Raw genomic sequence first — 72,089 nt, 5'->3', positions numbered from 1 at the left:
CCCAGCACTTTGGGAGACCGAGACGGGCGGATCACCTGAGGTCAGGAGACCATCCTGGCCAACATGGTGAAATCCCGTCTCTACTAAAAATACAAAAATTAGCCAGGTGTGGTGGCAGGTGGGTGCCTGTAATCCCAGCTACTTGGGAGGCTGAGGCACGAGAATCACTTGAACCCAAGGGGGAGGTTGCAGTGAGCCGAGATCGCGCCACTGCACTCCAGCCTGAGCGACAGAGTGAGATTCTGTCTCAAAAAAAAAAAAAAGAAAAAGAAAAATCTACATACATGGATAGATAGAAAGATGATAGATTTTTAAATAAAATAATGTAACTTAAAATTTGGCTTTTCATTAATCCATAAAACTATTATGCCTTTTTTTAAAGATGGATATTTGCCAAAAACTTTCTACATATTGAGTTGTTTAATAAAAACTTTCATATTGTGATATGACATATGAAAAAGTAAGATAAATATTGATAACTCTTTATAGAGGGTCACCTGAGCTCCAGGTGCTGCTCAGCAGCTAAGGGAAAAACAAAACAATCATGATATGATGGGTGACCTCAACTGTCATAATCCAATGAGCATCAACACCAAAAACAAAGTGAGATACAAAAACATCCCCTATTCAAATAATTCCGATTATGAATCTGGAATCACTCTGTCCCAGATCTTAGGAAAATTATGTTTATATGTATCCTTCATCAGAGACGCTACAAATAGAACAATTCCATAACCTTCAGGTCAAACTATTTTTTTTTTTAATGTTTTTCTCTATTTTTAATTCTTTAATTCATTTATCTCTGCTCTAATTTTTTTTATTATACTTTAAGTTTTAGGGTACATGTGCACATTGTGCAGGTTAGTTACATATGTATACATGTGCCATGCTGGTGTGCTGCACCCACTAACTCGTCATCTAGCATTAGGTATATCTCCCGATGCTATCCCTCCCCCTCCCCCCAACCCACAACAGTCCCCAGAGTGTCATATTCCCCTTCCTGTGTCCATGTGACCTCATTGTTCAATTCCCACCTATGAGTGAGAATATGCGGTGTTTGGTTTTTTGTTCTTGCGATAGTTTACTGAGAATGATGATTTCCAATTTCATCCATGTCCCTACAAAGGACATGAACTCATCATTTTTTTATGGCTGCATAGTATTCCATGGTGTATATGTGCCACATTTTCTTAATCCAGTCTATCATTGTTGGACATTTGATTTGGGTTGGCTCCAAGTCTTTGCTATTGTGAATAATGCCGCAATAAACATACGTGTGCATGTGTCTTTATAGCAGAATGATTTATAATCCTTTGGGTATATACCCAGTAATGGGATGGCTGGGTCAAATGGTATTTCCAGGTCCAGATCCCTGAGGAATCACCACACTGACTTCCACAATGGTTGAACTAGTTTACAGTCCCACCAACAGTGTAAAAGTGTTCCTATTTCTCCACATCCTCTCCAGCACCTGTTGTTTCCTGACTTTTTAATGATTGCCATTCTAACTGATGTGAGATGGTATCTCATTGTGGTTTTGATTAGCATTTCTCTGATGGCCAGTGATGATAAGCATTTTTTCATGTGTTTTTTGGCTGCATAAATGTCTTCTTTTGAGAAGTGTCTGTTCATGTCCTTCGCCCACTTTTTGATGGAGTTGTTTGTTTTTTTCTTGTAAATTTGTTTGAGTTCATTGTAGATTCTGGATATTAGCCCTTTGTCAGATGAGTAGGTTGTGAAAATTTTCTCCCATTTTGTAGGTTGCCTGTTCACTCTGATGGTAGTTTCTTTTGCTGTGCAGAAGCTCTTTAGTTTCATTAGATCCCATTTGTCAATTTTGGCTTTTGTTGCCATTGCTTTTGGTGTTTTAGACATGAAGTCCTTGCCCATGCCTATGTCCTGAATGGTAATGCCGAGGTTTTCTTCTAGGGTTTTTATGGTTTTAGGTCTAACGTTTAAGTCTTTAATCCATCTTGAATTGATTTTTGTATAAGGTGTAAGGAAGGGATCCAGTTTCAGCTTTCTACATATGGCTAGCCAGTTTTCCCAGCACCATTTATTAAATAGGGAATCCTTTCCCCATTGCTTGTTTTTCTCAGGTTTGTCAAAGATCAGATAGTTGTAGATACGTGGCATTATTTCTGAGGGCTCTGTTCTGTTCCATTGATCTATATCTCTGTTTTGGTACCAGTACCATGCTGTTTTGGTTACTGTAGCCTTGTAGTATAGTTTGAAGTCAGGTAGTGTGATGCCTCCAGCTTTGTTCTTTTGGCTTAGGATTGACTTGGCGATGCGGGCTCTTTTTTGGTTCCATATGAACTTTAAAGTAGTTTTTTCCAATTCTGTGAAGAAAGTCATTGGTAGCTTGATGGGGATGGCATTGAATCTATAAATTACCTTGGGCAGTATGGCCATTTTCACGATATTGATTCTTCCTACCCATGAGCATGGAATATTCTTCCATTTGTTTGTATCCTCTTTTATTTCCTTGAGCAGTGGTTTGTAGTTCTCCTTGAAGAGGTCCTTCACATCCCTTGTAAGTTGGATTCCTAGGTATTTTATTCTCTTTGAAGCAATTGTGAATGGGAGTTCACTCATGATTTGGCTCTCTGTTTGTCTGTTATTGGTGTATAAGAATGCTTGTGATTTTTGTACATTGATTTTGTATCCTGAGACTTTGCTGAAGTTGCTTATCAGCTTAAGGAGATTTTGGGCTGAGACAATGGGGTTTTCTAGATATACAATCATGTCGTCTGCAAACAGGGACAATTTGACTTCCTCTTTTCCTAATTGAATACCCTTTATTTCCTTCTCCTGCCTAATTGCCCTGGCCAGAACTTCCAACACTATGTTGAATAGGAGTGGTGAGAGAGGGCATCCCTGTCTTGTGCCAGTTTTCAAAGGGAATGCTTCCAGTTTTTGCCCATTCAGTATGATATTGGCTGTGGGTTTGTCATAGATAGCTCTTATTATTTTGAAATACGTCCCATCAATACCTAATTTATTGAGAGTTTTTAGCATGAAGGGTTGTTGAATTTTGTCAAAGGCTTTTTCTGCATCTATTGAGATAATCATGTGGTTTTTGTCTTTGGCTCTGTTTATATGCTGGATTACATTTATTGATTTGCGTATATTGAACCAGCCTTGCATCCCAGGGATGAAGCCCACTTGATCATGGTGGATAAGCTTTTTGATGTGCTGCTGGATTCGTTTTGCCAGTATTTTATTGAGGATTTTTGCATCAATGTTCATCAAGGGTATTGGTCTAAAATTATCTTTTTTGGTTGTGTCTCTGCCCGGCTTTGGTATCAGAATGATGCTGGCCTCATAAAATGAGTTAGGGAGGATTCCCTCTTTTTCTATTGATTGGAATAGTTTCAGAAGGAATGGTACCAGCTCCTCCTTATACCTCTGGTAGAATTTGGCTGTGAATCCACCTGGTCCTGGACTCTTTTTGGTTGGTAAGCTATTGATTATTGCCACAATTTCAGATCCTGTTATTGGTCTATTCAGAGATTCAACTTCTTCCTGGTTTAGTCTTGGGAGAGTGTACGTGTCGAGGAATTTATCCATTTCTTCTAGATTTTCTAGTTTATTTGCGTAGAGGTGTTTTTAGTATTCTGTGATGGTAGTTTGTATTTCTGTGGGGTCGGTGGTGATATCCCCTTTATCATTTTTTATTGAGTCTATTTGATTCTTCTCTCTTTTTTTATTAGTCTCGCTAGCGGTCTATCAATTTTGTTGATCCTTTCAAAAAACCAGCTCCTGGATTCATTAATTTTTTGAAGGGTTTTTTGTGTCTCTATTTCCTTCAGTTCTGCTCTGATTTTAGTTATTTCTTGCCTTCTGCTAGCTTTTGAATGTGTTTGCTCTTGCTTTTCTAGTTCTTTTAATTGTGATGTTAGGGTGTCAATTTTGGATCTTTCCTGCTTTCTCTCATGGGCATTTAGTGCTATAAATTTCCCTCTACACACTGCTTTGAATGTGTCCCAGAGATTCTGGTATGTTGTGTCTTTGTTCTCATTGGTTTCAAAGAACATCTTTATTTCTGCCTTCATTTCGTTATGTACCCAGTAGTCATTCAGGAGCAGGTTGTTCAGTTTCCATGTAGTTGAGCGGTTTTGAGTGAGATTCTTAATCCTGAGTTCTAGTTTGATTGCACTGTGGTCTGAGAGATAGTTTGTTATAATCTCTGTTCTTTTACATTTTCTGAGGAGAGCTTTACTTCCAAGTATGTGGTCAATTTTGGAATAGGTGTGGTGCGGTGCTGAAAAAAATGTATATTCTGTTGATCTGGGGTGGAGAGTTCTGTAGATGTCTATTAGGTCCGCTTTGTGCAGAGCTGAGTTCAATTCCTGGGTATCCTTGTTGACTTTCTGTCTCGTTGATCTGTCTAATGTTGACAGTGGGGTGTTAAAGTCTCCCATTATTAATGTGTGGGAGTCTAAGTCTCTTTGTAGGTCACTCAGGACTTGCTTTATGAATCTGGGTGCTCCTGTATTGGGTGCATATATATTTAGGATAGTTAGCTCTTCTTGTTGAATTGATCCCTTTACCATTATGTAATGGCCTTCTTTGTCTCTTTTTATCTTTGTTGGTTTAAAGTCTGTTTTATCAGAGACTAGGATTGCAACCCCTGCCTTTTTTTGTTTTCCATTTGCTTGGTAGATCTTCCTCCATCCCTTTATTTTGAGCCTATGTGTGTCTCTGCATGTGAGATGGGTTTCCTGAATACAGCACACTGATGGGTCTTGACTCTTTATCCAATTTGCCAGTCTGTGTCTTTTAATTGGAGCATTTAGTCCATTTACATTTAAAGTTAATATTGTTATGTGTGAATTTGATCCTGTCATTATGATGTTAGCTGGTTCTTTTGCTGGTTAGTTGATGCAGTTTCTTCCTAGTCTCGATGGTCTTTACATTTTGGCATGATTTTGCAGCAGCTGGTACCGGTTGTTCCTTTCCATGTTTAGTGGTTCCCTCAGGAGCTCTTTTAGGGCAGGCCTGGTGGTGACAAAAATCTCTCAGCATTTGCTTGTCTGTAAAGTATTTTATTTCTCCTTCACTTATGAAGCTTTGTTTGGCTGGATATGAAATTCTGGGTTGAAAATTCTTTTCTTTAAGAATGTCGAATATTGGTCCCCACTCTCTTCTGGCTTGTAGGGTTTCTGCTGAGAGATCTGCTGTTAGTTTGATGGGCTTCCCTTTGAGGGTAACCCGACCTTTCTCTCTGGCTGCCCTTAACATTTTTTCCTTCATTTCAACTTTGGTGAATCTGACAATTATGTGTCTTGGAGTAGCTCTTCTCGAGGAGTATCTTTGTGGCGTTCTCTGTATTTCCTGAATCTGAACGTTGGCCTGCCTTGCTAGATTGGGGAAGTTCTCCTGGATAATATCCTGCAGAGTGTTTTCCAACTTGGTTCCATTCTCCCCATCACTTTCAGGTACACCAATCAGACGTAGATTTGGTCTTTTCACATAGTCCCATATTTCTTGGAGGCTTTGCTCATTTCTTTTTATTCTTTTTTCTCTAAACTTCCCTTCTCGCTTCATTTCATTCATTTCATCTTCCATTGCTGACACCCTTTCTTCCAGTTGATCGCATCGGCTCCTGAGGCTTCTGCATTCTTCACGTAGTTCTCGAGCCTTGGTTTTCAGCTCCATCAGCTCCTTTAAGCACTTCTCTGTATTGGTTATTCTAGTTATACATTCTTCTAAATTTTTTTCAAAGTTTTCAACTTCTTTGCCTTTGGTTTGAATGTCCTCCCGTAGCTCAGAGTAATTTGATCATCTGAAGCCTTCTTCTCTCAGCTCGTCAAAGTCATTCTCCATCCAGCTTTGTTCCGTTGCTGGTGAGGAACTGTGTTCCTTTGGAGGAGGAGACGCACTCTGCTTTTTAGAGTTTCCAGTTTTTCTGTTCTGTTTTTTCCCCATCTTTGTGGTTTTATCTACGTTTGGTCTTTGATGATGGTGATGTACAGATGGGTTTTTGGTGTGGATGTCCTTTCTGTTTGTTAGTTTTCCTTCTAACAGACAGGACCCTCAGCTGCAGGTCTGTTGGAGTACCCTGCCGTGTGAGGTGTCAGTGTGCCCCTGCTGGGGGGGTGCCTCCCAGTTAGGCTGCTCGGGGGTCAGGGACCCACTTGAGGAGGCAGTCTGCCCGTTCTCAGATCTCCAGCTGCGTGCTGGGAGAACCACTGCTCTCTTCAAAGCTGCCAGACAGGGACATTTAAGTCTGCAGAGGTTACTGCTGTCTTTTTGTGTGTCTGTGCCCTGCCCCCAGAGGTGGAGCCTACAGAGGCAGGCAGGCCTCCTTGAGCTGTGGTGGGCTCCACCCAGTTGGAGCTTCCCGGCTGCTTTGTTTACCTCAGCAAGCCTGGGCAATGGTGGGCGCCCCTCCCCCAGCCTCGCTGCCGCCTTGCAGTTTGATCTCAGACAGCTGTGCTAGCAATCAGTGAGACTCTGTGGGTGTAGGACCCTCCGAGCCAGGTGCGGGGTATAATCTCGTGGTGCGCCGCTTTTTAAGCCCATCGGAAAAGCGCAGTATTCGGGTGGGAGTGACCCGATTTTCCAGGTGCGTCCGTCACCCCTTTCTTTGACTCGGAAAGGGAACTCCCTGACCCCTTGCGCTTCCCAGGTGAGGCAATGCCTCGCCCTGCTTCGGCTCGCGCACGGTGCGCTGCACCCACTGGCCTGCGCCCACTGTCTGGCACTCCCTAGTGAGATGAACCCGGTACCTCAGATGGAAATGCAGAAATCACCGTCTTCTGCGTCGCTCACGCTGGGAGCTGTAGACCGGAGCTGTTCCTGTTCGGCCATCTTGGCTCCTCTCAGGTCAAACGTTTTTATTCACTGAAATAAGTGAAAAAACTTATTAGTGGCATTTTAATTTTAAATTTGTTTAATTTGCTCATAAATATAAATGAATTAACGCTAAGTAATTACATAAAATATGAATGTGTATGATGACAGAAATTAAAATGAAGCACTTGTCAGAGTTTAAAAGTCACAGAATTACACATAAATGAAATTGCCCTCTAGAGGTTTTTTGTTGTTCTTCACAAGTAGTAATGACTGCCTATCAGTAAGATGTTAAATTTATCTAATATAATACACAATTTTATTTATAATTAAAAATTTCTTGTTTGTTTATCAGAGAAGTTCGAAATGTAAGTTAAGTTTATTTTTTAAATTGGTTAAGTTGTAGCCCCAGTGTGTTGTTTAAAGGTCTCTTTGAGCCATGGCCTTGCCTAGGGGAATATCACTTATCTTTCAAATCTGATTGAATTTTAAACTCTGTCTAGAAAGCTTTTTATTTTATATTTATATTTGGATAATGTTTCCACGATAGAAAGTATCGAAATAGATATATGCCTATACCTATAGTATAGTATAGATAGACAGACAGATAGATAGATGTAGTATATATATAGTAATTTGTATAGGAGCTATATAGTATGAATAATGTTATTTTTTCATATTTTAGTGAGAATTTGATATGCATATATAATATGCTTTTATCAATTTTTTAGATATGTACAAGGAAACTTGGAGAATTAAGGTGAAACAGACATTATTGAGAGGTTTTTGTTTGTTTGTTTAAAACATACCTGTTCAATATTTTGAAGTTTCTTTAGTATTTATTTCTTCATTGAAATAATTCTCCTCACATATTGCCATTAAAATAAAAGAATAAATGTCAATTTATTGATTCAACGAGTTTAATTCACATAATGTTAAAACTGATTTTAGGATTAATGACCATTTAAGAGCATATTTCCTTGAATTAGAAGTGAAAGTTATAATGCAATGTTTCTATGATAAGTTATTTTAAAAAAAACAAGTTAAAATTTTAAATAGAATGACAGTAACTCTAAGTTGTTTCCCAAACTATGATAATACCTTTAGCAAAGCTAGAGGGGGACAAAAATAAATGTCTTTTACTGTTCTGCAAGACTAAAAGAAGAAATTAAAATATGATTTGTTATAAAATATTTATTCTACATAGATCCAGTTCTCATCTCTTAATAGATTTTTGGTATTTTATACTTCCTATTAACAAAAGTAAAATTCTAGCTGCCCAAACAACTTATTCTGAGTGGTTTTCTTTTCATTAAACACACAAACATTATTTTATCCTTAAGAAACAAAGGACTTATTCAACAATTTGTTAATGTAATAATTATACTTTAAATACTAATATGTATTACAGAAAATAAGTAATTATTACATACTGGTAACTAACAACTTGGTCAATTAAATAAAATTTAATTATTGATAACTCTTATGTGTATTAACTATATTTATGTTGTATGAAGGAGGCACTATTACTAATTGTAATACAAATTAACACAGAAGAATATTTTTTCACAAAGCACCTTGTTGCCACGGAATAAAACACACATAAACACCATAATGATGTACTGTGTTAAGAATTAATATGTTAACTCTTTTGATTGTGTTCTTAATGCTATGTTTTTTGTCGAATTCTTAATTCACCATTTTGAACAGAAATTTGAATTAATAAGTGTACCAGTACTTGTTTTAGGAGTTATTTAGATTTTAATTTTTTTTCTTTTTTTAGGGGACAGGGTCTCACTCTGTCACCCAGGCTGGAGTGCAGTGGCGTAATCTCGGCTCACTGCAACCTCCGCTTCCCGGGTTGAAGCAATTCTCCTGCCTCAGCCTCCCGAGTAGCTGGGATTACAGGCATGTGCCACCATGCCTGGCTAATTATTATTATTATTATTATTTTTTTTTTAGTAGAGACGGGGTTTCTCCATGTTGGCCAGGCTGGTTTCGAACTCCTGACTTCAGGTGATCCACCCGCCTCGGCCTCCCAAAGTGCTGGGATTACAAGCGTGAGCCACAGTGCCCAGCCTAGTTTTAAAATTCTGAACAAACAAAAATAACGATATTTTAGGGAATTTGAAACAGTAAGTATACCAGTATTTGTTATCAAAGTTATTTGGTTTTGGAAGTTGAACTGTAATTTGAATTAGTAAGTTAAACAGTGTTATTTGATATTAGATCCCACGGGTAAACTATTGTGATTGGAAAATTTGAAAAAGTGGATTACTGTTAGTTTGAATTTTAATTAATAATTGACAAAGTACCTATTACCAGAGATATCTGAGCATTGAAATTTGGTGTGAGATATGAGCTAATAAGTATATAAATGTCATTTGGAATTGGGGTTAATATATATACCAGACCTTGCTACAGTCTTACTATGTGTTGTTAATTTTACTTCAGAATTCAAACAGTAAATATACTACTGCTATTTGGAAATAGGAATTGGATTCAACTTCAATTTAAATCAGTATGTATATCAGTGTGATTGAGAATTTGAGTCAGTAAGTGCACAATTGTGAGTTATCTGCTTTATTTGGATTATGAAATTTAAAAATAAATTTGAGCTAATAATTAACCAATGTTATTTCCATTTGGAACTAATAATAAGTGTGCTTACTGGAACTTATTTGTGTTATTGGGATTTGAAAATTTCAATTGGAAATTCCAGAGTGTTAATTTGAAATTTTAAATATATATTATAATTGAATAAATATATTAGTGTTATTTATCATTAATGAGAATAAGTACACCAGGATTTTGAATTGGGGTTATTGGACTTTGAGATATAAATTAAACTTTCAAGTAAAGGCATATGTGTTATTTAGAATTTTAAATAAAACATACATCAGGTAGTGCTTGCTATGAAGTTTATTTGGATTTTAAAATTGTCACTGGAATTGGAACTTATAAGTAAACCAATGGTATCTTGAATATGAGCTAATAACTGTATCAATGTATTTTGTTTTGTCTTTTAATCTTTCACTTTAGGGAATTTAGTTTGAATAAATAAATATAGCATACTTATATATAACGTTAGCTAATCAGTATTACATTTTCACAAGCATGTTTTATCAAAATCAATTATTTTGAATCTGATCTAATGTGTAAGCTAGTGTTATTTGGAATTTGAATACATAAGTGGAATAATGCTAGTTATTGGGGAAATGTACATACAGTGCAATTTTAATTGAAATTTGAGAGATAATTACACTAGTGTTATTTTTGCACTGAGTCTAAAAAGTTTACCTGTCCTTATTAATGGGTGTTTTTAGATTTGGGGATTTTAAGTGGATTTTGAGTTGTTAAGACTACCAGTGTTAGGCCAGGCACAGTGGCTCACGCCTGTAATCCCAGCACTTTGGGAGGCCGAGGTGGGCGGATCACAAGATCAGGAGATGGAGACCATCCTGGCTAACATGGTGAAACCCCGTCTCTACTAAAAATACAAAAAATTTAGCCAGGCATTGTGGCGGGCACCTGTAGTCCCAGCTACTCGGGAGGCTGAGGCAGGAGAATGGCGTCAACCTGGGAGGTGGAGCTTGCAGTCAGCCGAGATCGCGCCACTGCACTCCAGCCTGGGCGACAGAGCGAGACTCCAAAAAAAAAAAAAAGACTACCAGTGTTATAAAAATTTCAACCACAAAGTGCATCAGTACCTGTTCAAGGACTTTAGGAATTTAGAATTTTACATGAAAATTTAACTAATAATTAGAATATATACAAATAAGTACATAAATGACATTCTAAATATGAGCTTTAATAAAATCACCTCTGCTGCTATCCACATTTTAAATTTGAAATGTTTAATTGAAATTTGAGCTGGTAATTCTACAAGGAATATTTGGAATTAGAATAAGTTTACCATTTGTTAAAACACTGTTAGTTGGATTTTGAATAGTGAATTGAAACTCAAATTAATAAGACCTACAATTTCATGAAAAATTTGAGTCAATAATTATTCCATGCTTGGAATCAGAGTTATTTGAATATTGAAACTGGAATTGAAATGTGAGCTATATAAGCACGCCAACGTTAACTAGAATTTTTTTTTTTTTTTTTTTTTGAGACGAGTCTTGCTCAGTTGCCCAGGCTGGAGTGCAGTGGCGCAATCTTGGCTCACTGCAAGCTCCGCCTCCCAGGTTCACGCCATTCTCCTGCCTCAGCCTCCTGAGTAGCTGGGACTGCAGGCACCCACCACCACACCTGGCTAAATTTTTTGTATTTTTAGTAGAGACGGAGTTTCACTGGGTTAGCCAGGATGGTCTCAATCTCCTGACCTTGTGATCTGCCCGCCTCGGCCTCCCAAAGTGCTGGGATTACAGGCGTGAGACACCACGCCCGGCCTAGAATTTTAACCTAAAATTGCACCCATGCTTGTGGTCTGATTCATTTACACTTTGGATTTGAAATGAAATTACAATTAATCACTGCACCTGAGCTTGGTATCAAAGTTACTTGCTTATCAGCAAGAGACCTAATAAAGACATCAGTGTTACTTAAAATTTAAAGTAATAAGTACATCAAAGTATGCTATTAGTTTTATTTGCATTTTGGAATTTGAATTAGGATATAAGTTAATAAGTAATCAATCTCATTCAGAATTTGAACTTCTAGGAATGCTATGGCTTATTAGAATGTGCATGTGTTTGCATGTGTTATTTAAAATTTGAACTAATAATGACATCTGTACTTGTTATGAAGATATTAAGTATATTCATGTCATTTGGAATTTTGACAGAAGGTCAGCAGTGGTTTTGAATTTTTATTGTGGTTGAATTTTGGTATATTAGTCAAAATTTAAACTCATAATTCCAATAGTATTGTTAGGAATTCCTATCAATAAGTGCATCAGATCTATTTGGGTTTGGAAGTTTAATTTGGAATTAAGATGACCTCGGGTGTTACTTGTAATTTGAAGGAATGTGCACACTAGTGATTGTTATAGGAGATATTAAATACTGGAAATGAAAATCAAGCATGAACATAGCTATACATCAGTATTTTGTTGTTGTTGTTGTTTATATTATACTTTTTTTTTTTAACATAGTTATCCATTATGTTCCCTGGATTGACTTGGTACTCAACTATTCCCTGGAATGATTCAGTACTCCACTGTTTTCCCTGACTGATTGGTCATGTGGTCTTTTTCCTGGATTAACTCAGGCATTGACTATGTTCCCTGGATTGACTCAGTGCTCAACTCTTTCCCCTGGACTGACTTGGTGCTCAATTCTTTCCCCTGGACTGACTTGGTATGTGACTCTCTTCCTTGCCTGCAAGACTTGGTCATCAACCGTGTTCCCTAGATTGACTCAGTACTCCATGCTTTTTCCTGGACTGACTCGAAGGCTTTGTTCACTCAGCATATTTTTAATAGAATTATGTATTCTGTGTATCAATAGTTTGTGCTTCTTCATTCTCAGTGTATGAAAACAGCAAAGTTTGTTTTTCCCTGGACTGACTCAGTAGTTAACTGTGTTCCCTACACTGATTCCTTTGCAACTGTGTTCCATGACATGACTCAACTGTTTTCCCTGGACTGATTTAGTCATCCACTGTTTTTCCTACACTAACTCAATAATCAACTGTGTTCTCTGGGTTGACTTGGTACTTGACTGATTTCCCTGGAATGATTCAGTACTCAACTGTTTTCCCTGGATTGATTGGTCATCAACTTTTTTTTTTCCTGGATTAACTCGGTCATTGACTGTGTCCCCAGGATTGAATCAGGGCTTGATTCTTTCCCCTGGACTGAATCAATGCTCAACACTTTTCCCTGGAACGATTCGGTAGTAATTAACTATGTTCCCTGGATTAACTTGGTCATTGACCATGCTCTCTGGATTGACTTAGTACTCAACTCATTTCCCTAGACTGACTCAGCAGTTAACTGTGTACCCTAAAATGACTCAGACATTGACTGTGTTCCCTGGATTGACTTGGTACTCAACTCATTTCCCTGGACTGACTCAGTATTCAACTCATTTCCCTGGACTGACTCAGCAATTAACTGTGTGCCCTGGAATGACTCGGTCATCAACTGGGTTCCCTGAATTGACTTGGTACTCAACTCATTTCAGTGGACTGACTCCCTACTCAACTCATTTCCCTGGACTGACTCAGCAGTTAACCGTGTGCCAGGAAAAGACTAGGTGGTCACCTGTGTTCCCTGGACTGTTTGGTACTCGACTCTTTAACCTGGATTGACTCAGTCATGGACTGTGTTTCCCAGACCATGGGCATTGCGTCCCTGCCTGTCATTCCCCCTCATCACCTGTTTTCCTTGGAGTAACTCAGTCATTCACTATTTTCCATGCTGAGGGCATCTTCATGCCATCCTGTCATTAATGCTTTCCTGGACTGATTTGGTCATAGAGAAAATTTTTGCAATCTATCCACCTGACAAAGGGCTAATATCCAGAATCTACATGGAACTTAAACAAATTTACAAGAAAAAAACAAACAACCCCATCAAAAATTGGGCAAACGATATGAACAGACACTTCTCAAAAGAAGACATTTATGTGGCCAACAAACCATTATCACTGATCATTAGAGAAATGCAAATCAAAACCACAATGAGATACCATCTCACGCCAGTTAGAATGGCGATCATTAATAAGTCAGGAAACAACAGATGCTGGAGAGGATGTGGAGAAATAGAAATGCTTTTATACTGTTGGTGGGAGTGTAAATTAGTTTAACCATTGTAGAAGACAGTGTGGATAGCATTAGGAGAAATACCTAATGTAGATGACGAGTTGATGGGTGCAGCAAACCACCATGGCACATGTATACCTATACAACAAACCTGCACGTTCTGCACATGTATCCCAGAACTTAAAGTATAACAAAAATAAATAAATAAATAAATAAATAAAACGAAAAGTGTCTGTTTATGTCTTTGGCCACTTTTTAATGGGGTTGTTTTTTTCTTGTAAATGTATTAAAGTTCCTTATAAATACTGGATATTAAGCCATTGTTAGATATGTAGTTTGTAAAATCTTTCTCCCATTCTGTAGTTTGTCCGTTGTTCACTCTGTTGATAGTTTCTTTTGCTGTGCAGAAGCTCTTTAGTTTTTAGATTACATTTGTCAATTTTTGCTTTTGTTGCAGTTGTTTTTGGCATCTTCATCATGAAATCTTTGCTCATGCCCATGTCCTGAATGGTATTGCCTAGGTTGTCTTCCAGGGTTTTTATAGTTTTGGGTTTTACATTTAAGTCTATAATCCATTTTGAGTTAATTTTTGTATATAGTGTAAGGAAGATGTTCAGTTTCAATCTTCAGCATATGGCTATACAGTTCTCCCAGTGCCATTATTGAACAGGGAATCCTTTCCCTATTATGTGTTTTTGTCAGGATTGTCAGATAGATAGTAGATCTATCAGATAGTTGTAGATGTGTGGTCTTATTTCCATTGGTCTATGTGCCTGTTCTTGTACCAGTACCATGCTGTTTTGGTTACTGTAACATTGTAGTATAGTTCAAAGTCAGGTAACATGATGCCTCCAGCTTTCTTCTTTGTGTTTAGGATTGTCTTGGCTATTCGGGCTCTTTTATGGTTCCATAAAGATTTTTAAATAGTTTTTTTCTACTTCTTGAGGAATGTCAGTGGTAGTTAATAGGAATAGCATTGAATATACATTGCTTTGGGAAGTATGGCCATTTTAACGATATTGATTCTTCCTATCCATGAGCATAGAATGTTTTTCCCATTTGTGTCCCCCAATTTCTTTGAGCAGTGGTTTGTGGTTCTCCTTGTAAAAGATCTTTCACCACCCTAGTTAGCTGTATTCCTAGGTATTTTATTCTTTTTGTGGCAACTGTGAATGGGAGTTCATTCTTGATTTGCTTCTCAGCTTGACTGTTATTGATGTATAGGAAAGGTAGTGATGTTTGCTCATTGATTTTGTGTCCTGAGACTTTGCTGAAGTTGTTCAGCAGCTTTAGAAGCTTTTGGGCTGAGACTATGGGGTTTTCTAGGTAAAGGCCATGTTGTCTGCAAACAGGGTTAGTTTGACTTCCTCTCTTCCTTTTTGGATGCCCTTTAGTTATTTCTTTCGGCTGATTGCCCAGGCCAGGACTTCCAATACTACATTGAGTAGAAGTGGTGAGAGAGGGCATCCTTGTCTCGTACCGGTTTTCAAGGGAGAATGCTTCCAGCTTTTGCCCATTCAGTATAATGTTGGCTGTGGGTTTGTCACATATGGCTCTTATTTTGATGTATGTTCCTTCAATATCTAGTTTGACAGTTTTTAACATGAACAGATAGCGAATTTTATCAAAAGCCTTTTCTACATCTATTGAGAAAATCATGTGATTTTTGTCTTTAGTCCTGTTTATGTGATGAATCACATTTATAGATTTGTGTATGTTGAACCAACCTTGCATCCCAGAGATAAAGCCTACTTGATTGTCTTGGATAAGCTTTTTATTGTGCTGTTGGATTTGGTTTGCAGGGTTTTGTTGAGGATTTTTGCATCGATGTTCATCAAGGATATTGACCTAAAGTTTTCTTTTTTTGTTGTATCTCTACTAGGTTTTGGCATCAGGATGATGCTGGCCTCATTGAATGAGTTAAGGAGTCCCTTCTCCTCAATTTTTTGGAATAGTTTCAGTAGGAATGGTACCAGCTCTTCTTTGTACCTCTGGCAGAATTCAACTGTGAATCTCTCTGGTTCTAGGCTTTTTTTCTGTTGGTAGGCTATTTATTACTGTCTTAATTTCAGAGCTCGTTATTGGTCTGGATTATTGGATTCAATTTCTTCCTGCTTCAGTCTTGGAAGGGTGTATGTGTGTATGGGTCCAGGAATTTACCCATTTCTTCTAGATTTTCTAAGTTTATGTGCATAAAAGTGTTCATAATATTCTCTGGTGGTTGGTTTTATTTCTGTGGAGTCAGTGGTAATATCCCTCTAGTCATTTCTGATTGTGTTTACTTGAATCATCTCTCTTTTCTTCTTTATTAGTCTATCTAGTGATTTATTTTTATTTATTTATTTTTTTTGCAAAAAAACAGATCCTGGATTTGGCGATCTTTTAAATGATTTTTCTTATCTCAATCTCCTTCAGTTCAGCCCTGATATTTGGTTATTTCTTGTCTTCTGATATCCGAAGTATATCTCACTGTGTTTATCATATAGGATATGGAGGACTGTGAATAGTAGTTAATGATTTGATGTAAGCACTAAATTGCCATGGGCACATAAATAAGTCAAATTATGTATATTGTGAATGCCAACTATCCAAAACACAATATTCAAGATATTGTTCTGGAGAGAATGCTTTGCAGGATATTTGCCCACAAAACTAATAACACATATCCCCAAACTGTAGTGAACAGATCAATTGGAGATGAGGTACCATTGAGAACACACTTTTTCCACTGTATAAGTAGACTATTCCTACTAGAGTAAATTTTAAGAGCTGGAAGTGCATTCCGATAAGTATCTGGAAGTTTTCTCATACTACTAAGCACCCAAGTTATTTCCCATTAATTTCCAGCTTTCTGGAATGAATCTGTAAACAACAGTTACTCTAAAAATAGATTTTTAAAGGACAGGAATAGTTTTGTCTTAATGTTCTTGCCCCCTGAAAAGCAAAGTGTTTATAGATAGATTGGTTTATTTAACATATTTTTAAAAACAAAGGAGCAATTACTCATGTCTTAAAAGGCAAATTATACATCAAGCTTATGACTGTTGTGATCTAAAACCTTATCAACATCGAACTTTCTTCTCATCCTAAGAATCCATAGTGCTTCCAAAACAGGAAATATCATTAACAAAATGAAAAATATTGAATCTTTTTCTGCAGCAAATATAATGCTGTTAGAATATGGAAATTATTAAATGTGACTGAAAGCATCTGGAGTCAAATTTAAGTATAGAGAATCTATCCCCTCTCTGTCTTTATTCTCTGTGATTTATTTTATTGTAATTGATTATCGTATTTATTTAATAACGTCTAATATGTGCCAAATACAGAGCGATACAACAGGAAACTTAACGTAGATAAGACATGCTACCTGCCAAAAATGAGCTAATAATCTACCAGGGGCTTAAAAACATGGAGACATAAAATCCCGATAGAATGATTTCTCTACTTCACTCTGTATATGTAAGCACTGCATAAGAGCACCAAGAAAAGGCTAAATGATTCTGACAAGGGCACTGGGAGAGAGAAAGTTAGGGAAGAAGAAAGACAAGATTATGACAGCGGAAAGCAAGTCAATTTTCTCCTTCAGATGGTTGCAATTATTTGCAAAATTAGATTTAGTCACTATCTGTGAAACTCAGCCATCAGAGATGTTCATATACTTCTTATATAGAAGCAATGGAATAAAAATACTGTGTCTATAAATAGGACTGTCTTATTTTCTGTAAAGTTTAATTTTGGACATGTTTAGGGTAGATTTCATTAGCATGCCTTTCTGCAATTTTATGTTGCTTCACCATATGATTACAACAGAGGTAAAAATAATATCTGGGGTTTGGGTAAGAAAAAGATTGGAGAAGACAAGAAATGATGACAATTATGCTGCATATTTCAATAACTCTGTGCCTATTACTTCTACTGACTTGGAAAATTGAGATTTTTAAAATCCTCATTTTGCCCTTGGATTAAAATTGAGCAAAGTGTGAAAAAATACTCACGGTTTGCTTAGTTTACTTATTTTGAAAGAGTGAAAAGAGATCAATATAATTAAAAACAAAAATAATACCCAATATCTCTTACTATGTACTCTGTGCCCTGGATTTTAAAAAGGGTGACGTTTTGACCAGATGATTTTAATAACTAAGGCATGCACATTTTAAAGCTAAATGAGAGTGGTTAAATTCACCAAGTCCTGTGGCAATTAAATCATTCTGCCTGGTCAAAACTAATTTGGTAGTATTACAAGATCCATGTGTCTTGACACCTTCGGAAATCAGAAAGTAAAAACAAAGTTTTAAAAAGATTCTGTTGGGGACTACAAAATCTATTACCATTATTAGTTGTAAGAGGGGAAAAAATAAGAGAAAACCTCAGATGTACCACTTTCATTGCTGGATTCCCTGAATGGACGAAAACAATTTGCTTTGCATGGAATCAGGCTCTCTAAGGTGGTTTATTTACTTTTGGCACAAAATGCCTCATATAAGTTAATAGATTTGATAAATAATTACATTATCTAAAATATGTATATTTTGGGAAACTCCCAACTTTAACCATCAGCTAGAATATTAAATTTTGTTGAGCATAAACTTTTTCTAATGCCAAGGTTATTTCCAAAATACTGCCCATACCGATGAGATAAGGCACAATCACTAGTATCATTGTACTTGTTGGAGAAAGCAAGTGTATATAATGTAGAAATGAAGATTATAGGGACTATATAGTAACTAAAGAATTGTTAAGGGCTTTAATGATCCAGGGTTTATTTCTACCACAGGTGTTATTTTAACTCCTTATTTGGACAAAATGTAGCGAAGAGCAGGGATAGAGTTAGGCCTTAACAAATAAGTACTTAGAAATTAGAAAAAAAGAGGAAAATCCAGGCAAAATGGAAAGATTAAAGCAAAGGTTCAGAGAATATTGTGTACAAGAGCTGTGCAAGAAATGAAACAAGAAATGAAAACAAGACCTCTTTCAAAGAGGTTAGAGAGTTGGCAAGAGGGATATATATTTGAAAACATATACAAGCACCACTTTAGGAAGAAGCTTGGATCTCAGATTAAAGACTAAATGAAACAAGAAACTTTGAATTTATTCTTTGAATGAGTGAAGGACAGTGCAGACATTACAATACATATTTAATGAGAAGAGACACAATATATACATAGTATATATCCTGCCTTCTCTACTGAACGCAACATCTATTGTTTTTTTTCTTTCTGAGACATTTAAAACTTTTGCAAATATTTCAGACATGTATCAAATATTGAACATTTCAAGCATTACAAGTTTCACTCAACGTAGCCAGTTTCACCAAAACGAGACTTATGTGTCTCCCAGGATGAATGCATTGGAAATTCTAAAGTCACTCAAATAACTTTTTGAAGGAATGTGTTTAGAATTTGTTTTTTATCCTTATTCTGCATTATGATACAGCAGGCATCAGTAAACTGCAGCCCGTGGTTAAAATTGGCCCACTGCCTGTTTTTGTAAATAAAGTTTTATTTTACCTAGCTATGTCCACAGAATGCAGCTGCTCCATTCATTTTGAACTGCCCATGGCACTACAGAGGCAGAGTTGAGTGGTGCAACTGAGACTGTATGGCTTGTAAAGACAAAAAGATTTACTCTTTGTCCCTCCACAGAAAAAAAAATAAAAGTTTACAGACCTCTGTGATAGAAGCTACAAGCTGTACATTCAAAAATGTCATACATTTATCAGCAATGCAACCACTTTAGTGTGTCTACACTCATCTCATCTTTACATTTTAAAACAACTTTTTGTTCAATCAAGTTGCACACCAACACTTATTATTTCAAAAAAATACTCATTATTCAAAAAAAATTAAGGAGTGAATAAATTCACAACCAACATAAGAATATTTTTGTGTCATTAGCACTTCTTATACAAATATCATCATATAGTGCACCTTATTCGAAGCTCTAGTCACTGAAAAACGTTAATATCCATTTTAGTAGTGAGCTGGATACATGAATGAGCTATTCTAACAACCCAAAAATCACTCTCAGGAATCTGAGTGTGGTTACTCTAAAATCACTTGAAAAGGAAAATTAAAGCAATTAAAAAACATTTGAGTGATATGCTTTCTCTTAAAAAGCACTTTCCCCTCATGGAAGAGGGTGAGTTGTCACTAAAAGTCTCCCATAAGGTTTGACAGATAAAACATCAAGCATTACTGGCAAGTGAGCCCAGATAATTCTGGTTAGAGATTAAAGGGCATCCCATATCACCTCTCATGTCATCTGTTTTCTTTTTTTTCTTTTATCTATGCATCTATTAAGAATGATATTTTTCTTTTCTACATGCAGGTGAGTTTAGATTCTCTGGAGACTTGTCTAATTTATTTTGCTGGTTACTCTCAGAAACAATTTCAGAAATAAGTATGCTACCTTCCCCTGCTGATTGAAACCACTAACCTTCCAAAAAATGACAATTTATATACAGGACGTTATACCTCATCGCCTTTTTCTGTGAATCTAATTGGTCCTTACTCATGTGTTAACAATTCCATTGACTTAATCTTAGCTTCATTTTCATTCCTTGCTTGACAGCTTCTCAATTTCATTGTTTCTGAAGTTTCCTATGGTAGACTCAAGATCCTTGATCTTGGTCAAGGAAAAGGCATAGAATTTAGGGTCCTATAGAGAAGTCCATATGAGTTTAGGTTGAGGATAACTCAGATTGCTTAAGAGCCAGTTCTGCAGGATATTTGTGTGAGCATAATAGTTTTCTCCCTCACCACCTCCTCCTCTGATTGTGTGTCCTGTGTCTTCATTTAATCAATGCTCATTTCAGCAAACACAAGGCAGAGTTGCTCATTTACTTTTGAATGGCATCTCATTTTGACAGGGGCTGCCAGGATGCCACATCTTCCATGACAAAAATTTCAGTGAAATGGCCAACCAGGTTGAAATCTTTATTTTAGGACTATTTATGTGTTCCCCAATATATGATTTTCCTCTCACTCTATTTTTATCACATGTACATCCAATTCACATAAGTTATTTCAGATGTCTCAGCCTTTGTAAACTTGGCAAATTCTATTTTAGTCCTTGGAGCAAAATTTCTCCTCTCACTGTCACCCCATTCTTCTGAATAACGCCACCTTTTCTTTTCAGATTTTATTGAAGCCACACTGCACTGGGAAGTGTTCAGGGAAATCTTCATTCATAGGTAAAACAACTTTTTTTCTGGTTTGCATTTTCATAATACCCTGTGTGTTTCTATCACAGCATTCACCCCCACATATACTATTGTCTCCCTGCTAAATGATGAGCACTTGAAGATGAGGGCTGTCTTTTATCCATTCCTATTTTCCAAGCCTGGTCAGTATGCTCAGCATATGCTAGACACTCCGTTAACATTGACTAACTTTAACAGGGCCACACATTTAGCTTCATTACATTCTGATGTATATAGGAAAAACTATGCCTTTAAAAATATCACAGTTTAGATGGACTTTCTCATGATCTTTAATGCTATTTAATACTACAGAAATGGATAATGAAAATCCAGGAAATCATGTTCCCAATATCCCAGTCTGAAAAATAATATTTTAAAGGCAATACCCCATAAGCCTTTCCCTTTGAACTTGATTTAATATGGAATGGATGATGATTGCCATTGTGCACCCCATGGGTCTTCATTTGTCTAGACTTACCCATCAGTGCTTCTTATAAATGCTCGCCACAGAGCACGGCCACTCAATTCTTCATCACCATACAGGTGACCACTGAACAACAGAGGGATCTGGGCACCAGCCCCCTACACAGTCAAAAAATCCATGTATAATTTTTGACTTCCCCAAAACTTAACTACTGATAGGTTACTGTTGACTGGAAGCCTTACTGATACCATAAATAGCCAATTAACACATATTTTGTATGTTATATGTATTACATACTCTATTCTTTCAATAAAGTAAGCTAGAGAAAAGAAAACATTATTGAGAAAATCTTAAGAAAAAATATCTTTACTATTGACTAAGTGGAATTGGATCATCAAGAAGGTCTTCATCCTCATGATGTTCACCTTGAGTAGGCTGAGGAGGAGGAAGAAGAGAAGGGGTTGGTCTTGCTGTCTCAGTGGTGGCAGAGACAAGGAAGGAAATCCTTATATGAGGAGGAAGAAAATCCTTATATAAGTGGACATGTGCAGATCAAGTCAATGTTGTACAAGGGTCCACTGTAGTTCATTTCCCTAAAACGTTATCCAGGTCAGCTTCAACCTGGCTAGCACAGCCAGTCACCTACTTCTTCGTCTCTAGAAATCAATTTTATTACAAGATCTTGCAACCATATTTGCAGTTTCCATGATGAAACTACACGATCAACTTAGTGCCTATAAGCCAAAACTTCCCCCAATTCTATTTGTTCAGTTTCATTTTTTGATATGAGTAGAAAAAAGTTAGAAGGAAGACATCTTTCCCCCCTTATGCATAGATTTCCACTGTGAAGTAAACACAGGACACGCTTTGCTGAGAAAACACCATGATGTTAACTGGACAATTTAGTGGTTACAGAGTAATTCTCCTCAATAGGATAATCGAAAAATAATTTATGCTGTGTAGTTTGAATGTATTAGACCATTGTTGAATTCTAGTTGATAAAATCATCAGTGACCCCATTGTTGTACTGCTTTCTTATTATTAATTTTTAATTTGTGGAGGGCAGGATAGTATTCACATCCATGAATAATTTGACATTTATTTTCCCTATAGAGGAAATGCTTTCACTAATATTACACTGCATCCAGAAGCAGAAGCACTGACAAGTTGATGCTGTGGAAAGTTTAGAATGAGGAGAGTTTATTCTAATCCCAGGGACATTCTAATTAATTATAATCCCAGAAATAGGATTAGAATTCAAACAAATTAGAATAAAAATAAAAATAACTAATCCTATCATACACAGAATGTAGTATGTACCTACAAAATGATTATACGATTATTGAAACCATTACTCAATAAAAGTAGCCTAAACATTCCTTCCTTCCTTCCTTTCTTTGTTTCTTTCTCTTTCTCTTCCTTTGTCTTTCTTTCTTTCTATTTTTCCTGCCTCCCTTCCTCCTTTTATTTGTTCTTTCTACCTTTGTCTTTTTTTCCTTTCTTTCTTTTTTCTGTCTTTCTTCCTCCCTCTCTCCATTCCTTTTCTTCTTTTTCTCTTTCTCCTTCCTTCCTTTCTTCCTCCCTCCCTCGCTTCACCTTTTATTTTTCATTTCTTCCTTGTTGTTTTTTTCTTTTTTCTTTCTTCCTCTCTTCCTTCCTGTTCTTCCTTTCTTACATTTTTTCTCTGTTGCTTTCTTTTTCTCTTTCTTCCTTCCCCCCTTCCTTCCTTCCTTCCTTTCTTCATTTCTTTCCTCCTTTCTTCTTTCCTTTCTTTTTTATCTTCTTTCCCCTTTTTTCTCCCCAACAGAACAGTGATTTACAACTTTAAGGATAATTTCTTATCCACATTTCTGGTTGCTAAGGAATAGCTATTTTTTGTCTCTTCTATGCATTCAAAAGAACTCCAGTTATTTATGTAATTTATATTTCTGGCATGTATTGTAAAGAAATAAACAATCAACTATTCCAAGCTGCTTCTCTATTCAACAAATTAGACAGTGGCTGAGCTGGTGGTCCTCGCCTGTCCTTCATTTGTGGAATGCCTCCCCCCAAAACTAGGTCAAGGGATATAGAGGAAGATGCCAGACACAAGATAAATGAAGGCTTACCTTCTGGAGCAGAGCACACTGCATCTAGATGTCAAGTGGAGAGGGTCTGTTGCACCACAGGGTCTAACTGATGGCATGTAGTCAACTTGCAGGAAGTAGGCTAGTCCTGTATCTCTGCAGGAAGGAGCCTACTCCTATATCCCTAAAGGATAAAAGTATAAGTATCAGAGTGTGTATACACTAAACACATCCTAGTATAAAGGCTCACTTGGGTTGAGCTCACCCAAATCTTCTCTCATGCCCTCACTTATCCTGGGTAGTGTGATTTTAGATACTGGAAGTGGATCCTGTGACTTGCCTGAATTTCAGGAGCATGTTCCTTCATAAGTAGCAATGCCTGCTCTGTTTCCTTTAGGAAGCAAAGGTACAGGCTTTTCTTGTTTACAAAATTTTCAGTGGTACCCACTGGTCAAAAATAGTTGATATTGCAGGCAGAGATGTGTCAATGGCCACAGCTACAACCAGGTTTAACCAAACATAGATCACGGAATAGTTGCTGGAAGTGTAAATGCAGTATTTACGGTGTTTAGCAGTGCTTCTTCATGTCTGCCTCTAGGAGGGACCGTGGTGAAGAAGGGTTGTGTGTAAGAGGAGGTAATTCATTCTTATCACCATCTGCAGAGGTATCTTTTCTACTTGTGTCTTGTGAACCCCTCTACATCCACTCGTAGGGGTCGCTATGTTGTTTGAAACTCTTCAGAAAGACACAGTTCTTTCACCCTCATTTCCTCTGGGATATCCTCTCACAGGGCTCAGAAATTAACATAAAAAAATATGATACTTTGTGCATGCTAAACTGAAAAAGGAGCCTCATGTTCTCTCTCACCTCCTGCCCATACTCCACCAGCTCTCCTAAAGCACAGGATGAAGTTGTTCTCTAAATTCCCTTATTTGCCTGTATTAGTCTGTTCTCACATTGCTATGAGGAACTACCTGAGACTGGGTAATTTATAAAGAAAAGAGGTTTAATTGACTCTCAGTTCTGCAGGCTGTGCAAGAAGCATGGCTGGGGAGGCCTCAGGGAACTTACAATTATGGCAGAAGGCAAAGGAGAAGCAGGCATGTCTTATATGGCAGAGCAGGAGAGAGAGAGAGCATGCGCAAAGGCGAGAGTGCTACACACTTTCAAACACTCAGATCTCTTGAGAACTTTGTCATGAGACAAGCAAGGGTAAAGTCCTCCCCCTTGATCCAATAACCTCCCACCAGGTCCCTCCTCCAATGCTGAAGCTTACAATTCAACATGAGATTTGGCTGGGGACACAGCCAAACTGTATCTTTGCCTAAAAGCCACACCTGCTGAAGAAGAAAACAATGACCTCCAGTCCCTTCTCTGAGGTTGGATTAACCAAACCCATACTGCAGGAAGAAACACTGAAATCTGTCAATGCACATGGATGGACTTTTGTCACAAACCACTGTCCTCTCTGCAGTCCCAACAGACTTTGTCCCAAGCCATTGTGTATTTTTCAAGCCACTGAATTATCCCTAGTAATTAATCATTCATTACATCTCAACAGAATTCCTCTTCGCTCCCTGCTCCTATAACCTGTTTTGCCAGGACACAAGCCCCCACTCTTTCTGTAACCTCAGTATGGTAGTATAAGTTTCTGCACCTCACTGGGGAGTTGAGTCTTCATTCTGAAGCCTCTCACGTCACCTAAAACTATAATCAAATAAATATGTTTGCCTTTTCTCCAATTAATCTGCCTTTTATGAGTTGATTTTTCAGCCGACCTTCTGAGGGCAAGGGGGAAATTTTCCCTTTTCCGCTATGCCCCTCAGAATATTGAGAAATACTAAATTCCCAAATATCTTCAGCTTTTCCTGGATGTCCAAAACAAACATGTCATGCACCGGCAGATGATAAAGGCAAATTTATTTGTGTTTCTGTTGTTGTTGTTCTGAAGTATCTAACAGCATTCAGAGGGAAGGTCCCTATAGAAAATCTAAAGTCAAAGTCTTCTTGTGTTGATTGATTGCTGTCATCAGTTGAAGGGCAGAAGTGAAATCCTGGAATTCTTTGGGAAGGAGGGATTCCAGCATTGGGAGTTAGCTTCCTCTGGCTTCTTGAAATCATTATGTTTCTAGTATTCCCTCTGACAAGCCCCCAAATAGCCCCTTTTCATTACCAGAGAAAACTGTTCAGATCCCCTGTCTTTTCACTGGTCTTGTGACCTCCACCAATTCATGCTTTTATGCCTTCCTTCATGCAGCTTTAAAGATTTTGAAAGAGAAAATGTGGCTGTGTTCCTATGTGTAGAAGAAAATGTGAGTAGGTGAGTTCTCTGATTCAAAATTAGCCTTCCCTCCAGCCCCATGAGCAAGCCAAGAGGTCCTTACCTCTCCTGAAAATGAGGAGGTTGATTTCCTTGTGATTTTTTTTGTCCAGGAAACATAAATAACTCCTCCTTTTGCTGTAACCTGGGCAAAAAATGTCACCTACTCAAGTATGAATCATTGCAGTCATTTTAACCAGGGGCAAAATAAATAAATTAATTAAATAACATTAAACTCCAAAGGGATTGATGAACCATGTAGATTCTTACTGAAGCCTTTAACAGGAAATGCAGATGAATTACCTGACAAGCGACTCAAAAATGCTTTCTAGCCTTCCTCTCTAAATGTCTCACTTCCCTAATTATTCAAACATGGGTGACTGCAACCTCTTTTTTTTTTCCAAGCACACTGCTCAAATCTCCTTCTAGTTTCTGAAGTTTCTCTCTTTATTTTATCTGATTATATTTTATTCAATTATACAAAGCAGTAGAGTGCTATGTGTTTGTTGGGGCCAAGAAAAAACTTCCCCTTCACCCTCTGAAGTTTCCCTGAAGATTACTGACAAAAGACTGGTTAATAGGAGAAAAGGTATGCAAATTTATTTAATGTGTACATGAGAGCCTTCAGAAGGAAGACCCAAAGATATGGGGGACACTGTCCATTTTTATGCTTAGGTTCAACAAACTATGGATAACCATGTAGAAATAATATTAGACTAAAAGGACCTGATCTAAAGCTAGTGGACTGAGTGGGGAAACCCAGCCAGGACTGTCTGTCTAGATTCTTCTTGGCCTTTCTGAGCAGTGTTTCTTCCTTCTGGGTGTGAGGCAGGGCCCTCTCTGGAATGGGAGTACTAGGACCCAGAGGCAAACAAAGTAGGTCAGGGAATTTTTTATAGCCAGTTTTTACACAGAAAATCAGTGGGAAAGTTATAGTCATAATTTTAGATTTTACGCTGACTTTGGGGAAAAGGGGTTTTGGTTTCTAAAATCTGGAGAAGGGGAGGGAAAGATGGATTCTTGTTTCTATGGTGCCTCGGGGGAGAGTGGGACTGAGAGACAGGAGGGAAGGTGACATGGTTTGGCTGTGCCCCTACACAAATCTCATCTTGAATGGTAGCTCCCATAATTTTCATGTGTCATGGGAAGGACCTGGTGGGAGGTAATTGAATCATGGGGGGCAGGTCTTTCCCATGTTGTTCTTGTGATAGTGAATAAGTCTCAGGAGAGCTAATGGTTTTATAAAAGGGAGTTCCCCTACACACACTCTCTTGCCTGCCACCATGTAAGATGTGCCTTTGCTCCTGCGTTGCCTTCTGCCATGATTGTGAGGCCTCCCCAGCCCTGTGGAACTGTGAGTTCATTAAACCTCTTTTTTTTATGAATTACCCAGTCTTGGGTATGTCTTTATTAACAGTGTGAGAACAGACTAATACAGAAGGAGAAGGTCAGAAAGAAACTTTTGCTTCTGAGACTTCTTCTGAGGCCTTCATTTTGGGATACTTTTTTTCTGATTCCCAACATATGCTTCTCGAAATTTAATTTGTTTCTTATTGTTATTCTGAAGTACACACAAAATGGCATCGAACTGAACAAAACTTTCATTCTTGGTATGTACTGCAACCAATCTCAAGTTTTAAATCACCTTGCTGCTGTGGAGAGAGCTGTTCTTTTTGTTAATATGGTTTCAACCTGCCCCTCAAGGGCCAAAATAATAATCCTTAGCTTGATTTACATTGTAGGCTACATTAAGTTTCAAATGGTTTTATTTCAAGCATTTGTGAGGAGTGCTAGAACTTTTGTGGTCCCCAAATATTGCCCATACAGGAGGGAGATAAGTATAACCCAATTCTTTGCATCACTGGATTTGAACAAAACATTACTAAAAACATAGTATTTGTGCTAGTAGAACTCCATAAACATTGAGTAAACGCAAGACATAAAATTATCAAATCCAATGGTGGGAAAGCCAAATCCATTCCATGATTTCAAGGGAGAGTGAAGACTAGGCTTATATTTCCAAAGGAGTCCTCAGATATTATATATTATAGCAGAAATTATGTTTCAGATAGGATATCTATTATAGCATAGTTTTCTTACTGAAACCAGTGTGACTCCCTAACTTGAATTATACCTTATACATTTGTTGACCATAGGGAATGGTACTAACTATCCCTAGAAGTACACTTTAGCTTTCTTTAACATTTTGAAGCAACTCTATCATTTTCATTCTTGGAAAGCAAGGCTGGAGTTTGAAAGGGTTCATGTTATTCCAAACACTAAGGAAAATATTTGTCATGACTCCATGGCAAGTTTAATCCTGCAACTTATATCTGGAGACACCTGTTAGTTTTACATTTTATTTGCTCACTTTTTTCTCTTTTTTTTTTTTTTTTTTTTTTTTGAGCTGTATCCTTGGCATGGTTAAGGATTTTGGGAACATTCATTTATATTCAGTTTTTCTAATACAATAGTGATTAATGAAGAAATGTATATCAGTTTTTTTTCTACATTTATGTGGAAATTGCTTTCCTTATTCACCAGAGCAGTATTTAGTTTCTTCTATTTCATTCTAGGGAATTTTATTCTCGGGAAAGGGTGAGGAGGAAAGTAACAGTAGATTATAGATTTTTTAAATGTAAAAAAACCACTAGTGCTCATTAATAATAAGAAATAAATAATCTTTTCTTAATTAATCTATCATCCCACAGGAATGTAAGAGATGTAATAAATGAACCAATTTTAACTTGCAGTCTTCCATTTAACACTGTAGATGCACCAGTCTATATGAAATTTTCCAAGTTCAACATAAAGAAATAGAACATACTGAATTTGTGAGGTTCTTGCTGTTATTTTTCTGTACTGTTGCCTGAAGATGTCATGCATTAATGGAACCGCCTTCATAAGTTAAAATATGTTCACTGTAGAAGGTAATGGGCAAACACTCATCACATAGTTTTTGCTGCAACAAAGACTAAAAACTATATTGAGGAATAGTAGACGTTATTGTTAATATGAACATGCATATGAAAAATCAATTGCAAGGCCTTCTTAACGAGTCCCTCAGAAGTCGTTCCATGTTTCTTTAGTAGCATTTACAGAGAATTTCAGCCCTGGTGGCCTAGTACTAACAATTCACTTGCAAGTGATAATGTGTTAACTGACCTGCACTCTGCACACACATCTGGTGGCAGCACAACAGCACTGCAGAAATGAGAGGTTAAGGAATATACATAAAGTTAAACCAAATTGGAGGTGCTTCACAAAATATATGAGTCCTTGCATCACAGATGAATAAAATGTGCCTGTGTGTCTTGTTTCAAGAAGCATGAAGTAAAATGGCATAAAACTTGGATACACATTTCTGCAAAGGATATAATACCTAGATGTCCAATCAGCACATGAAAAGATGCTCAACATCATTGATCCTGAGGGAACTGCAAATCAAATCCACAGTGAGACACCACTTTACACCCGATTATAAAAACACACGCACAGAAAATAACCAGTGTTTGTGAGGACCTGGAGAAACTGGAACCATGTGCATTGCTGGGAGAAATTAAAATTGATACAGACAGAAGGCAGGGAAATACTGGATAGAAGAGAGTGGTTCCCCAGAAAAGGCCCCACCCTCAAGCCTGGAAATGTGTGGCCCTAAATGGGAACAGGCATTCCTGTTTTTGTGCCCAAATGTTGCCTTTCCCAAAACCACTCGGGCCTGTCATGCCCTTATCCTGTGCCCATATAAACCCCAAGGTCCACAATCAGAGGAACAAAAGAGAAGCAGAATAGCACAGCAGCACAGCAGAGAAGGAGAGAAGAAAAGGAGCATTTGAACATTGAGAGGAATTGAGCTGGGGACGGTCAGAGAGGTGATTGGCCATGGGATGACAGAACTCCAGGAGAAGATCATCTTCGCACTCTATCCCCTTTCCAGCTCCCCATCCATCCCACTGAAAACCACCTCCAACACTCAATAAAATCCCTTCATTCACCATCCTTTAAGTCTATGTGACCAGATTCTCCCTGGATGCCAGACAAGGACTCGGGTACCAAGAAGGCAGGGTGTAAAAGGCTGTCACCCTGACTCTCTACTGACCTGGTTTAACACTTAGCCATCCACGGAGGACAACTGAGAAAAGACCATTAATTATAACACACCCCTAGGTGCTACTGTGGGGCTGGAGCCCATAAGCACTCGCCCCAGCTCCTGCACCTGCCTGTCTGCGTGCTGCCCCCCACCTCCCTTGTAAGGAGTTTGAGAGTGCAGAGGCCAAGCAAACAAGCCACACCCCTGACACAAGTCCCACAAGGTGGTCAGGGAACTCTCCCATTCCAAAATGCTGCTGCTGCTATGGAAAACAGTTTAATGGTGGTGGGGCTCATATATGGGGACCTCAAAATATGGCACCTTGACATACAGCGTATTTTAAGCTGAAGAAATTTGAGAAAACCACAGAAGCAAGAAAGTGCCTCTGACATTTCCCCACCCTACTTCTCTGAGGTGGTCCTAAAACCTAGGAAGTATTTTCTGACCCTCCCTGAAGCTGGTCATAGGCCCTCAAGAGAGAGGTGCCCTCCCAACACCCAGAAAAAAAAAAAAAATTCTTGTCTTTGAAGACACGGGACACAGAGAGGAATCTGAACTCACAGGCCACACTAAGTTTCCCACACGTTTTTATCTTAGATGAGACCCTTTTATCCTCTTATATCTCCCCACAACTCGATTTTCTATCAAACCTACTATAAAAAACACTCAGGTTTAACAGTTTCTAGGAGTTTTCATTTCTTTGGGAAGGCTCCTGTGTCACACAAAACATGTATTTAGTAAATATGTATACTTTTCTTTTGTTAATCTTTCTTTGTTAAAGGGACTGTAACCACCCAATGGGTTCACCTTGCCTGCTGCCTAGACAGAGCCAATTTATCAAGACAGGGGAACTGCAATGGAGAAAGAGTTATTCATGCAGAGTTGGCTGTGCAGGAAACTGGAGATTTATTATTACTCAAATCAGTCTCCCTGAGAATTCAGGGATCAGAGTTTTTAAGGACAATTTGGTGGGTAGGAGGGCACTGAGTCTGGAGAGCTGATTGTCTGGGTTGGAGATGAAATCATAGGGAATCAAAGCTGTCTTCTTGCTCTGAGTCAGTTCCTGGGTGGGAGCTACAAGATCAGATGAGTCAGTTTACCAGTCTGAGTGGTGCCAGCTGATCCATCCAGTGCAGGGTCTATAAAATATCTCAAGCACTGATCTTAGGTTTGACAATAGTGATGTTATCCCCGGGAGCAATCTGGGGAAGTTTACAATCGTGTAGCCTTCAGCTGCATAACTCCTAAATTATAGTTTCTATTCTTGTGGCTACTTTGTTACTCCTGCAAAGGCAGTCTAGTCCCCAGGCAGGAAGGGGGTTTGTTTGAGGAAAGGGCTGTTATTGTCTTTATTTCAAAGTTAGACTATAAACTAAATGTTTCCCACAGTGAGTTCAGCCTCTACCCAGGACAGAACAAGGACAGCTTGGAGTTTAGGGGCAAGATGGAGTTGGGTAGGTCAGATCTCTTGCACTGTCATAATTGTCTCACTTATCATTTTTGCAAAGGCAGTTTTATATTAATTCAGTTTGCTTTCTGAAAATAAACCAATAAACATTAAATCACGCATATGAATAAACTATTATAAGAAACCAAATACACCCATAACTAAACTCACTCCTCTAGAAGCTAGATCTTCTCATCAAAAATTACAAAGAAAAAAATTGTGCAGACACAGTTTAGAAGTCAGGAAACAAATAAATATTTATTGAGAGAAAATGTGACAAGTGTATACTCTGAGCCCCTCAAAAATATATATGATATGTGTTTATTCCTGTCAGGATTGATAGTAAAGGTTCTTATCATTCAGTAAGTACCATCAGTTAGAAATTGCATTAATTCCAGGCCGGGTGTGGCGGCTCACACCCGTAATTCCAGCACTTTGAGAGGCCAAGGCCAGTAGATTGCTTGAGCCTAGGTGTTTGAGGCCAGCCTGGGCAATATAGGGAGACCCTGTCTCTACCATAAAACACAAACAAAAATTAGCCAGGCATGGTGGCATGTACCTGTAGTCCCAAGCTACTAGGGAGGCTGAGGTGGGAGGATCTCTTGAGCCCAGGAGGCAGAGCTTACAGTGCGCCGAGATGGCACCACTGCACTCCAGCCTGGCTAACAGAGCCAGACCCTGTCTCGAAAACATAAATAAATAAAATTAGAAGTTGCATTAATTCTATATAATTCCAAGCAACATAAAAGTCAATTACTAGATGTTGTATTTAGATCTGAGTATGGCACATCAATGCAGTAAAATAATACGATCAGAGAACAATATAAAAGGTAATTCTGAACCTATATAGAGATATACCAGGAATCATTAAGAAGAAAAAAAGTAAATTTCAGGATTGCCATACAATATTCCATTTATTAAGTTGGTGCAAAAGTATTGTGGAAACCATAGTTACTTTTGCACCAACTTAACGTGATATATTTGTGCTTTTACTACTAAAAATGTGTTCGTTTTCAGTATATTTATAAAACTCATACATGTTGTTCAGCTATATATTTTCATAGGAATGTACAAATTTGGAAATGGAGGTCTTAAGTCTATAGAGTTTTCTCTGGAGGCGGGAACTATTGGATGATACACTTTGCACATGGCTTTTACTTTAAGAGTATTAATATTCTTGGAATATTTAATGATAAAGCTTTCAGTCTTGAGTTTCTGTTTATCAGGAACAAGGGCACCCTGGAGAAACTATGCAAAAGCTCCAACTTGACTTTGTGAATACTCACCCAAGTGGTTAATGAACACAGAGACAAAAATCACTGAGTTATATTTTTCTCCAGCTCAAATCTGTGTGGTTCTGGGAACGTTGCTTTCGCTTTCTGAGTTGACTTTCTAAATACATCAAGTAAGAACAAAGATATTACCACCATCTACTCTATGCAGCTATTGTGACAAGAAACACAGTAATGGATACAATGATGGACACAGTGTGCATAAATCACTTGCCAGAGTCCCTGGACCACTCAGTGAAGATAAACATGTCTTCTGATGGTTGTCCTTGGTGTTACTATAATGACAACAACAGTATTATTATTATTAGCGGTGTCATTACTATTACTGTTGCTATCACTAACAGTATTAGCAACAACATCCTAATCTATTAGTGCTATGGTTGGCATTGCTTCTCTTGTAGAAATCTGGAGAGAAGGCTGGCAAGTCTAATTTCTCTGCAGCATCCAGCCTGTGTGTGGGGAGGGAGGTGGGTGGGAAGGGGAGGGGGTTATGTGGTGCTGTTTTTTGGCATCGATACTCTCTTTGTAGGGCAGATGAAAGGTTTCCAAAAAGCCATGAGTCATCTGTGGTTTGACACTGTGTAAAAAAGCCCAAAGTGCCTATTAAATCCTCATGCACCAGGATGCACCTTTTTGACTCAGAATTCTCTAAGCCTGGGCATCTCTGATTCAAATATTATTCCAAATCCTTTCTTCCACAACCTAGGACAGTAGTTACATTTTGTTTTCTCATATATCTGAGAGAAGGTAGCTCTCTACTACTTCTGATGTTACCGCAAAGGCTGCCTACTATTCCATCTCACCCACAATACCGCCTCCGCATGCTGCCGGAACATGGCTTATGGAACCAGGAAGCAGTTCAGAACTAGCATGAATGCGTCTGAAATAAGCTGCCTTTTGACAAAGAAAAAGGTTTCAATTTTCTTAAGGCCATTGTTACAGCCCTTGAGGATCAATTTCCAGAGTACCATTTATCTTACTTTTTAGAAGTTTCAATGTAATGAGTTGGTGTTACATTGCATGGAAACAGATATTCTTCTCTAAATGGATGGTTAGAGACCATCACCACTCCCAACGTTTCCTGAATCCAGAAATCTGGGCTTTTTCTCTTCTCTGATCTTCAACATAATTTTCACCCAAATTCAGATCTTTGTTCTAATTTCAGTAATAAGTTATATCATCTCTTCTCCCAAGAGAGAAGAAACTGCCATTCCAAAGTCTTCCTGAAGGGCTAAAATTTGGATATAATTATACATATTATACAACACCCCAGGGCCATATACCTCCATGGGGCTGGGTATACAAGCAGCACTTTGGTTTCCCACAGGGATGCAATCCCATGATTACAATGTGAGAAATGCTGCAGGAAAAATGATAAGACCCTCCCCACCTTTTCTTCAACAAACAAATGGAAAGAAAAAGGAAAAAAGGCCAGGGCAGTTGCTCATGCCTGCAATCCCAGAACTTCCTCAAGAGGCTGAGGAAGGAGGATCACTTGAGCCCAGCAGACAAGCCTGGGTCACATAGTTAGACCCTCATCTCTACAAAATATTTAAAACTTAGCCAGGTATGGTGGTGCACACCTGTGGTTCCAGCTACTCGGGAGACTGAGGCAGGAGGATTGCTGGATCCCAGGAGGTCAGGGTTGCAGTGAGCCATGGTTGTGCCTCTGCACTCCAGCCTGGGCAACAGAGGGAGACCCTACTTAAAAAATAAAAATAAAAAAGAGAAATAGCCCCTCAATACCAAATGTGGAACGTGTCTGAAGAGAAGTCTCTCTTTATCCAGTTTCTCTTTTCTCTGGTTTCAGTTACCATGTCAACCAGGGTCCAAAAACAGTAAATGGAAATAAACAATTCATCAGTTTTAAATAGTGCACTAATCTGAGTAGTTTGATGAAATCTCAAGCTTTTACTCTGTCCTCCCCAGGATGTGAATCCTGCCATGTCCAGCATCTCCATGCTGTCTACGCTGTTACTCACTCGATAGCCACCTCGGTGATCACACCAACTATCACAGAATTGTAGCACTTGTGTTCAAGTCACCCTTATGTCACTTAATAGTGGCCCCAAAGCACAAGAGTAGTGATGCTGATGCTGACATATTGTTATAATTGACTACCAAGTCAATTATTATTAGTCAATTATTATTAGTTTTGGCTAAGTGCCTAATTTACAAATTAAAATTTATCATAGCCCAATGTGGTGGCTCATGCCTGTAATTCCAGCACTTTGGGATGCTGAGGCAGGAGGATTGCTTGAGCCCAGGAGTTCAAGACCAGTCTGGGAAACATAGCAAAATCCTTTCTCTACAGAAATAAAAATTAGAAAATTAGCCGGGTGCGGTGGTGCACACCTATAGTCCCAGCTACTTGGCAGGCTGAAGTGGGAGGATCCCTTGAGCCCAGGAGTTCAAGGCCAGCCTGGACAACATTGCAAGACCTCCATCTCTACAAAAAATAAAAAATTTAGCTGGGAATGGTGCTGTGCACCTGCAGCATCAGCTACTCGGGAGACTAAGGCGAGAGGATCACTTGAGCCCAGGAGTTTGAGGCTGCAGTGAGCCATGATCATGCCACTGCACTCCAACCTGGGCAACAGAGTGAGACCCTGTCTCAAAAACAAACAAAAATTATCATAGAAAAATAATAACATATATAGTATTTAGTACTCTATAGAGCACCCTTGACATAAGTTATTTCATCCTAGAAAAAGATTCCATCTTACATTTCATAGGGTACCTTGCCAACAGGAACAAGATGTTTTGCCTTATCAATAAAGACTGCACCCAACCAGATAAAGATGTAACCAAGCACACTCTTCCACTGTCAGTCTTCATCAGAGGACTCTGTGACCGTAAAAACAGCAGGACTTCAGCAACTTAAAACAGCCATCTTAACAGACCCCATCTTGCTGTAACTTGTAATAAGCACCCACCATCTGCCGTAAAAGCATCTACCCACATCAAAGATGCTTCCTTGTAAGATCAGTGGACCTCCTGGCCTCTTTTTGTCCTTGTCCCTCTCCCTAGACTGGTTCATTAACCCTTTATCCTGTCCCCTTTCTCTTGATGTTAAATGTTACTTTGTTTGTTGTGGAAAGCTTAATCTGTAACATTTATATATTGGTTAAGTATATTATTATGCATGGTTTGCAATACTGACTGACTTGTGGAGTGGCTTGAGCCTGTGTGCCCACGTCTCTGACTACCAAGTCAATGGGAAGTAGTAGGAGAATTGTCCCCTTCGGAACTTCATGTAGCTCATGGCTTTTATGATTGAAATAGCATCAGTAAAAGTGTGACCTTGTGGAAAGACACAAATATACATGAACCTGGTTATCTCTGACTTTGCAACACTCACAATAGGTACTATATGAAGTTTCATGCATCCACTCAAGGTCTTGTAACATATCTCCCATGGACAAGGGAGTACTACTATTTTCTGTTTCTAACAATTAATTCAAAATGGATTTCAGGCAATTGAGCATATATGAACCCAGGCTGCATTGACGATATTAAATAATTGATAATATTAAGGAACTACTGTTAAATTTTATTTTATTTTATTTTATTTTTGTGACGGAGTTTCACTCTTGTTGCCCAGGCTGGAGTGCACTGCCGTGATCTTGGCTCCTGGATTCAAGAGATTCTCCTGCCTCAGCCTCCCAAGTAGCTGGGATTACAGGCACCCGCCACCATGCCCACCTAATTTTTGTATTTTTAGTAGAGACAGGATTTCGTCATGTTGACCAGGCTGGTCTCGAACTCCTGACCTCAGGTGATCTACCCGCCTCGGCCTCCCAAAGTGCTGGGATTACAGACGTGACCCACCAAGCCTGGCTACTGTTACATTTTGAAGAGTGATTAGGCTGTTATGGTTGTGTTAAAAAGAAGTTCTTGCATTTAGACAAGTAACACATTATTTTGAATGAAGCTATACACTATGTCTTTTATAAATAACACATGAAGGGGTGGTTGTGTTCCCGGACTGAACCGAGATTCAGGCTGCTCATTCTCGCAGCCCAATAACAAGATGCAGATGAACTCGGAAAGAAGAGAGTTTATTTCTGTAACTGGGTACAGGGAGAAGGCGGGGAAAATATCGCCAGACAAACTCAAATTACAAAGTTTTCCAGAGCTTGTATATCTTCTAAGCTATATGTCTACGTGTAAGTGTGCATTCATCTAAAGACATTGGTGATGAACTTCTAATCTATAACTAAGGTCTGAGTCCTGAAGGCCTTTCTCTGGAGCCTCAGTAATTGGCTTAATCTAGATGGGTCCAAGTGCTGCGGTGATTACCCTTATCTTGTCTCCTGCTAAGTCATGGAGGTTTGGGGAGTTCCTCTAGACCCCCAACAAACTTGTTTGTGGAGGTCTGGGGAGTTCCTTCAGATCCCCAGTAAAACTTGTTTAATCCTAAATGGGTCTTGTTAAGATTTCCTTCATTATCTTGTCATGCCTGAAGGCCCAGGAGAGGCCTGGGCAGAACTCTTGGTGGGCTTTTGTTACATTCCAGCCTTTGTATGAGGACACTGGCTCTTTCAGCTTTCAATATTTAACTTCACCACTCAGTCAGTGCTGAAACAGTTGTTACGGAGGCCTGCCCGTTCAGCTGTTAGTGAGACCTGGCCTGCCACGGTAGTGCGACTCAAGTTTGCCCGTGTATGGATAACTGTTGAAGCTAGTTACTAAGTACATGAGACTTCATTATAATTTTATATATATATATATGTGTGTGTGTGTGTATGCAGATACATTCTAACTTTTTTTTAAAAGTAAGGCAAGTCCTTTTCACAGGATAGAATAACTTTTGACAGCCAGTAAAAATATACATTTATGAGATGTATGATAAAACACAATCTTTAGGAAATGATTAGCAAAATTAAAATGATAACAATAACTGTGGGGATTGAGAGATTGAAAGCTTCTGTATTTGTGCAGTAATTCTAAGCTGGCACCCAGGCATCATCCATCATCTGGCCCACCATTTGTATATGCTTTTTATTCTCATGTTCTCATAAGACCTACTCCACCACCAGGCACACAATTTGTGTTCTGAGCAGGAAACAGGAAAATCTGAATGGGAATTTTCACTGCAAGAAATTATTGCTTATGTTTATTGACCACATATGAGGCACAGAAGTGACTTGGCACCTCACTACAAAATTAGCTGGGAAATCAAGCACCTTGGAGTTGTCGCCCTGTAGTGTGAGAAGACAAGGAAAACTAAGTTTGCATGGGCGTTGAGTGAGCTCATGTACGATACCTGCCACAATAATTCTATTTCTCTACCCAGTAAAGAGTTTAGGAATAGAAGAGCCATGCATTACAGGCCAATGGAATATGAAGGCAACATGTATAATATGGGACATTGTGGTCTGCCATTTTCCCTGAAATCATGGCAAGTATTTTGGGAATATTAATGAAGCCAGGTCAAGGACAAAAAATGACAAAGCAAAGAAATGAAAAAACCCTGAACCCTCAAGGCCATCACACACTTATTGTTTTACTAGATATCTAAGAATACAGGCCCATAAATTTACAGTATGAAGATGATCTCTACGTATGCTAAGAACATTGCTATTTTTATTAAGGTTATCATTATTAAAACCACTTGTAGTTGGTGCAATGGAATGAATGTCTGTTTCCACTCCAAAACTCCTGTATTGAAATCCTCACCTCCAAGATGTTGGTATTAGGAGGTGGGGCCTTTGGGAGGTGATGAGGTCATGAGGGTGGAGTCCTTATGGATGGGATTAGTATCCTAATAAAAGGGACTCCAGTGAGCTCCCTCACCCCTTCCGACATGTAAGGACACACAGAGAAGGCGCTGTCTATCAACCAAGGAGCAGATCCTCACCAGATGCAAGAATCTGCCACACCTTGATTTTGGACTGCCAGCCTCTAGAACCATGAGCAATAAATCCAATAAATGTCTGTTGTTTATAAGCTGCCTAGTCTATGAAACTTTGATATAGCAGCCTGAATGTACTACAATGTTTGGGGTTTCTGTTATCGCTATTTTTTTTTTTTTTGAGACGGAGTCTTGGTCTTCTCACCCAGGCTGGAGTGCAATGGCGAGATCTCAGCTCACTGAAAACTCCACCTGCCGGGTTCAAGCAATTCTCCCTCCTCGGCCTCCCAAGTAGCTGGGATTATAGGAGCCTGCCACCACGCTTGGCTAATTTTTGTACTTTTAGTAGAGACGGGGTTTCACCATGTTGGCCAGGCTGGTCTCGAACTCCTGGCCTCAAGTGATCTGCCCACCTCGGCCTCCAGAAGTGCTAGGATTACAGTCATGAGCCACTGCACCCAGCCTCTGTTATCACTATTAAAGTCACTTTTAGTTGGGGCTTCTGTTGCTTGGAACCAAAACCAACATCACTCACCTATTGACATCATTCCTCTTTTCTCAGGGTTCATCAAGTAGCCAAAAATGGAAGACAAGTAGCAGCTCAGGGTAGACATGTATCTGGATTGGAGCATGGACGCCCGCCAGTCAGCATCTAAATCACACTGTAGGGCCCACTGCACTTTTCCTAAGGTCCTAAAATCATGGAGCTAGTAAAATACTCAGGAAAAGATACCTAAAACTACGAGACATTTAAATAAGCCATGAAATCACGGTGCTCCTATAATCTTTAGGAAAGGGCATTTGAAAATTGGTAGCATTTAAAATCATTTCTCTATCTCATTTCCATTTATTCTTTAAAAAGATTATACTTTTGCTTAATACTCAAAAATATATAATGCAGCTGGGTGCTGTGGCTCACACCTGTAACCCCACCACTTTGGGAAGCTGAGGCAGGCTGATTGCTTAAGCCCAGGAGTTTGAGACCAGCTTGGGCAACACGGCAGACCCCGTCTCCAAAAAAAATACAAAAATTAGCCAGGCATGGTGGTGGCACATGCTTGTGGTCCCAGATACTCAGGAGGCTGAGGTTGGAGGATCACTTGAGCTGAGAAGGTCGAGGCTGCAGTGAGCTGTGATCAAGTCACTGCACTCCAGCCTAGGCAACAGAGTAAGAACCTACCTCAGATAGGTAGATAGATAGATAGATGTGCTGCAGGTGTGTTTTTATACTTTCATTTGAGAGAAATAGGACTTTATAGAACAATACAAATTATTTATTTGTAAGTCAAATGCAGATTCATACATCATTCATCAATATTTATTACATTCCTAGAATTTTCATGTATTTTAGATACTCGATCTGGTTAAATGTTGCTCCCCTACAAATAGAAAAATAATGTCTATTTGTTAGTTTAAAAGCCCTGGCAGCCAGATGAGGTGGCACGTGCCTAGAATCGCAGCCGCTTGGAAACTGAGACTGGAGGATCACTTGAGGCCAGGGGTTTGGAACCAGCCTGGGCAACAGAGTGAGACCCTATCTCTAAAAAAATAAAAAGTTAGGCAGGCCTAGTGGTGTGCTCTTGTAGTCCTGGCTACCCAGGAGGCTAAGATAGGAGGATAGGTTGAGACCAGGAGATTGAGGCTGCAGTGAGCTATCATAGCACCACTGCACTCCAGCCTGGGCAACAGTGCGAGACCCTGTCACTGAAAAAAAAAATAACCAAGCACAGGTAACTTACATAGATTAAATTCCAGGAGTGTTAAAGATTTAATTTTGTTTACAATAGTTAATTTATTAGTTGCATATCTAAATTTAAATTGTATTTACATAGTGTGCTGCATAAGATATAGCAACACTGCTGTTAACCACATGCACATTTTATAAAACAATTACAGACAATCTGTTCACAACATCTGCAATATCCATGTCTTCTCTAGAAAGCTTCTTTCAAATATCTCATGGCATTTTCTTGGGCACATTATCTTCATATCCATCTAACTTGTTTGACTTTAGTCACTTTATTAATTGGTACCTAATATCGCCACAAGAAATGACAAATGACAAATGACTGTTCACACAGGATTAGGGTCATAATCTTCTCCATTCATCCTGCAGGTATGTAGTGATGACTTTTTTTCACTGTCAACTTCATCACTGAAGACTTGCCAACAGCGACTTCTCGCTTAGATTTAAGTCTTATTCCCAGCAATGATGGCTGAATCTGCATTCAATGTTTTTGCTCCCTTTTCTTTGAACACTCCTTTTCCCTGGTGACCTTTACTAACAGAGCATTAGAATCCACTAAGGTTATTTCAGCCAGGTATGTCTTTCTTTTTTGTTGTTGTTGTTTTTTTTGAGACAAGGTCTTGCTCTGTTGCCCAGGCTGAAGTGGCATGATCTCAGCTCACTGCATCTCTGCCTCCCGGGTTCAAGTGGTCCTCCTGTCTTAGCCTCCCAAGTAGCTGGGATTACAGGCACCCACCACCATGCTCAGCTAATTTTTGTATTTTTAGTAGAGACGTGGTTTCACCACGTTGACCAGGCTGGTCTCGAACTCTTGACCTCAGGTGATCCACCCACCTTGGCCTCCCATAGTGCTGGGATTACAGGCAAGAGCCACCATGCCTGGCCCCAGATATGCCTTTTTCAAGTAGGATTTTTTGTTATAAAAAGTAATTGAGTGAGTGTTCTGCAGTTGATATTAGGACCCCACACATTTCATTTCTTTTCTTTGTCTGGGTACAAGGTAGGATTGTATTTCTTCATGACTTTTCTTTTCTTTTTGTTAAAAAATAGACATTATTTTTTAGACCAGTTTTAGCTACACAGCAAAATAGAGCAGAGAGTACAGAGATTCCCCCCCAACCCCCCCCCCCCCCCACAGGCACAGACTCCCTGATTATCAACATCCCCCACCAAAGTGGCGCGCTTGTTACAACTGATGAACCTGCGTTAACACAGCATTTTCACCCAGAGTCCACAATTAGCATCAGGGCTCAATCTTACTGTTGTACATTTTCTCGGTTTGCAGAAATGCATGATGACATAGGTCTACCATCTTAGTATCATACAGAATAATTTCACTCCTCTAAAAATCCTCTATCCTCTGCCTGTTCATCCCTCCCTCCCCACAGCCCCTGGCAACCTCCAATCTTTTTGTTATCTCTATAGTTTTGCCTTTCCACAATGTCATTGATATGGTTTAGCTCTGTGTCCCCACCCAAATCTCATCAAAGTGCAATCCCCACTTGTTGAGGGAGGGACCTGTAATCCCCACATGTCAAGGGAGGGAAGTGATTGGATTATGGGGGCAGTTCCCCCATCACCTAATAGTTTTATAAATGGTAGTCTTTCCTGCACTCTCACACACGTTCTCTCTCCTGCTGCCATGTGAAGAAGGTCCTTGTTTCCCCTTCCGCAATGATTGTAAGTTTCCTGAGGCCTCCCCAGCCATGTGGAACTGTGAGTCAATTAAACATCTTTCCTTTATAAATTACCTAGTCTTGGGTATTTCTTCATAGCAGTGTGAAAACGAACTAATACAGTCATGCAGTTGAAATCACACAGCATATACCTCTTTTAGCCTGGCTTCTTTCACATAGCAATATGCCTTCACATTTCCTCCACGTCTTTTGGTAGCTTGCCTCGTTTATTTTTAGTGCTGGATAATATTCCATTGTCTGGATGCACCGCAGTTCATTTATCCTTCCACCTATTGAAGGACATCTTGTCCATTATGAATAAAGCTACAATAAATATGCATATACAGATTTTTGTGTGGACATAAGTTTTCAATTCATTTGAGGAAATACCAAGGGATGCAATGCTGAATTGTATGGTAATAATGTATTTAGTTTTGTAAGAAACTACCAAAGTGTTTTCCAAAGTGACTGTACCATTTTGCATCCCTGACAACAGTGAATTACAGGCACTTCTTGATGCTCTTCACCAGAGTTCAGTGTTGTCTCCCGTGGTTTTGGACACCATAAAATAAATGCTTAGGCAGATGAAATAGGAGGAAGAAAGTGATGTATGCCACTTCTGGGTAGAAGCATTAGGTGGCTGTGGGCGATTCACCATTCTCTCTTTTGTTTGCTGTAGTTCTTCATGATATTCCATGTAGTGTCGGCTCTACCAACCAGAATCCTAGACTGAGGATGCTATAGAGAGGAAACACCATAAGAAACCTCAAACTAACACAGAAAATGCATACAAATCAAATCTTTATTGTTACAAGCCAAGAATATTTGTGGGCTATTTTTCACTGTTGCATAATCTAGGCAGTGTTGTCTAATTTGTACTTAATGTTAACTACTATTAAAGCATTTATCCTTGTCCTGACAGAATTATTTTTGGCAGGAAGGAAAGTAATTGAAATTGTATTCTGACAAATGTTTTAATTTTATCAGCATAGTGTTTATATAGGATAGTTATGAGTGTCTCCATTTAATATAAGAGTCTGATACTAAGAAAATAAAATCATGTGCTCATGTACCACAATTTGTTTGAAGCAATTTCTTATACTTTTGTGTCCATGGTGTTTTCCCTCATTTTGCCATGCTAACGTAGCCTTACTTTAAATAACAATCAGATGTGACTCTTCCAGCATAGATTTCGAAAGTCAAATGGAAGTTTTACTTCTGTGAATTTTCAAGAACATATTGGAAATGTTGCAGGAATGTCTATGCATATAAATAATGATACATGCACAGAGAAATAGGAGATAGAATATTTGGCTTGGATGGTTATGTCAAATGTCTTGAGGCAATAGAGGAGAGAAATGATTTAGTGTATTAGAACATGTTTTTGTCGACATAGTCAAATCAAGGAAAAATGGGTTACCCCGTGTTTATGTTTATTATCTCAAATAAAAATATGGAGAAAGGGTTGCATTCATTTCACAATGAGGTCCCCAAGGATGAAGTTTGCAGGACACAGCCCTGTGTTAATGGTTAAACCATCTCTACTGTGGGGTCAGGGGATGAAACGTTAACAAATATGACCAGAACCAGAGTCCTAGAAGACCCCCCAAAGAAAGCCACCTTATCAGCTTGTTCTGCCTGCCCACATCTGATTCTGAGTTGTTTAATCCAAGATCAACAACTCCTCATCTCATTTGAGCCACAGGATCTTAGGACATCTTTGTTACAGCAGAGCATACCCTACAGAAATACTAAAACAGGAGCAAGCCATGGGAATGGAAGTGAGGTGTTTCATCTACAAATTGATGTTATAAACTCATTTTATTCCTAGAAAGCTTTTATTGAAATGATTTTGCAAAGTATACAATCAACTTAATCACCTTTCCCTACCCATCTTGACTGGTCACTGAGGAGTTATCTTGGAATAAATGAAACAGTTTAACTGTCTGCTTTTATTTTTTTCTTCATGACGATTTGTGTTTAGAATAAGGGTGGCAGAAGAAGCACGATGATATAAAGTAGACATTTACATAATTGCCACTTGTTAAGGTGAAAATTACCAACAAAGCCCAATATCCCCTAAAACCAAATATCAAAATGTTAATAAGTAGAATGAAATCATTGGCTACTATCGCCAGTGCAATTGTCGACAACTTGAAAACTATTTCACCTCATTTTTAGTGGCAAACTGTGTGCATGACTTAGTAAATAAGTATAATGTGGGCATTACATAACCTATTTACATATCCACCCAGCTGTTTAATGAGTGTGTGATACAGCTGGTTTCAAACGAGACCTGCAGCCTTCAAGAAACTTTAGTAATATTCTAATGATTAAACAAAATAAAAATTTTTTTTGAGATGGAGTCTCACTCTGTTGTGCAGGCTGGAGTGCAGTGGCATCATCTCAGCTCACTACAACCTCTGCCTCCCAAGTTCAAGCGATCTTCCCACCTCAGCCTCCCGAGTACCTGAGATTACAGGTGCGTGCCACCATGCCCGGCTAATTTTTGTATTTTTAGTAGAGATAGGATTTCGTCATGTTGGCCAGGCTGGTCTTGAACTCCTGACCTCAAGTGATCTGCCCGCCTTGGCCTCCTGAAGTGCTGTGATTACAGGTGTGAGCCACTGTGCCTGGCCGACAAAATATAATTTTTAAAAGATGTTTCTCATCTGTTGTCTTATAAAGGTATCCTTAAATAATCTGAAGCTACATATATTCAATTGGAATAACCAAATACGTTTAAGATAATTTTATCAAATGATGTAATTTTTTACATTACAGGATCATGCCTGTAGTCCCAACACTTTGGCAGGTCCAGGCAGGAGGATTGCTTGAGCCCAGGAGTCCGAGACCAGCTTGGGAAACGTAGTGATTCCTTGTCTCTATTAAAAATAGTTTTACAAATTAGCAATGGTTGGCTACTCAGGATGCTGATGGGGGAGGATTACCTGAGCCCTGGAGGTCAAAGCTGCAGTGAATTCAAATTACACTTTACTTGCAGCTCTTCACATTTTTATGTTTTTAAATTTTAATCACTACTTACCTAAATATGTATTTATTGCACACTCCAAAAAGTTATTAATTGTGGTTATTTTTCCAGTCCCACTCTGATTGCCTCTTTAAAACTCAAGCAAGAAATACGTTTGTATTTGTTTTTTATCATTAATGTACTGGCCAATGCTAATTAAATGTTACGGGAGTCAGATAATTTTTCTGTAAGATACTATATTTCTGGACTTTGAGGCTTTGTTGGAGGCTTACCTCAAGGTAAATTTTATGATGCTATGCCTTTTTATAAAAAGAAATGTGTTTATTCAATCTTTTTAGTAAATGTGTGTGTGTGTGTGTGTGTGTGTGTGTGTGTGTGTGTAGGTATATTTTGGGGGTATATATTTATATAGAGAACATAGATAACTTAAAATTTCATATATATAGGAGTTATAGCTACGTAAAAGTAGAATTTCTGGGTCATGGAATATATCTGTGTTCCACCTTTTTTTTTTTTTTTTTTGAGACCTCTGTCTCCCAGGCTGGAGTGCAGTAGTATGATCAGGGCTCACTGCAGCCTGGACCTCCTGGGCTCAATGGATCCTACCACCTCAGCCTACCGAGTAGGTGGTACTCCAGGCATGTGCCACCATATGCAGCTAATTTTTGTATTTTTTGTAGAAATGGGGTTTTGCTATTTTGCCCAGGCTGGTCTCGAACACCTGAGCTCAAGCAATCCTCCCACTTAGGCCTCCGGAAGTTATATGTTCAATTTTTGTTAATGCAGACAAAATTTTTTTCTAAGGTCACTATTCCAATTCGAATGTAAGTCATCAGCATGTCAGAGGTTTAATTAGATTGTCAGTCTTTTAAATTTCAGATACTTTGGTAGGTGAGGGCTTAGTATAATTTTAATACAGATTACACAGATGTCTGGTGATAATGTTTTGATATTCCACCTAGGGAAGTCCTTGGGTGGTGTTGTTTTCTTTTTCTTTTTTTGCTGTTTTTATTAAGTATTATATACTTGATTTAAAATAGTATGTCATCGTGAATGCTGGATATGGTCACATTTTTTAAGTAGATGTAATATTAAGTTCAATTGCCGACATAATCTACTTTCAGTACCTTGTGTTTATACTGTTTCAATGGTATTGATTGAAAATCAAACTTTCCAAATATTAAAGTGGTTAAATTTATCACCCCTGTCTTTTCTTTGCAAAGCTTTTTCGTGTTATTTTAATAAATTTTTGCTTAAACCTGGCTGTTCTGCCTATGGAGTAGCCATTCTTCTGTTCCTTTACTTTCTCAATAAACTTGCTTTCACCCACAATCAAAAAATTTGCTTAATCCTTGTTGAATAAAATACCATCCAATATTACCATCTAAATATCATTTTCATTTTCATGTGTACACCTAAAATTCAAGCAGATTTTGGGGGAGTGGGGATAAAATATAACATAATTTTGGTTTTTTTCTGTACCGAATTTTCCTCTATCATTTACTAAAACAACTGGCTTTTTAAAAATTATCTATAATCCAATGTTTGTCATAAATTAGGCAATCATATTTTTTCATTTTTTGTCTATCTCGACTCAAAAGTTTACTGTCTTACTGAGAAATTAGTGAAAGTCTTATTATATTTGTTTTGCATGCAATGCCATATTTTTCTCCAGCATTTTTTAGACTTTCTTTTCTGTTTGTTCTGTTTTGCTTTTTTAATAACCTGTTTACTATTGTGATGTGCTTATTGTATATTTCTTTATATTTAACTTTACTGGTGTTTGTATCTTGGATTTGTCCGTGACTTCAGTTAATAGTGTTAAAATATTTTCAGAGATTATCTTTTCAAACATGGATTCTCCTTTCTCTCTCTCTTTCTCTCTCTCTCTCTCTCTCTCTCTCCTAGGACTCCAGCTATATGTATCTTATATAACTTCTCTACGTTTCAAATAGATCTTACTTCTCCCCTCTACTTTATTATCTTTTTGTCTCTGTATGCTTCTTTTCCTTAATTAATTCTCTCTTCTGTAATTAATCTTTTGTCAATTTCATTAATTGTTTTAGTTTTCAATTCAAGAATTTCTACCCCATATTTTCCTCTTTCTAGTGCCCTGCTGATAATCCTTACCACAGAATTTCTTAAACATTTTAATCACAGATATCTAGAACTTCTATCGCAATTTAAGTATGCTACTATTTCCATCTATTATCTTTCTGAGTCTACCTTCATTTCAGCCATGTGTTATTATTTCCTCTTACAGCAGGTAATTCCTGATTAAATGCTGATACTGCTTAAAATAATTTTGAGAGATAAAATTTCACTTAAGATGCTATTATCTTTCTCCAAAAAGATTCTATTTATTTCCTTGATCTAATTGTCATATGGACATATTAAAAGCTGGTTTTGGCTGGGTGTGGTGACTCACACCTGTAATCCCAACACTTTGGGAGGCCAAGGTGGGTGGATCACCTGAGGTCAGGAGTTCGAGACCAGCATGGGCAACATGGTGAAACCCTGTGTCTACTAAAAATACAAAAATTAGCTGGGCGTGGTGGCAAGTGACTGTAATCCCAGCTACTTGGGAGGTTGAGGCAGGAGAATTGCTTGAACCCAGGAGGCGGAGGTTGCAGTGAGCTGAGATCATAGCAAGATTCTGTCAAAAAAAAAAAAAAAAAACAAAAACAAACAAACAAACAAAAAACCTGGTTTCATTCATTGACAAGACTCATATATTTATCTCCTTCTGGTTCACCTCTGCTCCCATAGCACAGTCTGTCAGAATTTCAAAATAGAGCTTGAGATGTTCACTAGACCCTGTTCTATGACAGAACCTCATGCTCAGATTTTGTCATTTTGCTACAAGGTAAATACCCATGGCTTTGCTGGGATCTTCGGACTCTTAGATAATGTTTGTCTTAACTGCCACTGGTGAATCATAAACACCTTGAACATTATATTAAGGTGAGATACTGAGTTGAACTCTATGGGTCTCTCAGATCCCCGCCATCTTGGTAGACGTTGGATACCTTCAAAAAGAAGTTTTTTTCTTCCTCCTACAATTATAGAGAAGCTGCTCACAATTCTAGGTTGGATGAAAAATTACAGTGATTAAAATAAAAAGGAATAAGAGCAAATCTGTTTGCTCATGGGGGATTGTTGCCCGAATTCCTTCCCTATGTGGTGGGAAAGTTGCAACTTCCACCTGTTAATGCCTATCTAGAGTCCCATTTCCCCCATTCTCTCTTGCCTTCAGCTCACTCTTAAAACTTTGACTTAGAGTATACTGAGTTCCTAATAACTATAGATTTTCCTGTCTTGATATTGAGTTGATGACCTGAATGCATTATTACGTATTTCTAGTACTTGTTTGTGTTTGAAATGAAAGGGAAGATTTCCTGATCAATTCAGTTCATTGTATCCAACAGAAGTTAACATGATTTTGTCCAATTTTATAGGTCTTCAAATATGTATTCAATTCGTTTCAATTTTATATTAAAAAATAAGTACTTTAAGATTTACTTCTGCACTAGAAGATTCAGTAATTAAACCACACATTTTGAATATCTGAGCTCATTTGACTCAACAAAGAGAAAGAAATTTTCCACAAATGTTCTCTACAGTAGATGTTCTCATGGATTTTTAACTACTTATTTTTTTTCTCTCTCTCCACACACACACACACATACACACACACACACACACACACACGTATTTCTAGCTTTGCAAAATGAACAGCACAGTTGTTTTTGGCACTGGGTGAATCTACTTAGGAGAAAGACAGTCACAGAGAAGAATCAAATGCCATCATCATTAAGAATCTAGTGACAAGATATTTGGGTAATAGTTTATTTTGAAAGTAACTAGATAATGTGCAGAAACATAGACAAGACTATCAACTCTCCCCGATAAGTTAAATAGAAAACAACAAATATTTTATACCTGTGTTACAGAATATACTCATTGCAAAAGGCCAGAATTGAGGCATATATCTCTGTTTCTAACATCTAAATAAATTGAAATTTGTAGTTTATTTACTTTGAATAGCTTTGTAAAGGTTTTAATTCTTTTTTTAAAAGTTTATACAAAATAAACAACAACACTTAATGATTGGTATGGTATACTGTATTTTTAAAATTATTATGCTTATTATTGTTTAACCAACAATTAGTTGTTTATTTGTTTGTTTTGGTTTCATGTCATAAAATTTCTACAGCTTGGAATGTGTAGTGTTTGAATATTCCTGCTATGTGAGAGTCTGATGCCACAGTTTATCACAGTTTAGGTGATACATATTTGCAAACATGTTCCTGGGTACCATCTTTTTCCCATTTCCACCTTCTCTATTACTAACAAGCAAGAAAGATATATTCTTTCATTCACATGAACATTAAAACAACAACTAAATGCAGCATAAGCATTCTCAATTTAGAAAGCAATTGGAAAATTTCAGTTAGGTTATTTTTATGATAATAATAAATTGGTAGGCTAGACCAACATAATTAAAACATCAAATGACAAGAAATTATCATAGATGGGATGACAGAGGTACAGAAAATATAAAAGATTAACATCTAAAAGAATTAACAAATCATGAGAATAATTAAAGGAGAAGAAACAAGAACCAAACTTTTAAATCTCCAAGAAGAAAGAAGCTGAAGAAAGGAAGAATGTTTGAAGTTGAGAAGACCCTTAGAGTTGGTTTAAAGGATTATGGAGCCCGGGGCATTGAGTTCAGGAAACAAAATGGAATCATTACCTCTTAACTCAATATACTTGACTCGGTGAACAAAAGCCTTTTTCACATTTCTTCTTTTCATAAACTTTAAAGTCGCTGAGCAGGAAACAGTTGCAACCTGCTGAGAATCTTTAAAGTTTAAACAGCCTTATTCTCAGAGATGAGAACCTCTGTAGGTAAGGAAGAAGAGCTGTCAAATATGTCCTCAAGGTTTCCTGAAAATGTAAGGAAAAATAAGCACAAAGCCTTTGGTGGAAGTGATAATTCCTGCTTTCAGTTTCCCCCACAGATGAGCTAATTGTCTCTGTCTTGGTGATCAAACTTGTTTAAGTATGTGTATGTTCCTCGGCCTCCCTCCTGCCCCACTCCACTGAAAAATTCTTTAATAAGCCTCCCTTATTTTGTGCTTAAAAGGACAAAATTCCTGCACATGTACTACCTGAATGTACCACGCTTTGTAGCTTGAAAATATTTTGATTTTTTAACCATCTCCAAAATTATTTTATCCGCCTTCACCCCCCAAAAATCTGCAAGTAATTAAAACACACAAAAACACTTCCAAGGGTCTTTGAGTAACAATAACTATTCTTGAATCAATTTGGAATTCAAGTTTCTTTCTACCACATTTTCAACAAAGTCCGAATATGCTAGTTTAAGAATGGAACAAATGATAAGCCTATTATTACAATTTACGTCACCCAGGACTTTCATTTCACTGTAAGCAGCTGTTCGTTTATTTGTGTCTTCATAAATGCCAGCCCTGAGACTTTACATCTTGAGAGATGGGGGATTACTGGCAGCATTTTTAGCATGTGAAACATTAATTAAAGCAAAGTCACATTTAGGATTATAGTGAGGAAAAAAGAGAAAGGAACCAGTTAGGCAGATAGCTAGGACAGGTCCTTGGTAGAATTCCTTTTTTTCTAACAAAGGATCAGCCCGAAGGATCAGGCTGCAAGCTTAGATAAGGAGGCAAAGTCCACCATAAAGTTGCCTTCTGTGTAACTAGCAAGGGTCATGTATACACAGTAGGCTTCAGTGAGCACATTGCTTTCCTTTTTTGGACATAGTTATATAAGGGAATTTGCACAGGGAAGGGTGGAAATGTGGAATGTGGATTGTGGGAGGGGCGGGGGAGCGGGCTGGGGCTTGCTTGAAACATGCCTACGAGGAGTAACACAGAACCCAACATGTCCACAATGGAGAATTCCACCCACTTACACACATGCAGTAAGGGAAATTAAACAACATGGAGTAACGTAGGCTAAGAGTCTGCATGCACATTAGAAGGACAGTAAGGAGCTGTCAGGAATTTGCACCTTATGCTAATGAAACCCCTAGTCCTAACTTGTTATTTGCACCTTACTCATCCCATGAGACTGTTTATAAAAGCCCTTGTATTTGACTGTGGAACAGCAACCCTCTTTTGTGCCCCCTCTCCATTGCAGATAGCTTTCTCCTTTTGCTCATTCAACTTTCACTCCAACCTCACCCTTGTGTCCATGTTCCTTAATTTTATTGATCTTGAGGCAAAGAACTCTGGGTCCTACTTCAAACAAGAAAACTGAAACATTGCGGCGCATTGGCAAAGCTGCTACGGTAGTTTCAACAAAAAGAAATAAGAGGAGTTAGTGAATCTCAAGGTGGTTATGGAAAATTGAAGAGTGTGATTCCTACTGCAATCACCCAAGTATAAGTGCAATATTATGCCGACATATAGAGAAACTCCTGAAAAATCATTATTTGATACTGAAAGAATATAATATGGAGATTTCAGTGAAACAAGCTATTCAAACCAATCATCCATTCTTCAGAACGCTCCACATCAGGGAAATATTAGAATTTTATTTACATTGCTCTGGGATCATTTTCTTGCTAGTTATCTTTGCTCTATATTTAATTTTTAAAAAGCTTTTCACTAGCATTGTTTATAATACAGATATGATGATGGACCATCCCAACTCTGTGTTTCCCAGTGCATAAAGACAATTATTTTATTTGAAAAACTACAATTCATGCTTTGTGTTTTCTTTTCTCACGTTGTATTACTTTGTCAAATTTCAAAGGTGGGGTCTTGTCCATCTTTGAATATACCAATGTATATCATAATATACTATTGTCCAGAAATTAGTAGATGCTTAAGAGATTATTGTAGAATATTTTCATACTGGTGAAGTCCAATATACTCTGAAAAACTTGTCTCATTTGACTTCACATTCATTTTACGGATATTTATTCAGCACTTTCTGAGAGCATTCCATTAATGCAGAATAATACAATGAGCAATTAAAAAGAATCTTTTCTCTTTCTGAGTTTACATTTTAAGTCAGCATAGGCAGAGAACATTATTCCCAGTGGAGGATGTGCCTTCTGCTGGTATTTTCTCATTTCTTTCATATTGAAGCATCATCATCTTATGGTCTTCTAATTATTTCCATTTTTCTTACTCTGTGCCATCTTCCATTGCTCCTTGTTTTTGACCCACACCGACACTATTGGCCATCTTATAACCACCCAACAGGTTCACCTTGCCTGCTGCCTAGACAGAGCTGATTTATCGAGACAGAACAATTGCAATGGAGAAAGAGTAATTCACACACAGCTGGCTGCGTGGGAGATGGGAGTTTTATTATTACTCAAATCAGTCTCCCAGAGCATTCGGGGATCAGAGTTTTTAAGGATAACTTGGTGGGTAGGGGCTTGGGAAGTGGGGGAAGTGCTGATTGGTCAGGTTGGAGAGAGAATCATAGGGCATCAAAGTGAGCTTTTCTTGCTGTCTTCTGTTCCAGGGTGGGATCACAGAACTGGTTGAGCCAGATTAATGTTCTGGGTAGTGTCAGCTGATCCTTTGAGTGCAGGGTCTACAAAATATCTCAAGCACTGATCTTAGGTTTTACAACAGTGATATTATCCGCAGGAGTGATTTGGGGAGGTTCAGACTCTTGCATCCAGAGGCCACATGGCTCCCAACCATAATTTCTAATTTGTAGCTAATTTGTTAGTCATACAAAGGCAGACTGGTCCCCAGGCAAGAAGGGGGTCTTTTCATGAAAGGGCTATTATCAGTTTTGTTTCAGAGTCAAACCATAAGCTCAATTCCTCCCCAAGGTTAGTTTGGCCTATGCCAAGGAATGAACAAGGACAGGTTAAACGTTAGAAGCAAGATGGAGTCAGTTAGGTCTGATCTCTGTCATAGCCATAATTTCCTCAGCTATAATTTTTGCAAAGTCGGTTTCAATCTCTTCTACCCTCTCTCTGCTTCTTCTCTATATTCCCCTGGTGCTGACCTCAAAGACCCTGGTTTCCCAAACCACCTTATACCAATGGTGTCTAAACATCTAGGAGCTGCATGGATTTCAGCTCCCTTTATTCCAAACCACATTACCCCTCTGCCTACTGGACTAGCTCATAGGCTTGCATCTCAAAATCACCATACACAGATTTGCAGCAATCTGCATCCCTTCAAATAAGTTCCTTTACTTTATTTCTTCACCCAATGAAAAACCACTAGAGTCATTGTTGCTCCTGCTATCTGCCAAATCTTGTGCACCCAACGATTTGGTAAATCTGCCAAACCTCTGTCATTATCATGTGTCCCATTTTCTCATTTTCTCCCTATCCCCAACCATACACTTTGTTAAAAGCCTCATTATGACTTTCCTAGACTAAAAAGTATAGTCAACTAATACATCACTCTACCTCAGCAACACAGCTTGTTTATTCAAACTTTATAGTGCCTGCCAAGCACATATGCTCATACCCTTGTTGAAAATGGCCAAATTTCAATAAGTGGCAATGATATGGACAGGAGGCAGGGAAATACTGGGTAGAAGAGGGCGGTTCCCCAATAAAAGCCGCACCCACAAGCCTGGGCCCACAGCCCTAAATGAGAACTTCACATCCCTGTTTTCCTGCCTGAATGTTGCTTTTTCCAAAACCACCCTGGCCCACCACACCCCCCATCCTGTACCCATAAAAACACCAAGCTCCACTGGCAGAGGAACAGAGTGATGTGGCAGGGAAGGAGGGAAAAGAAGAAGCATCTGAATGTTGAGAGGAGTTTGGCTCAGGACCATTGGAGAGGAGTTCTGCCTGAGATGGCTGAACTCCAGGGGAAGATTCTCTTCCCACTCCATCCCCTTTCCAGCTCCCCATCCCACTGAGAGCCACCTCTATTACCCAATAAAATTTCTGAATTCACCATCCTTCAAGTCCATGTGACTTGATTCTTCCTGAATGCTGGAAAAGGACCCAGGTGCCAAGAGGGCAGGGTGTAAAAGGCTGTCTCCCTGACCTTCCACTGAGCTGATTAACACTTAGCCATCTGTGGATGGTATCTGCTGAAAGAGCATTAATTGTAACACACCCCTACATGCTGCCATGTGGTCAGGGCCCAGAAACACTGTCCCCAGCCCAGGCACCAGCTTGCCTGCACGCTCCTCCTCCAGCAAGGGGTTTGAGCACGGCAGCCGAGTAAGTGAGCCACACCCCTGTTGCAAGTCCCACGAAGGGGTGCAGGGAACTCTCCCATCTCAGCAATATTTGTTATTCATGAGGTCATGTATTTACTCATGTACTTCTTTACAAAATAAGCCTTGTGTATTATGGCTGGTCCAACATACAGAATAATAATGATCAGAAAGGTGAAATTAGTGAGCACCAGATAGAGTTTGGCATTTTCATCTATGATGACCATCATCTTATCAGTAGTTGGTGACAAAATTTAACTGAGCTATCAAAGATTTTGAAACATATTTCTATGTAGGGGGCTTATAATTATTTATAATAATACTAATGTGTAAGAACAATGACCAACCATATTTATTTAGATACACCAAACTACTTTGTGTCTCTTGTTCATTATCTAATTCTATGGAAGTCACCTCTCATCAGTCGTGGTTAGACATCTCCCTGAGTAGCATACTTCAATGTCTTTATATTAATAAAACAAAGTCACTGCAGCTACTATCTCTCATTGGGTGTCATACACTTTTATTTTAAAAAGGTGATTTAACGTAGTTTGCAAGTAGAGAATTTGCTGATTGAACAAATCCTTCATTTACCTCTTTAAACAAAACATGTAAGATCCATGTGGCTAATATCCTAAGAAATAGAGGGAGATATTACCCAACCTTCATGAGTACTGAGAAGGTTAAAGATGATTTCTCTAATGTTTAGCACAGTGACTTGTACATAGTAGGTTCTTAATAAGTTACAATACCTTCACACAAATTTTATTCTGAGTTAGATCCTGGCTATGTTTTTCTTTATGAATTCTGTTCTCCAAAAAGGTGTATTTCATCTCAGGTGTAACTCAGAATGATGTGCTTTGAGTATTATACATGAATTCCTTGAGAAATGCTGTATATTATTTTAATTATTCATCTAAACTTTATCCTCATAATCTTGAAGGTAAAAGGGAGTGAGTTGTTAAAAAGATCAGAAGAATAATTTCAGTTGCAGGCCACGGGCATGAAATTTCAAGGATGGTCAAGTTTCAGTTTGAGTTGAGTTGGATACTTTATGCTGTGATTATTCTTAAGGTCATTTTAATCACAGAGCAGTAAAGTTTGATTTGGTAATGTTTCACAGTAAAACCACTGATGTTACAAATGGGAAAATGTTTCTGTGAAGGCCAGTAACAAAACATGTCTGCTCGGAGCAAGGATGGCCAGCGGGAGAGGTACTAAATGTGATAGTAAAATACTTGAAGTAGAGAATAATTCATTAAACCATGATATTTCAAAATAGAAGAGGTAGGGAACATTTTAATTTTATGCTATTATGTGTATGGTAACAAGTGAGCTTTAGAATTTAACTTGAAATGTGCTTTCTTATTCATACCTACCTGAGTTAAGGAAACGGGAACTGAAGATAACTCACATTCCAAAAAGGCTATAAATTTCCCTTTAAGGCTGGAACATCTAAGTATTTAAAAGTCTAAGGCTTATAGAGAAAGATAGGGGAGCAAACTCATATTTACCTTGCCGTCCTTTCTGAAATCCATAACAATAAAAATCATAAAAGAAAAAAAATAACTCCATCTAAAATGTAATTAGGGATTGGCCCAGAGCCCAAAGCCCAGGTTGTAAACCAGATCTGTACGGGAGCAAGACACAGACAAAATCAAAGTAGGAAGAATGCAATTCTCCCACTATTTTCTGGGGCTGAACATTTATTCCTACCGAAATAAGTCAAGAAAAATCTTCCCATAGGATTTTACCTCAAAAGATGAGGATTCTGGGTGAAAAAGCCTATGGGAGAAGAGGAAACTGCATGAATGACCTAATTTAACCATTATTACATTCTCACTCTTTCCCTTCCTCACTTTCCCCTACATCTTTCAATTTCTTTATTTTTTTAAGCAGTTATTCACTTTGTGTAAGGCTCTGAGTTAACCAACTCTTGGATGCCAGATAGACTGATCTACAACAGAATATGTCAAAGTTTATGCTAGATGTTCCTAAGCTTCACTATCACATGAAGGGGTCCAATTTTTCACTCAGTTACCCCAAATCAAAACAAATTCCTCATACTCCATGGTCAATCCTTCAGCCATTCCTATTAGGTCTACCACCAAAATACTCCTCTCTCACCACTCCATGACTACCACTGCCCTTGACACAGCCAAAGCAATGCCATGTTTCACTGGAGTATCAAAAAGAACTCCTAAGCAGTCTGCTTGCTGTCAGGAAATCACCCCCACATCCTTCATTTTCACCCCTCCAATGACTATAGTCCCACCCAGATGAAATTCTGATTCCTTAATAAGTCCTGCACAAACCCAAATTACTCAGACCTCCATATCTTTCTGTCCTCTTCATGTACCCCAATCTTCAAATCCTTCAATCTGCCCATGTATTAGTCCATTCTCATGCTGCTAATAAAGTCATACCCAAGACTGGGTAATTTATAAAGAAAAAGAGGTTTAATAGACTCACAGTTCTCATGGCTGGGGAGGCCTCACAATTATGGCCAAAGGCAAAGGAGGAGCAAAGGCATGTCTTACATGGTGGCAGGCAAGAGAGAGTGTGCAGGGGAACTGCCCTTTATAAAACTATCAGATCTCATCAGACTTATTCATTATCACTAGGAAGGCACAGGAAAACCCCGCCCCCATGATTCAATTACCTCTCACCAGGTCCCTCCCACGACACATGTGGAATATGGGAGCTACAATTCAAGATGAGATTTGGTTGGGGAAACAGCTAAACCCTATCAGCCCTGTCAACCAATTCTGTTTACCAGCTGTGTGCAGCTGTGTCTCTAGTTTCTTATCTAGTTGTTAAGTTGGCCCATGGATATTTGACCCTGGCTTTCAGGTGAGAGGTCAATGCTGAAGTTATCCTTGGGGAGTCACTGGAGTATTATGACATTTGAATGCATGTAGCACTAACAGATCACCAGGGGTAAGTGCAGAAAGGCTAAGAAAAGGAAGTCCTTCACAAAGGAGGCAGTAATCTTATCTGACAATGGTAATCAAAATAACAATAATAGTAAATAATGATAGTATTGAATAGAACACTATGTGCATGATTCATCTGTATAACAAAACTGAATGAATGCATTATTTTTATTTCACCAGTGAGAAATTATTAACTACAGATACAGAGTACTTAAGTCAAAAAGGCATAGCTGGTAAATGGAGGAGGTGGACTTTAATCCAAGACAGTTTCCATGGTACAGCCCCTCCCTTGCTCTGCTATAATATCTCTCAAATATTGCTCCTACAGGCTGAATTGCTTCTGGGTGAGGCCATAAGAGAGCAGGGTTGGCAGGTCCGGGTGGAGCCATAGGTGTCACACATGAAAAAAACTGGAAAGATATCTCTCAAAAAGGCAATCTACACTAGTGGTGTTATTTGCAGGAGTAATTGGGGAAGGTGCATATCTTATAACCTCCAGAACAATGGCTGGATGTCTGCACCTTTGGAAGACTCAGGCTTCTCCCATCTTCGCAGCCTGATGGTTTCCCATTAGCTTTACAAAAGTGATTGAGTCTTAGACAAGGCCTATTATCATTTAAACTATAGCCTAAATGTGTTCCAAAGTTACCTTGGTCCAAAAGCTCTGGAATATTTAAGGGAAAGGCAAGATGGTGGGGTGAGTTAGCTTGGATCTCTTTCACTGTCATAATTTTCTCACTGATTAAATTTTTGTAAAAGTGGTTTCGTGAACTGGCATGGGCTTTGGGCAGAGGGACATAACTGAAGAGAAATAGAACAAGAGAGTGGAGTGTATTGTAAAAAAGTAATTACAAAGCTGGACAAGGAAAGTAAATTGAGTAAACAGGAAAGTGAGGTCATTCAGAGGTGAGGGGTAATGAAAAGGTGAGATCATTGAATTGGAAGTCCTGATAGCATTAGCAGAGTTAGCTGGATGAATAAGAAGTGATATTCAGAAATGCAGATGCATGAATTGGTGATTTAGAAACAAAAACAAAACAAAACAAAACAAAAAAACAAGGCTGGGCTTGGTGGCTCATGCCTGTAATCCCAACACTTTGGGAGGCCAAGGCGGGCAGATCACGAGGTCAGGACTTCAAGACCAGCCTGGCCAACATGGTGAAACCACATCTCTACTAAAAAATACAAAAATTTGCCGGGTGTGGTGGTGTGTGCCTATAATCCCAGCTACTCAGGAGGCTGAGGCAGGAGAATCGCTTGAACCCGGGAGGCAGAGGTTGCAGTGAGCCGAGATCGTGCCACTGTACTCCAGCCTGGGCGACAGAGTGAGACTCTGTCCCAAAAAACAAAAACAAAAACCAACAAGGCCAGGCACAGTGGCTCACGCCTGTAATCCCAGCACTTTGGGAGGCCAAGGTGGGCGGATCACAAGGTCAGGAGTTCACAACCAGCCTGGCCAACATAGTGAAACCCCGTCTCTACTAAAAATACAAAAATTAGCCAGGTGTGGTGGCATGTGCCTATAGTCCCAGCTACTTGGAAGACTGAGGCAGCAGAATCGCTTGAACCCGCGAGGCGGAGGTTGCAGTGAGCCAAGACCACGTCATTACACTCTAGCCTGGATGACAGAGTGAGATTCTGTTTCAAAAAAAAAAAAAAAACCACATTAACCACATTATGTCTGTATTATTTATTCCTAATGCCTATGTTAAAGCAATAGGAGGAGTGAGAAGTTCTTGTGTGTAAAAACAAAAAAAAACTTTGGAAGTCGGAAGTTCAAAGAACTGAGAAGCCAGAATTTGTAGGTGATTACATATGTGGAGATTACAATCATTACAAAATTACGTATGTGGAGATTACAATCATTACAAAAGATTGCAAAGGTAAAAGGCTAAAAGAAACAGAGTAAGCTTGTTTAGTCCTTTTAGGATACTATAACAAAACACCGTGGACTAGGTATCTTATAAACAACAGACATTTATTGCTCACAGTTCTGGAGGCTGGAATTCCAAGATCAAGTCAGGGCAGATTCAGTTCTGGTGAGAACCCACTTCCTGGTTCATAGATGGCGCCTTCTCACTGTGTCCTCACGTGGTAGAAGGGGCAAGGAAGCTCTCTGGGTCCTCTTTTATGAGGGCACTCGTCCCATTCATGAGACTCCACCCTCATGACCTCCCAAAGGCCCCACCTCTACTATATTCTCACAGGTGAGTATTTCAAATTATGAATTTTGTGGTCGCAGCAACATACTAAAAATCTTTAATGAATGAGGAAAGGCCAAATGATTGCAAATTGTATAGTAACCTTTATAAAGAGGTAGTGTGTGTATAGGCTGATAGTACATGCTTTAAATTAGCTAGTTGTTATATGGTAGAAGGAAAGAAATATTGTCTAGAATTGGCATTGAAAAAAAAATCCAGCACTATGGTACGTAAGGTGTAAAAGTAAAAAGAACCTACCACTTAATATGATTTCATTCCAATATTCTCAAGGGGTATCCATGCGCTGGTTATGAGAAATTCTGTACAGGCCAGCATTAATTATGAATAAAATGCAGGTGCTAATTGAGGACTCTGGAAAGCTTCAAATAGAGACAATCACATGAGTGCCACGAGGTTATCTCTTAGGATGTTACATACATATACAATTAAAATGAGTTTTTTTACTGACTCTCACCGCTTTCCTTAAAATTAAATTTTCAAGGCTGACCGCTTTTCTGTCTGCTAGCTAATCAACATTTCTACAAATCTACAGCATGACCAAATGTTCTTGACTCTAATTATTTGCCTTCCCTTTCTCTTATAAGCCTGATTTTGCTTTTGACCACTGACAACTGATCTAACATCTCTTTCATTTATACGTGACCCAATTATTACTATCCAGATAAACATCTCTGAGTTATTCTTTGACAGTCTATATTTGAGATTTTAAAATATCAGTCACTGCACAAAAGTTTCCATCATGGTTGTCAACAGAGTATGTAACCTTCGATTGTTCCTCACCCAAACCTCCACCCCTTGAGTTTTCTGGTCATCTTCTTACGGCTCATCTGTGAATTTCAATTAAGGTGATTGAGCGTGTTGGCTTCTAAGTCATGAATCTGGTTGTTAGCCAAGTGTATTCTTAGAATTGATTCTGGTTTGCACATAGCTGATTATCTGTCTACACTGGTGGCAGTAGTAGAGAAAGACTTTTAAATTAGTTTGTTTCGTGTATTTCATCAGTAGGTTTATGTGGATATTTAAGGTAGTAGAGAACACGGAATTTAGTTTCAATTTGCATTTCTGTGTGTTTGCCTTGATAATTCTGGTATCTTCTGGTATTTGAGAATATGTGGTTGAGAAGTTGTTACAGTTTTGTGTTTCAGGCCAAATAACCCTCTGTGAGTTCATGTATGTGAGTGTATTCATGCTGTTAGAGTAGGTAGTTAGGCAGACATGAGTAGCCTGGAGAGGCCCCTCTCCCCTGCTGGGAATGTCAGGTGACCATCAGGTGATGGTAAGGTGGTTGTTAAACTCTCTCTCTAAAATAATAATTGGTCACAGCCAGCACCAAGGAAAGGTAGTCTCCCAATAGAGAGAAAACACCTGAAGCTGGTTGTCAGCAGCTTCCCAATAAGGTCTCATGAGCTGGGCAAGAGGGCTCAAGCATGTGCACTAAAAGGCAAAATGGCGGAGGAATTTAACCTGTATATGACCTTCCTGCAGGAATATTTGACTGGTTAGGGAAAAATGCCTCAACTGAGCATGCACACAACTTCAGTAGACACACTGTGCATGCGGACCCTCCCAAGTGCTGGCAGGGCACTGCACATGCCGACAGCCTGCCCCAAGGGAAAAATCAAGGGAGGAAAAACACAAACCCTGAAGCCATGCCAATGTATACAACCCCAAGTCCAGGGCAGAACCGGGCACTTGGATCTCTCAAGTCACCCACTTAGCCCTCTTCCAAGTGTATTTTGCTTTCTTTACCTCCTGCTCTAAATCTTTTTTTTTTTTTTTGAGACTGAGTCTCCCTCTGTCGCCCAGGCTGGAGTGCAGTGGCGCGATCTCGGCTCACTGCAAGCTCCGCCTCCCGGGTTCACGCCATTCTCCTGCCTCAGCCTCCCGAGTAGCTGGGACTACAGGCACCCACCACCACGCCCGGCTAATTTTTTATATTTTTAGTAGAGACGGGGTTTCACCATGTTAGCCAGGATGGTCTCGATCTTCTGACCTCGTGATCCACCTGCCTTGGCCTCCCAAAGTGCTGGGATTACAGGCGTGAGCCACCACGCCTGGCTTCTCTAAATCTTTTTAATAAACTTTCACTCCTGCTCTCAAACTTACCTTGGTCTCCCCCTCTGCCTTACACTCCTCAGCCAAATTCTTTTCTCTGAGGAGGCAAGGACTGAGTTTGCTGCAGACTCGTATGGATTTGCCACTGGGAACAATGCAACCACTTCATCTAACCGTACGCATTTCAGAGCCTGTTCCTTCTCCCAAGCTTTAGTGTTTACGTTTACTCACTGTCAGCTCAATAATTATCAGGATCTACAAAATACAATTTTTATATCAAGGATAGTCTTGATATAGCATAAATCCAGAAGAAGCTATTGGCTGTAATAAAGCATTATACCTATAGAAGGCCTCACAACAGAAAGAAAAACAACTCTAACATCCTGTGAATAATCTTGGACAAGTACATTGACAGTCTTCAACTCAAAATGGTTAGGCTGAAGACTTTTTGCCTTTACAATGGTACAAAATGGATATGCATTCAGTAGAAACCATACTTGGAGTATCCATACAACCATTCTGTTTTTTATGTTCAGTACAGTACTCAATAAAATTACATGAATTTGTCAACACTTTATCATAAAATAGGCTTTGAGTTGGATGATGTTGCCCGATGGTAGGCTGATATAAGTGTTCTGAGCACATTTAAGGTAGATTGGGCTAAGCTATGATGCTTGGGAGGTTAAGTGTATTGAATGCATTCTCAACTTATACATATTTTCATTACAATGGATGTATCAGGACATAAGCCCATTGTAAGTTGACGAGCATCTTTCTAGTGTATAATCTAAACAATCAAGTTACTAAAAATGAAGATCATGGCAGGCCCCTTGAAATAAGGGCAATGAAATTAATGACGAGAAACATACCTTTAGAAATTACATACATAATTTTTAAAATAGAGGCTCTGGTAGTCAATAAAACTAGTACTTAATAATCACTCAAATCCTGAGCCAATTCAAACCTTTACAAAAGCAGATGAAAACAAATGTCATTGTTATAATGGTGCTGGACGTAGAATGGCATGGCAGCTTCAGAATGTAATCATAAAGTACTTTTATTCTAACGCAGCTATTCCTCTGTAGCATCCAACGGCTCTCAATTATATGTATTTGGTTCCTTCATTGATCAGCGTTTCCAGTAGGCAGCAATGCATGTAAATCCCACATCTCCTGCTGCTTCGTCAAAATGAGTTCCCCTCGCTTCCTTTGGAATTAGACAAAAAGTTTCTATGTTATTACTTTGAAATATTTTTGAGAATAAGAATGCTATTCTTTGAATAATCTTAAAGTTAATTAATGAATTATAGGTTTTCTTAAAATTTAACTGAGCAAGTATTCTGGTTGGTTTATAGTGATTGATAATGGTTCATATAAACAAGAAAAATTCAAATTTCTGAAAAAAATTGTATCCTTTATGCTTTAATTGTTTTGCTTCTTTATGATATATATAAAGGCAGTTATATATACAGATATAGTTAAATATAGCCACATAAATGGTAACTATATTATTTACATATGTAGTTAAATATAATTACATATATGTAGTTATGTATTGTTTTTGTTTTGTTTTGTGATTTAACCCATATGTCAAAAAGAAAAATGGTTCAAATATCACTTTAATTAATGGTCTTGGTTAGTAGTTTGTAAGAAAGGAATGCATATTGTACTTCAATATTTTACCCTTTTAATTTATTTAAATATTTGGTTTGCATCCCTAAGAAAAAAGATTAAAGTTCATATAATATCTGCAACCAAGTTACTCTTTGGACAAAGTAGATATATGAAATAATTCTGTTTTATAAATTGTTATTGGCCTTGCCTCAATCTCATCACAATGACAAATAATGTTATCTTAATATTCTTATTTATCAGTTTACTTTTTCCTAAAAACATAATTTGGATTATCTATGTTGCCTATATTGGTTTATCTTAATTATACACCAATATCTCAGTCAGTAACCATTAAGATTATAAAATAATACAACTAGGTGTTTAATAAAACTAAATTATGATATACCATGTCAACATAAGGAATATAGTTCATTGTTATACCCAAATAAAAATAAACATGCAAATGTATATAGGCAAAAGTATATTAAAACTCTTTAAAATGAGAGTTTCAAATATCAAATTAAAGTCAGTTTCTTCACCCTTCATAGAAAGAGTAAGGGATGCTATTATATTTTTCATTTCAACAAATTAAGAAACACAATTTTAAAGCCCATAATTTAAATAAAGAGATTATACTAAGTAAGCCAAGAGACTCACCTGTTTATTTACCAAAGCAAAGGAAATTTACAGAAAAACAGAAAAGATGAAAAATAAAGAGAAGAATAAAGAGAATGAAGGGGCCCAACATAAAGATTTTATAAGAGGGCCAGGCACAGTGGCTCATGCTTACAGTTCTAGCACTTTGGGAAGCCGAGGTGGACTGGACCCTTGAGTCCAGGAGTTTGAGACCAGCCTGAGCAACATGGCAAAACCCTGTCTCCACAAAAAATACAAAAATTAGCCCCATGCATTTTTGGTGGTGTGCACCTGTGGTCCCAGCTACTTGGAAGGCTGAAGTGAGAGGATCACTTGAGCCTGGGGAGGTTGAGGCTACAGTGAGCTATGATCACACCCCTGCTCTCAGCCTGCGTAACAGAGCAAAACCTTGTCTCAAAACAAGCAAGCAAACAAACAAACAAACAAAGATTTTGTAAGAAAAGGGGAACAAGAGGAGGGAAAAGATGTTCAGAGACACATCTCAAAAGAAAAATCACACATAATTAAAACAGAAAGACATCTTTAAAGGAAAAAAAGGCAAAAATCATTGTGAGCATATCATTTCTAAAAATAAATAAACATGAAACAGAAACATATTAAGAGACAAGTTGTCAGATCATTGCCTGTACAAGATAAAAATTTATTAAATATTCAAGGTATAGATTTAAGGAGAGAGATCAGTGTTTGGTGTGTAGCTAGTAAGATTTCTAGACAGGCAAGTAATCGGGTTTTAGATACTATTTGAAAGGATTAAATTCAACTGCGTGTTGAGAATGGTTAGACAAAAATAAGAAAATGAATACTCAGGCATCTATGGAGAACGTGAAAGTTTTCAGAGAGGGTAAAAGAAAGTATCCACAATAGGGCTCGAGAAGAAATGTGCAAAAATGTCAGATAAAGACCAAAATTGTGTTGTCTAACAAAAGCCTGTGTTTCAAAACCTGTAAGTAGTATCATGTATCTTAGGGCTATAAGGTCATGTGAATAAGTAACTTTTTGGGGAACAAGCACAAGTTAACTAAATCCAAGGAACAACCTCTGGTAAATTCTTGTAAACATGGCGGAGAGGTTCTGCCTGATACACATTATATATTCCTGAGATTTTCATAGCATAACTTTTGTTTTTACATTACGTTTTTGAGAAGTGGCTAGAGTAAGAAAATAATTTCAGCAGAACCTACCAAACGCATTAAAATATACTTTTTTCTGATGTTGATTTTCTGAACCAGCTCAATATTCCTCCAACAAAATGCATAATTCCAGAAAATTTCTTACTTATCCACATGTACTGTACACAACAGACTTCAAGACTTGCCCAGATCTTCCTGAAACTTTAGATGAAACAAGGGTAGAATGTCAAGTTTTCTTGCTCCATAAAAACAACTAAGATTTGATCTACTCTCCAATATGCTGCAAGCTCATGAGAGGCATAAAAGAAATAGACAAATCTACTGTGAAAGACGTGAATGCCATTCATGTTTAAAACATAAGGCATGTGACAGACACTTGTAAATTAAAAACCATCACAGACATTTATGTTGTGATTTGTTTTCCTCTATAGTGTTAAATTTCAATGTGCAACTCTGGAACTGAAATGAATTAGGCAACATTTAAAGTATAAATCTCTGCCAATAATGCTTAAAATATGTGCTTTAGAATAGTGTTGATTTAATGTATATGATGAATTTTTTTCTTTAAATTTAATTATTTTTGTGGTCTAGGGCTTCACTCACTTACTCATGTTAAGATATGAGAAAAGATGTATGCATGAGCCAATGAGATAATTTCCATGACAGAATATCAACATTGCCAATAACTACACAGTGGCAGGGGGTACGAAATAGAAAAGGAGAGTTGACAATATCCTTTGAATATCTATGAGACTTGAAAGAGAAAGAATTTCATTATTCTTTTCACTGACAGACAAGTAGACATGTTAATGTGAATAAAAGGTGATATTTTACAATTCTATTCTGCTTTGTCTATTGGGATAACTTCTTCAGGAAATTAACTTGCATTTGTTGGGAAATTGAGTTGTCTAATCCAACTTTGAGTCTTAAGACATAACATGAGTTATATATATATTTTTAAATAATGAATTAGCTCAACAATCATAAAGAATTTTTTTGGTTCAATATTTGGTGGTACCATAATCCTAATATTAAAACCCTCACTTAAAATTTATAATTCTTAAAATATCAATAACACATTTGTTAAGAAAAACTGAATGAACAATTTATGCTAGTGTAACTTTTATTGGGTTTACATGAAGACTTAAATCTGGAAACAAAGATTTCTAGACATACAAATATTATAGGTTAGAATGCTAATGTTGCCCATTATTTACACAAAAGTATCTTGTCTCTGGGAAAATTGCTGAACTGACATATCATTCTTCTAGACAAGTAATTGTCACTGGTGAGGAATGAAGGGCTCTTGGAATTCATATGCCCTATTAATTCCAGGGCACAAAGGGATTTCTACTAGTAATCAATCAACTATGCAAAGTTATCCAAAGTAAAATAAAATTTAAATTTAAGTTAGCTTTTAATTTAATAAAAATAGAGAATATATTAGTCATGATCCACTCAGAAAAACAGAACTCACACAGACTTGCTAGGTGCAGTGGCTCATACCTGTAATCCCAACATTTGGGAGGCTGAGGTGTATGAATCACTTGAAGTCAGGAGTTTGAGGTCAGGCTGGCCAACATGGTGAAACGCTATCTCTACTACAAATACAAAAATTAGCTGGGTGTGATAGTGTGTGCTTGTAATCCCAGCTACTTGGGAGGCTGAAGCATGAGAATCACTTGAACCCAGGAGGCATAGGTTACAATGAGCCAAGATAGCGCCACTGCACTCCAGCCAGGGCAACAAAGTGAGACTCCATCTCGAAAAACAAACAAACGACAAAAACCCCCAGAACTCACACAAGCTAATCTAACAGAATCATTATATAAAATTTATGGAAGGGGGTTGTTTTGGGCTGACCTCCTATACCAGGTCCCAACAGACCAGATTAAAATGGAGTCACTCATGCTAAGTGCCAAATAACAAAAGTGAAATTTTAGGGAAGCTGGAAAATCCCAAACCAATTAGTTTTGCTCAAGAATAGGAAAGTCACAGCAACTAATCAGAAAGGGCCCAGATAACCTGAGTCAGCATAAGTCCTCTCTGCTTTAAACCTTACAAGAAAAGTGACCTGAAGTAACCTGATGTTTACTGAGCTACTTCTTTTGATTATTATTATTTTGAGACAGAGTCTCACTCTGTCACCCAGACTGAAGTGCAATGGCAAAATCTCGGCTCACTGCATCCTCCGCCTCCCAGGTTCAAGAGATTCTCCTGCCTCAGCCTCCCAAGTAGCTGGGATTACAGGCATGTGCCACAATGCCCAGCTAATTTTTTTGTTTGTAGTAGAGATGGGGTTTTGCCATGTTGGTCAGGTGATCTGGCCCACTTCGGCCTCCCAAAGTGCTGGGATTACAGGTGTGAGCCACCACGCCTGACCCCAAATTAATTTTAATAACACACCAAATACACACATACACACATCAATTATACATGTTTTTTAAATGCTTACATCTAGACAGTGTGAGAAAAAAGGGAATTTGTTTCCATCAATAATGTTTTAAAATACATTTTGTTTTCTTTACGAACTCTCCTTGTTAGCATTCTCATATATGCCAACCTGATGAAGGCAAACACGAAGTATGGAATGAACGACAAATCTTCAATTCATGGACTGCAAAAAATAATAATAAAAAAAGAATTAGCAGGATAAATCTTTTAAATCCAAGACACAAGAACTAACTGGCACTCAACTAATGCACAATGCTCCAATGTGGGGAAATTGAGCTTCCATTTTCACAGCCTTATGAAGTGCAAGGGAAAGAACATAAAGTCCCACACTTAGTCAGTGTAGCGCATCTAATACAAAACTCTCACAAATGTGGACCCCGAAAGCATTTCAACCTCAGGGAAGGTGAATTAGAAATGTGCCCTCTCACAAAGATAGCAAAGAAAATTGCCTATCTGCAATCTCGGCTGTCAATAGAAGGGATAAATAATCTACCCTTGCAAGCTCATAACCACCAGGCAGTACATTTTTAGCCTGAATAGACAATTACTCTGTGGCCCCAGAATTTTTATATATAAATTAATTTTTATTTATTATTATTATTTTTGAGACAGGGCCTCACTCTGTCGCCTGGGCTGGAGTGTAGTGGCGTGATCTCAGCTCACTGCAACCTCCACCTCCTGGGTTTAAGCAATTCTCCTGCCTCAGCCACCCGAGTAGCTGGGACTACAGGCATGTGCCACCATGCCCAGCTAAGTTTTGTATCTTTAGTAGAGATGGGGTTTCACCCTGTTGTCCAGGCTGGTCTCGAATCCCTGACCCCAGGTGATCCACCTGTCTCAGCCTCCCAAAGTGCTGGGATTACAGGCATGAGCCACCACGCCCGGCCAAATTAATTTAAAGTGACCTCACACTTTGTGTCCCCAGCCCCTGTCAGACGCAAATCCATATGCTCCCATAGGCTTTGACACAATCCCACAGAAACAATTGCAAGACAAATCATAGGCTATCATGCCAAAAAATCGTGAAATGCACAGAAAACAAAGGCACCAGGAGGGAGAGACTTCAGGGATAACAACCAAATGCACAGTCTTCAAATACTTGCATAAATACACACTGATTTTTTTTAAATGCATATGTGATACCAAAAAACTCCATTGATCGTGATTATAATTTGAAGCCATTACCATTTTTAAAATCTTGATACATTATGGTGCATATCCACTTAGAGTGTTAAACTGGATGTAACAAAAGCTGTGTACATGAAATCCAGTTTGTCATGGGAAGCCTCCAGTAGATTTTAATTTGGACATACAGGAATCCAGCATTTAACTTTGTTCTTAATCTTTTGCATTATTTTATTATTGATGTTTTCTATTATAAAAGTAGCTATTGTTGGCAAATTTATATCAGTATCCCTATCATTTTCCCTTAATGTGCTATACAATATTATTTTTTATACAGGTGAGCACTGGTAATTGTGTCAGGTTGTTTTATTGCTGCTGTAAGAAGTTGCCACGAGCCTGATGGTTTAAAACAACACAAATGTATTTCTTTACAGATATAGGAGCCAGAAATAGGCCTCCCTGGGCTAACATCATGGTGTCCACAGAACTTCATGAGGCTCTAGGGGAGAATTCACTTCCTTCTGTTGTTGATTTTGTGTGTGTGTGTGTGTGTTTGTTTTAACTATGTGGAAATAAAATCTCAAGAAGGGTACTGTAGAACAGGTTGTACTGAGTAATAGAAAAATTTAATAACCTCACAAATTGAGCTGAGGAATTGTCCCAAAACATATAAACATACACATTGTGTGTGTATGTGTGTGTGTGTGTGTACACATTTTAGAAGCTTCATATGCTTTATACATTATATATACTTTACATATATTAGATATTATATGTATTTGATATATATTATATGTATATAATTTATATAAAATATACTTTGTATATAATATATCTTATGTGAAAAAATATATAATACATTTTAGTACACATGGTATTTATATCCAGATTTTTGAACCCCATTTTTTAGGGAAAATTATAAAGGAAAAATGATATGCTGTATCAAAGGAAATAATAATTTACCATTTCTCACAACTGAGGAAAGACAGGTGTTCTACCAAGGGTGCTCAATTGGAACTGTGCAAGTTAAAAAAAAAATTCAAAGAAAAAAGCAAATCAAACCAGTTGGGCATAATTTTGTGAAACTTCATTAAATCAGGAATAAAGAAGAAAACCCTTAAGCTTCCAGAGTAAACATCACACACACACACACACACACACACACACACACAAACCCCTATACTACATCCAAGTGAACAATAATCTCATTGAGATTAGAATTATTTCTTATATATTTTATTGGAAATAAACTTCATATTACTACTGTAAACAATAATCTCTCTACCTTGCCGTAAATAGAAATTAACAAAAAATATACTATCTTCTTTATTTTTAACAATGCTTTATCAAATATTTGTAAGATCAAGGAAATATAAATTGTTAATGCAAAGCCTATGATCAAGAGTACCTCTCATTCCAGTCCCTGTCTGATGTGGTTTGGCTGTGTCTCCAACCAAATCTCATCTTGAATTGTAGCTCCCACAATTCCCACATGTTGTGGGAGGGACCAGGTGGGAGGTAATTGATCATGGGGGTGGGTCTTTCCTGTGCTGTTCTCGTGACATGAATAAGTCTCATGAGATCTGGTGGTTTTATAAAGGGGAGTTCTCCTGCACACACTCTTTTTGCCTGCGCCATGTAAGACATGCCTTCGCTTCTCCTTTGCCTTCCTCCATGATTGTGAGGCCTCCCCAGCCATGCTGAACTGTAAGTCCATTAAACCTCTTTCCTTTATAAATTACCCAGCCTCAGGTATGTCTTTATTAGCAGCTTGAGAACAGACTAATACACTGTCATAGGCAGAAAAATGATCCCCAAAGATGCCCACATCATTTTATCTGGAACTTGAATATGTTATATCCCATGATGAAGGGAATTATGGTTGCAGATGGAAGTCGACAGGCTAAACTTAAAATAAAGAGATTATCCTGCGTTACCCAGCTGGGTTCTACATGATCCTTAAAATTGGAAGAAGGCGTTAGAAGAAGAATCAGCTCAATGTTGCTGGCTTTGAAGACATTAGAAGGGACCATGAAAAGAAGAATGGCAGCAACTTCTAGAAGCTGGAATATGCAAGGAAACAGATTCTCCCCTACAGAGAGAACCCAGATCTTCCAACACCCTGGTTTCAGCCCAACAACATTCATTGAGGACTCTGGACTTTCAGAACTGTAAGATAATAACGTTTGTTATAAGACATCAAGTTTGTGGCAATTTGTTAGAGCAGCCACAGCAAACTACTTCCAGTGCACACACATCATGCCATGGAATTATGTACCTATCATTCCCTCAATTTCTACACAATTTTGCTCCACATTGCATACCCTCTTGTGGAACTTGATTTTCTCCATAAGCTTTGTCTATGAGACACACGCAGACTTATAGATGTAGTTTTGCTTCATTTCTCTTTATTGCATCACTATGTCACAAGCTGATTTTTAGGATGATGGTATATCCTAGGCTCCCCCATAGATACCCCATTTACACACGGTTTAGTTACTGTTAATGTCCCACCTATTAACAGATGTGTTGAACCTGCTTTGCAAGTTATTATCGGTGAGAAAATTATAACAGTAAGCTAAGCCAACCCAATCCCCATCTTGCCTTTCCCTTAATTATTCCTGGGCTATTGGGCCAAATTAACTTTGGAAGACACTTAGGCTACAGTTTAAATGATAATAAGCCTTGCCCCAACCCACTTTTGTAAAGCCGATGGGAGGCCATCAGCCCGGGGAGAGGAGAGGAGCTTGAGTCCTGCAGACATAAAAGATTGTCAGCCATTATTCCAGAGATTATAAGATACACAACTTCCCCAATTACTCCTGCAAATAAAACACCATTGCAGATTGGCCTTTTGAGATATCTTTCCAGGATTTTTGCATTTCAGACGCCCATAGTTCCACATGGACCAACAACCCCCTTCTGTGGCCCCACCCAGAAGTAATTTGGCCAGACAGGAGGACAGCTTCAACCCGCTATGATTTCATCTCCACCCCAACCAATCAGCAGCAGGCTCCTGTTACATGGCCACCCCCACCCATTCACCCAAACTGCCCTCGAAAAAACCCTAACCTAGGAGCTTTGAATGAGATGATTTGCACAGGACTCCATCTCCCGCGTGGCATGGCCAGGCTTGTGTCTATTAAACTCTTTCTCTACTACAAAGTCATGGTCTTTCTTTCTGCAGTGGGCAGGAAGAACCTCTCAGGTGGTTACAAGGTGAGTTCTACCCATTTTAAGGCTATCATCAACAATGTTGATAAGAACATAATTCTACATGTCTCTTTAGGAAACATAGCCAGAAGGCAAAAGAATGGGTTTAGGATATATTTTACTTTTCAGATAATGAATACCAAATTGTTCCACAAAGATATCACAACAAAACACACACTGACTCACAGTATGTGAGTTTCTGTTGTCTTCAAGAGAGATTTCATACCTATTGTCAGATTTCTAAATATTTGCAATCTCTCAGGTGTAAAATGTTAAGGTTTTACAGTTTAGGTTTTATTTTTCAAGTTACAAATGAGGTTGATTGTATTTTGTTTGTTGGTCATAAATATTTTATTGTCTTTGAAATGTAGCACTGAAACTCAAATACTATTTTATGGCTTTTTACAATCGAGTTTTGAAGTGTTTAATGTATTTCAGATATTTACCCTTTGATGTTTATGTCTAGGTTAGTCAAACTATTTATAACCCAAAAGAAACATATTTGAAAGTGAAAGGATACACTATTATTTCTGAACAAACTGGGACATATGGAAGCCTAAATCTTTGTTGCAAATATCAGCTGTTAATGAATAGCATTTCAAGTTTTAATATAAAAACTTAATCATTTTATTTACTTATTTATATTTATTTTTATTCTTTCTTTAAGAAACATTTGGCTGGGCACAGTGGCTCATGCCTTTAGTCTCAGCTACTGAGGAGGCTGAGGCAGGAGGCTCACTTGAGCCCAAGAGGTAGAGGCTGCAGTGAGCCATGACTTTGCTACTGCACTCCAGTCTGGGCAACAGAGCCAGACCCTGTCTCTTAAAAAAAAAAAAAAAAATATAT

This window comes from Pan troglodytes, chromosome X (genome assembly GCF_028858775.2).
Source record: "Pan troglodytes isolate AG18354 chromosome X, NHGRI_mPanTro3-v2.0_pri, whole genome shotgun sequence".
Lineage (NCBI taxonomy): Eukaryota > Metazoa > Chordata > Mammalia > Primates > Hominidae > Pan > Pan troglodytes.
Note: the sequence above shows the minus strand (reverse complement) of the source record.